Raw genomic sequence first — 69,949 nt, forward strand, 5'->3', positions numbered from 1 at the left:
CAAGTTGGGGGGGGGGAGGGGGCCATGCAACAGAGGACCGGACACAGGCATCCGGGCCGGGGGGGGGGGGGCGGGTGACTGGGGCAGGGACTTGGTGGGGAGACAAATGAAGGGACCCAAGTGTCCAGGGAGGGAGGTTACGTGGGACACCCAAACCCCTAAAGGAGGGAAGATGAGAAAAGACACCCCCCCCCCCGGACACTTAGGGTCACATAAGGTCATAGCACAAGGGGGGCGTGGAGAAGAGCTGCCCCGTCGGGCTGGTTCTGAGGGCGGACAAAGCGGAGGGTCCTAGGAGTCGCGGGGAGGGGTGGGGGGCAGACGTGTGTGTCCGGGGCAGGGGACCCAGACGTCCGAACACAGCGGGGCGGAGCGGGGTGGGGACGGGACCCAGGCACCAGGGAGGGGCGGGCCGAAGCAAGACCCAAGCGTCCCGGCAAACTCGGGGGAGGGACCCAGGCGTCCGGGGCGGGCCGGGGGTGGGGAAGGGGCGGAGGACCCGGGAGTCCGGGCTCTCCGGGGTGGGGCGGGCCCCAGGCGGCCGAGGGGCGGGGCTCACCTGAGGCAGCGGCCGGGGGTGGACGCGGGCCGGGCCCGGCGGCGGCTCCCGGGGATTTCCCAGTAATGCCACAAAAAATGGCGGCCACAACAAACCGCCGCCACCGCTGCCCGAATGCGCACGCGCGTGCACCGCCCCAGCTTTCCTGCGCACGCGCGGGCGCCGCCACCAGCTCGTTGCGCATGCGCGGGCACCGCCCCGACCCTCCCCCTGCGCATGCGCAACGACCGGCTGGGCGGAGCTGGCCACTTGACAGACGGTGCATGCGCTGCGCGCGGTCAGGAAGGGACGTCAGTCATGAGATTCGCGTGCGCGAAGCCGGGCTGGATGGGGAAATGAGACGACCAGGCTGCGCATGAGTGGCGACAGCTAAAGGCGGGGGGGGGGGGGGCCTCAGGCTCTGCGCATGCGCAGCTGCTGATTAGGAGAGTGGGTAGGGCCGGCTGCAAGAGGCGCCTGCCACCCTCCCTCATGCGCACGCATCGGCCACATGACACCCGCCGGACGGGGCACCAGCGCACACGTATCCTGTGCGCATGCGCTGAGATGGCTAGTCTTTTACAGCTGTGCCTGCGCACCAGAGCCGGCAGTGCGCTCGGATGACGTCACAAACGGGGTCCACCTGATTTTTTTCTTGCACGTGACCGCGGGGAGGCGGGTCTATGCGCCACCCCTCCCAGCACCGCCCAAAGGGGTGGGGCTTCAAATAGCCACTCCCCCTTGGATTTCCCTTCCCCCCCTCCCCCTACGCAGGGGTTTTCCCTCCCCGGGCCCCCTCCCACAGCCAGGCAGCCTCTCACCACACCAAAAAAAACAAACTTTGCAGGATCCCTCCCCTCCCAGTTCCCTGTTGGGGACATCCTTCTCCAGCTCCCCCGCTTCTGAAAGTAGCACCTTCCCAAATGTGCCCTCCCCTCCCAACCCCTGCCCCAGGAATACCCACCCCACCAAAAAACTACCCCCACCCCAGCATTCACTATCCCCTCCAGGGCCCCAACAGCCCCCCCAGCACCTCTGAGAAATCAGACCTCCACCTCAGCCTATGACCCTCCCACCAGAGAAACTAAGACCCCCAACACAGACCCTCCCCTGCACTGTCTCCCCCCAACCCACTCCAAGAAACCAGAACCCCCAGGATTGACACCCCCCCAAAAAACAGGTCCCCCCCATAACTCCCCCACCCTCGCACATCAAGGGCAACAAGGGGGAGCAGGGACCCAGATATCCCAGGCAAGGGAACAGGCACCCAAGGCAGTTGCCAGGAGGGGGGACAGAAGGGACCCAGGTGTCCAGTGCAGCAAGGGGGGGGACCAACCCAGGGCCAGGGACCCACGTATCCAGGACAGTGGGCAGGGGGACATTTAAGACCCACCATCCCTTCCTTCCCCCAAAGACCTGCCCACCCCTTGAAAAGGGGAAGTGGCCCTGTTCTCCCCTCCTGAAAGCAGACAGAAATGGGGGGGGGGGGGGATGGGGGGGAACTCCAATATCACTCCCCCACCCAAAACCACCCCTGCCCTAGCAGAGGGCAGGAGGCTGCAACCAGAGGCCCCCTACCAGCTGTACCGATTTCTGCTGCTGATTTCCCATATTTTAATAAAAATACATCTGGAAACATCAAAAAAGAATAAAAATTGGGGAAGGGGGGGCCCAAACCACCCTGGGGCTGGGGCCCCCCCTCAGACTCTTGGGTTCCTTGAATAGCGCCTCGGTGGGGGGGCAGCGAGGAGGGTGGGGTCCATGGAGGTGCTACTTCTTCACCTTGGGGGGAGGCCTGGAAGGGAGGGAGATGGGGGCAGGTGAGACCCCCAAGATGGGGGGGTTCTTCCCAGGCAAGCCCCACTCTACCCCTGCACACAGGGGATCCCCACCCAAGACCTCCCCCATAGATTCCCTTCCCCCCACACTGAGAAGTTCCTCCAATTCAGACCCCAGTTCTCCACCCCACGCCCTGAGTGTGGGCCAGGACCCAGTGACCCACCCCCAACCTGGGCCCCTGGCCATACCGGTAGATGCCCACCACCACAGCATGGTCACGCTCATAGGGCTCCAGTGTGAGCTGCTCTTGTGGTTTCATGTTCTCCTGCTGCATCTTCTTCACCTCGGCTGCAAACACAGCCTCCGGCGCCGCCGTTGAGTCAATGCAGTTGGCCTGTGAGACCCCCGAGGTCAGAGTCAGCCCACTGGCCCTGCCAGGGCCAGGGCCCAGCCAAGCCAAACCCCACTGCCCAACCCCACACACACACCAAGCTCTGGTTGGTCCCCCTCCTGAGGCTCCCCTACCCCCTACGCCAAAAGGCTTCCCCATTTCTCTACAGTGGGACAAAACCTAGGAGTCACGCTGGTGCCCAGCTGGGTCTTAATGGCAGCAGGAGCCAACCCAAGAGTCTGATCAATGGATCCCCATGGAGGGGAAATGAGTGGGCTGGGGATGGGTCTGTGTCTGGGGAAGTGGGTAGGCTCATTACCTTGATGGAGATAACAAAGTGGCCGCCGTTCTTCAGGAAGTTGTGGGCGTTGAGAGCAACAATGCGGGACTGGTCAGGCTGCGCCACATCGGCAAAGATTACGTCCACCATGCCTGGGGAGGGGGTGGGGGCGTGGTTGAGAGTCATGACCCAGAGATCAGGGGAGGCCCTGATCCCCCCAGCAAATCAACTACACCCCTCCCAAAACTTCCACCTGTCTTGTGGTATCAACAGTGGGAAAGGAAACCCAGTTGTCAGGGGAGGGTCAGGTCCCCGAAAAGCACGGGTAAGGAAGACACCGTGCCCAGCCAAGCCTCAGTAACAGCAGGAAAAACCCAGGAGTCCGGAGCCCCCAGAGGAGCCTTAACAGGACAACCCCAAGCCTGGCCAGGCCTCAATAGCGACTGCAAAGAATCCAGGCATCCAGGGGGGTCTCAGGGAGCCCTGCCAGACAGATGCCATGGCCGGCTGGACTTTAGCAGCAGGAAAGAATCCAGGAGTCCAGGGTCTCCCAGGGAGCCCCAGTACAAAGACCCCAAGCCTGGCCAGGCTTCAGCAGTGGCTGCAGAGAACCCAAGTGTCCAGGGGAAGGCGGGGGAAGGGGGTCTCAAGGAGCCCCAATACAAAGACCTCAAGCTCAGCCGGACTTTCACTACAGCAAGAGAGAACTCAGGAGTCTGGGGGCTCCCAGGACACCCTGCCTCAGGGACAGCCAATGTCAGGGCCCCCCCCGAGTGCCTGCTGGACAGCTGGACCCCAGGGGAGAATGGCGGGAGGAGGGAGGAGCACTCACCAATCAGCATGCGGTACTTGTGGGGGTGCCGGGCATCCTCTATGACAGGGATGATGTTGGTTCGTTTCTTGGCCACGTTGATGAGGTCGCGACCGGAGCGGTGGGAGAACTCCACAGCGTAGACCAGGCCCTCCTGGGGGGAGCACGAGGTTAAGCTGGAGGGGGGCAATCCCTTTTGCCTGCCCCATCCCACCCCAAATCCAGGATGGGGGGGTCCCAGCACTTACGGGGCCCACAATGTCGGAGACATGGGAGACGGTGGTGCCAGAGGCAGCGCCCAGGTACAGCACACGGACGCCCGGCTTGATGTGGATCTGGTCTATGCCCCCCAGGATGGCGGCTGCCAGCTTGGAGCGGAAGGGGTTCCAGGCCCGGTACTCCACCTTGGCCTCGCCGTCCTGCCCGGCGGTGGGGAAGGGAACAAATCAGGGCTGGGAAGGAGGGGGTCTGCTCAACCCTTTCCCCAACCCCTGGGGCCTCCTCCCATCCCACCTCAGACTCCTGGGTACCAAGACGCCTCCTGGATCGCCCCTGGAGGCGGTGCCCAGTGCCCTCTGGGACCCAGTGGAGCCTAGCCTTTCTGCCCCCCACATAAGCATTGGGGGCCCCCCCCAAAACCAGCCCCTTCAACACCACCATCCAAACCTCCCCCCACCCCGATGCCCCCATCCTGACCCTTCATCCCCACTTCATACCCCCATCCACATGACATCCCCCTTGACACGCCTATCCAGACACCTCCACTGCCACTTTATCCCCTTCCCCTCCAGGCTCCGGGTACCTCCACCGCAATCCTCTTCTCCCCATACACCGACTCGCCCGGCACCAGGTTCTTGGTCACCAGTGCATCCTCCTTGCCCCGGCAAATGAAGACCCCTAAGAAGGATTACAAACGGGGAGGGGGGTCAGAGCCAGAATTGCATCCCCCTATGGTCCCACCCACCCCAGCCCCCAACCCAAGCCCCCCCAAGGTGTCCCTACCCTCTAGCACCAGCCCCTGCCCCCAGGCCCCAGTACCTTCGTGCCTGTGGGGTTCCACCGTCACCTTCTTGCCCCCTCTGAAGCCCCCCCGGCCCCCACCCCGGACCCCACCACGGCCGCCCCGGCCGGGCCCTCCTCTTCCTCGGCCACCGACACCTCCTCGGCCAAAACTGCCACCTGGGAAAGAAAAGGGGGAGATGGATGGGATCCAGTGTGGGCAGGGCCCTGCAGGAAGTAGGGGAGTGGGGATGGGGAGCCTTTTGCAATAGTAAGAATAGTAAATGGGGTCCCAGCCTTTTGGGACAGGAAGAGGAAGGGTGGGGGGGCCATTTGGGACAGGAAGTGTGGAGCAGAGCCTGGCTAAGATGAAAAAGGTGGAGGGGGGGGGTCCAGTCCTACAACAGGGTAACCCTTGAACCCAAGGCTTGATGGGACTGCTGACCCAATTCTCCCAGTATGCACCAGGGATGGATGGGGGAGAACATAACTCACCTCTGCCTCCCCGGAAGCCACCACGTCCCCCTCCACGGTCCCCGAACCCACCGCGTCCCCCTCCACGGTCTCCAAACCCGCCGCGCCCCCCACGGGGGCTGAAACCTGTGGGTGGAAAGGAAGAGGGGAGGTCAGACATGCCCCCCCCAAGTCCCTCCCTCATACAAGCCCCCCTCCCAATGCTGCCCCCCAACTCTTAGGTCTGCTCAATGTTACCTGCCCCACATGTCCCCAACCCCTCTGACTTCCCAGACATATAAGGACCCCCCCAGTACCCCACCACCACCTCCAGGCCCCATCAACTATCCCCGAGCCCCTTCTTGATGCCCCCCCCCCAGGATCACAACCCCTCCACCCCCTTCTACCCCCCTCCTGGTGCCCTGATTGTACCTCCCCCTATACCCAGCTCCTTCCCCCGGACTCATCCCCAGCCTGGAGCCACCCTGATGCCACCACTGAGCCATGCCCCCAATGCCACCCAGGCCAAGCCCAGGGGTACTCGACCCCCCCAGGTGAGCACAAAGCGGGGGGGGGGGTCTCAGCTGCCCAGATACACCCCCCAACACACTTGGCAATAGCTCCAAAGAACCCAGGTGTCCGGGACAAGGTCGGGGGGGGTCTATGGGATACTGGGGGGGAAGGGGCTCAGCTGGGGGGGTGTTATCCTCCCCCGCCCACCCTTTCAGTCCACTGCCCACCCCAACCTGATCCAAGCCCCCCCACAGGAACCCCGGAGTCCTGCCCCCCAGTGAGCAGGGGGCTCTCAGCTTGGGGGGGGAGGGGGGCTGCCCAGCTGCAGTTCACTCCCCACCACGCAAGGCTGAGAACTCAGGCGGCCTGGGATCACGTGGGGGCCGCCCGCCCCCCCCGGCAACAGCTGCAAGGAACCCGAGCGTCCGGGAGGCCTGGAGCCGCGCCCCCCCGCCCGCGCTCACCGGGCCTCATGCTCTCACGTGCGCTCTCCGGGGCCGAACCACGCGGGACTCGGTGCTAGCAAGCGGGGGGGCGTAATGCGCATGCGCGGGTGCCCGGAGCGCCCACACCGGAAGTTGGCTTCGCGGCGCGCGGTGACGTTAGCGGAAAGAGCGGAGGACATGCGCGTGGGGGAAGGGGGAGGGCGATTTGTGTGGCGTCAGCGTTGTGTGTGTTTCTCTCTCTCTGTGACGTCAAGTAATTTGTCTTTGAACTGTTCTGTGATGTGAGGTGGTGCTAGACTGTGAGGTCGGCCTTCTCCGTGATATCACAGGATGAAAGGCTTTCTCAACGTCAGATCTGTGCTGTCTGGTGACGTCAGTTCTCTGGGGACGGTCAGGTGTCTCCTGTGACGTCACAGAGTGAAAGGTGGCTAAGGGAAGGCAGTATCATGCAAGGACGTCAGATCCATGATGTCAGCTCTGTGGGCTGTCGCACAACAGCTGATGTCTCTGTGATGTCATAGGACAAAAGTTATGTCAGAAGAGGCAGCTTTCTCTGCAGTGTCCTGTGATATCAGATCTCTGATGTCAGCTCTCTGGGATGTCCCATGATGTCAGGTGTCTCTTGTGATGTCGTAGGATGAAAGGTCTCTTGGGGAAGGCCACTTTCTCTCCAGTGTCAGGTGGCATCGGATCTGTTATGTCCTCTATGATGTCAGCTCTTGGGTATCACATGACGTCAAATATTTCTTGGGATGTCAGCTCTCTGCAATGCCATATGACATCAGCTCTGGGATGTCACACGGCATGGGGTCTCTGCTATGTCCCATGTGCTCAGCCCTCAGCCCAATGTCAGATCCCCATATCAGCTGTGACATCGTGCGGTGTCCCACATGATGTCAGACCTCTCTGTAACATCACATGGTGTCGGGTCTCTCCACTCTGCTGTCTGCTCCCTGTCCTGTGCTTTCTGCCCCATCCACTGCCCTGTTTTCTCCTTCCTGCCCCATCAGCTGCTCTGCTTTCTGCTCCCCGCCCTGTGCTCCCTACCCCTTCCACTGCTCAGTTTTTTGCTCCGTGCCATGTTCTCCCTTCCCCAACAGCTGCTCTACTGTCTGCTTCCTGCCCTGTGCTCCCTACCCCTTCCACTGCTCAGTTTTCTGCTTCCTGCCCTGTGCTCCCTGCCCCATCCGCTGCTCTGCTGTCAGTTCCCTGATCCATTGGCTGCTCTGCTTTCCACTCCCTGCCCTACGCCCCCTGCTCCATCCGCTGCTCTGCTTTCTGCTCCCTGCTCTGCTTTCCGGTTGGATTCAAGGCAGTTACCACAATGTAGGAGTTGATGTGTTTGTCCACTGTGACAAAGGGTGGAGATCCTCATGATGTGGGTGATCCATCATTGCAAAAGGCCACACAGAGAGATGGTGGACAGATGCTCAACTGGGGATGGAGCCCAGTCTTCAGCAACAGCTACGGTTTCAGCTTGTGGGGTTGGTAATACAGTATTTAACACTTGTGTGACACTTGTGATTCCTGTCGTCTCCTCACACCCAGACGGGATCTTTGCCTATCCCCAACTCATATTTTGTAAGCAAGGCAGGGTAGGGTTAAGGGATGAGGTGTCATGTGTCCGTACCTCTGCACCACTACCGAGTCTGGGCAGCTCTTTGAATAGCTCCTGCTAAAGTAGAGCCCAGTCAAAGACTTGCAATGATTGGCCCAATATGCAGCAGAGCACCAGGCCAACAGTTGCATAATATAGCTAGGGAGAAAGTCCAGCTGTTGGCTTCTGCAATCCAAACATCATTCCACATCCCCCAAAGGACCTTCCAGAGAATCTGTTGAGCACCCCCAGGCTTGAGCATGCAAAATAATAACCTAAGCCTGATTGCCCCTTTAATTAATTATCCAACAGCATGTGATCACCATTCCAAGGAAGAGTTTGGGATCCCCAAAAGACAAGGCAATGCTCTCTGACTGACTGAAGAGACTTCAGTTGAAATCTGAGAGCAGATTTAGGCTGGACATTGGAAAGAACTTCTTCACAGTTAGGGTGGCCAGAATCTGGAATGGGCTTCCAAGGAAGGTGGTGCTTTCCCCTATTTTCAAGAGAAGACTGGACATGCACCTAGTTGGGGTTGTGTGACCCCAGCACTCTTTCCTGCCCAGGGCAGGGGGCTGGACTTGATGACCTACTGAGGTCCCTTCCGACCCTAACATCTATGAACCTATGAAATACTGACCCAGTCAATACACTGATTCAATGGTTCCCACCTTTCTTTTTAGACTCTAAGCCCTTCCCTGTTAGCTCCAGGCTTCCTCATTTGAAAGGCACCTCTCATTAGACTCCAGGGCCCCCTTGGAAAAAGACAGCTCTTCACTTTCACTCATTTCTAGACGATGAAGAAAATCCTAAAATGATTCTTCTGTTGCAGAATAACTCAACGAACTCCCATTCTGGCAACCAGGATAACTCTGAGGGCTTTGATTATATCTGGAGAAATACAAGAGAACCCAAAGCAAGTTCCTCTGAACCGTGCACTGCTTTATTGGGATATTATCAATCTGGCAATGTGACCAAGAACAGCTCCATACAGCAGAGAATACATGGACACACTCGCTGCCAGGTGGTGAGGCCTCAGGCTCTTCAGAAACCATCCTCAGGGCGCGCTCCAGACTCCCACCCCATTCACTCCACCCTGGTGTGGAGGAGTTTGATACAGTTCAGATTCAACTGTCTGTATTCACATGCTTTTATGTGAGAGAACAATCTTCTGGCCAGTGGACTAGAGAGCTGGGAAACCGAGTCATGGCTCGGTTGTTCTTTCCTTCATAGCATTGGGTGTGATTACTGGCTGGTGCATCTCAACTCACGTGGTCACTGGCTGTCTTCTCTCACTTGCTGGTGGCTGGCATTCAGACAGAACTGCTCCTGGGATCAGGGTATCTGCAAGCAGGAATGTAGTGAGCCACTCACCACAGCAGAAAGGAGCAAGGGGTGGTTCAGGACCCCACAATGCTGGCAAAGGAGGAAGGGAAAAGAAGCCTTCTGAGACAAAAGGACTGGATGGTGCTACTGTTTCACACCACATGGAAGTGACAGAAAATAAAGAGAGAGGCAAAGAGTTAGGACAGAAGGCTAAAGGCCTCCCGGGCTGCCTTGGTAGGAGTGTTGCCAGTAGATTGATGGAAATGATTCTCCCCTTTATTCAGCACTGGTGAGGCCACATCTGCAGTCCAGTGTCTAATTTTGGGTCCCCCACTACAGAAAGGATGTGGACACATTGGAGAGAGTCCAGTAGAGAGCAACAAGAATGGGGGGGGGGTGCGCTGTGGGACATGATTTATGAGGAGAGGCTGAAGGAACTGAGCTTGTTTAGTCTGGAGAAGAGAAGACTGAGCAGGAATTTGATAGCAGCCTTCAACTTCCTGCAGGGAGGTTGCAAAGAGGATGGAGCTGGACTGTTCTCAGTGGTGGCAGACGATAGAATAAGGATCAACGGGCTCCAGCTGCAGAAAGGGAAGTTGAGGTTAGATATTAGGAAGAACTTTCTCACTAGGAGGGTGGTGAAGCACTAGAACAGGTTACCCAGAGAGGCAGTGCAGTCTCCATCCTTGCAGGTTTTGAAGACCCGGCTAGACAAAGCCTTGGCTGGGATGATCTAGTTGGGGCTGGTCCTGCTTAAAGCAGGGGGTTGGACTAGATGTGACCTCCTGAGGTCCCTTCCAATCCTCATTTTCTACAATGCTATGACAGCTAACCCTGGACAAAGAGCCAGGACACCTAAGTTCTAGTGGGATCCTCCAGAATCTTCCCTCACTACACATTTGTTCAGAGTCCAGCATGGTGGGCTCTGATCCCACCTGCACTGGGGGCTGGTTCTGGCCCAGGGATCTGTACAGGGCCTGGTCAGGCTCCAATCCCAGCTAGGTCAGTGGTTGAGATCTACACGTTTCTCGAGATCTACAGAGTGCCCGGTCAGACCCCAAAGTGATAGAAACTTTGATGCCTGTCGATGCAGCCAGGGCCATATCCAAGGGACTGGATGTTTAATAGAAGCCTTCTCCAGGTGGGATGAAGGTGCTGGAGAAGTCTGCTGAAGATCAACAACTCCCATGATGAAATCTCTGTCAGTACTAGCTGCCTTCCCTTGACACGTGGTCCAAGAAAAGCGTTGTTTGTTGATGTATTATCCCAAAAGTGTTGTCTTCGGGTAAGATCCAGGGAGTTCCTGCCCCCACAGCGACCTCACACCTTTCTGAATTATACCAGGCTTGCATATTCCCACCCCTACGGCTTGGTAGAGATAAGGCATTACAGCTGTGGGGAGAATTCTACTGCAAGGTCCTAGCTTGATTTAACGGGAAATGCATTGTGGAATTCCCCTGGCAACTACCATTGTTTGGAGTTCATGAACTATGGAGATAACATGTGTTTCTGATCACTTCTCCTCCTGCAGTGCTTTCTGGTCAAGAGCTTAGGCAACATTCAGAGCTGATGGGTTCCTTGGAATGTCCTGAGATTGTAAAAAATGACCTTCTTGGCTCTGAGCCCTGACACCATGGGTGAAATCATTGCATAATTCAACCTGTCACGGGTAACATGAAGAAAAACTCTCATCCTTAAGGAGGGGCAGGAGCAGAGGACAACAGTTGTGAAATTTCTCTCCCCCAGCTGAGGTCTATCATGAATTGTTTGCCTCTGGTCTTCATCCTGACAATCTCCTTGGGGAATTTTCCAAGGGATTTAAGGAGGGGTGTTTCAGCCCTCTAGGCCCTATAAAAAAAGAGAGAAGCACTGTAGATCTGTCTGGAGGAATGTCAGAAACACCAGAGCACAGCTAGGCCAGAGGTAAGTGATTCTTTCCTGGTTTGTGCCTAGGCAAATTCTCCTGTCGTTTTTCACTAGTTGTCCCCAGAATGAGGAATTATCAGAGATGGGTGAAGTCAAGACTTTCCCCCCTGTCGGGATCGCCAGAAGAAGGTTGATTATGCAGAATTCTAGACAATTTAGAATGAATCCTAGCTAATTATTGTCTAGTGAACTCTCTAGTCAATTCATTATATAATGAATTCTAGTCATCAGTCTAGATAATCAGTTTTTCTGGAGCAAGGAACGCGACTGTTGGAAGTGCTGGCAACCAGGTTTTAATTCCAGTACCATACGGATCCGTATTATAACAATCAGAAGTACACAGCAGGTCCTGTGGGATGTTTTAAAATCTACTCAATAAACAAGGCACGGTTGTCTTGTGAATAAGCCCAACGCAATGACAGGGTGATGGTTTTGTTAATATAAAACCTTCCAGTTAACTGATTTCCCGGATAATTGGAGACAGTCCAGTGGAGGGCAACAAAATTGTTTTGGGGGGCTGGGGCACATGACACATGAGGAGAGGCTGAGGGAACTGGGCTGATTTAGTCTGCAGAAAAGAGGCCAGAGAGGGGATTTAATAGCAGCCTTCACCTCCCTGCAGGTTGGGTCCAAATGGGATGAAGCTGGACTGTTCCCAGGGGGGGCAGATGACAGAACGAGGAGCCTTGAGCTCAAGTCGCAGCAAGGGAAGTTGAGGTCAGATATTGGGAAGAACTTTCTCACTAGGAGGGTGGTAAAACACTGGAACAGGTCACCCAGAGAGGTGGTGGGATCTCCATCCTCAGAGGTGTTTTAAGACCCAGCTAGACAAAGCCTTGGCTGGGATGATGTAGTTGGGGCTGGTCTTGCTTGCAGCAGGTGGTTGGACTAGATGTGACCTCCTGAGGTCCCTTCAACCCCCATTTTCTAGAAGAGGTGGGGAATGGGGGATTTTGATAAATCTTCAAATACCTGAAAGGAGATTACAGAGAGGATAGAGACAGACTTTTCTTTCTGGCTGTAGGGGAGAGGACTAGAAACAAAGGCCTCAAACAGCAACAGCAGGAATGGAAGTTGGAGATGAGAAGGAAGTGACTTTGCGGGTGGTCAAGCATTGGAACAAGCTCCCTAAGAGGTGGTTGTATCAAGGGGCTTCTTCATCGAGTACTGCTAATACCATGAGGCACCTTTAAAAGGGTCTCACAGCACCCCAATTGAGAATCACTGCTGTGGTCAAAGGAGGAAGGGAAAATAAGTCTTTTCTGAGAGGAGGTTGGACAGACAGTGGGACTGGGATTAGTTATAGGTGAACCTGCCCTGGAGCAGGGGTCCAGACTAAATGTGACTTTATGAGGCTACTTCCAGCCCTACTTCCCCATGATCCTGTAATCACCTCTCTACTGTATCAGAGTTGGTTAGGGTTCTGCCTCAGAGTGAAAATAAGAAATTGTGACTTTTCCTGGGGAAGGCAGTTTTCTATGCGGGTGAGTCCTGAATTGCTCATATTATTGTTTTCCAGAATAAAATAGAAGTGGGGCTGGAAGGGACCTCCAGTGGTCACATCTAGTCCACCCCCTGCTTCAGGCAGGAACAGCCCTGTCCAAACCATCCCATTCAAATCCATAAGCAAAGGATCATGGAGAAGTCAGGCTGGAAGGGATGTGCTGAGGTCATAGTCATGGTCTATGACCATGGCAGGATAGAAGGGACTTCCATATGTTGTCTAGTCCAGCCTGAAGCAGTACCTTCCCTATCCAAACTCATGGCCCAAGTTATTAGCAAAGCTACACGGTCACACCTGAACTGGCCACAAGTAAAGCTGTAAAGTAAACTTGCCATAAGTGGCAAGAGACAGGACCAGGAACCATGGTTTCAGATTGCAGCAGGGTAAATTGAGGTTGGCAATCAGGAGGAAGTTTGCACTCCGACAGGGGTTCAGCATTGGGACATGCTGCCCAGAAATGGAGGTGGGGGGTGGAATCTCCGTCCTTGGATGTGTTTAAGAGCAGGTTGGACGGACGCTTGGCTGGTTAGTTCAGATGGGATGGATCCTGCCTGGAACAGGAGGTTGGACTAGATGGGACCTCCTGAGGGCCTGATTTTGCTATGATTCTCTCATCCAGAACACTTCTGTATTGGAGGCTTTCCTCCTCCTCCAGGTCTCATGAGCCACTGTGGTGCCAAAGGGCCAAGTTCAAGTCCAAATCCAAATCCAAATTTAGAGTCAACCCCTGGCCTCTGGCTCACGTCTGACCCACAGAATCCTATTATGTGGCCCTTAGGTCTGCTCTTGGATTCAAAATCCTGGCACTGCGGGAGTGGTTGCTGTGGAGAGACCTGTGGTCCAGAGTTAGTGGCCCTCCATGCTACATTGGACACACAGAACTGGTTTTAGGCCCAGTCCTGGCACACATGAGCCAGATGAGGCTGCGCAGGGCCCAATTCAGCCTGTAGACCAGCCCCATGCCAGTCATCAAAAGGTTGAACCCTGCTGCCCTCATGTATACTAAGTCTTTGCTGCCTCTGCAGGAAGACCACTGCCCCATTTCATTTGCTCTCACTCCATGTAGTAGGCAACTCTTGATCCTTCTGAACATGGTGGATGCCCCAGAGTCACCCAGACCTTTGATGCATACACCTAGGCAGGTGTATGAAGGATTGAAGGCTGTCCAAGACCTTTGATCCCCGTTTTGGACCATAGAGACAAGGTCCAAACGCCGGACTAAGTCTGGATGTTTGGTGCCTCAACAGCTGTCATTCTGCACGTGTCCAAGAATCAAACCCAGGTCTCACGCGTGGTAGACAAGGAGTCTACCCCTGAACCATGACAGCAGGTCATTCCATGGAGGTGACTAAAAAAGCACTCGTGAGACCAGCACTTGGCCACAAGGTGGCAGGAGAGTCCTTTTGTATGGACCAAACGACTGGCTTGACTCTGATTGACCAAACTACCCAACTGACCAAACTACCCCATTGACTACCAAGTTCTGGGAAATTCCCTGATCACAAACTGAGTTAATCTATCACAGAGTAAAGGTTGCCCTGGGGGAATATCTTGCCCTTACGAACAGTTGAGTTCAGCAGGTTTCACTGATAAATTGGAATATACCAAGTCAAAGTGCATGGCCACGTACCAGTACTTCTCTACCCTTTTGGACTCCAGGACGCCCTTGCCAGACTCAGGGCACCCCTGGGAAAATCTCACTCCATTTTCACACTGTTAGATGTGCGACCATGATTCCCAGTGTCAAACCAGAGTTTTCAAGTAGGAATTCATAGCATTAGAAGCATTCTGAAATGCTGTGGCCTTTCTGAGGTCTCTGCCACAAAAAATAATTGCTCTGTTATTTTTCTGTTGTCAAAAATGAGTGGAAAGTAAAATCTGGTATTTTCTGAGGGAGGCCTTGAGTTCAATAAAGACAAGTGCATGGTCCTGCACTTAGGATGGAGTAATCCCGTGCACTGGTACAGGCTGGGGACTGGCTGGATAAGCAGCAGCTCTGCAGAAAAGGACCTGGAGGTTACAATAAGCTGAATATGAGCCATGAATGTGCCATTGTTGTAAAGAAGGCTAATAGCTTCTTGGGCTGCATTGGCAGGAGCATTGCCAGCAGATCAAGGGAAGTGATTCTTCCCCTCTACTGGCAGGAGTCCTGTGTCCAGTTTTGGGCCCCCCACTACAGAAAGGTTTCATGGTTTCATAGTTTCTAGGGTCGGAAGGGACCTGAGCAGATCATCAAGCCCGACCCCCTGTCCTGGCAGGAAAGAGTACTGGGGTCAAACGACCCCAGCAAGGTGTACATCTAGCCTCCTCTTAAAGCCCCCCAGGGTAGGGGCATGTACCACTTCTCTTGGAAGTTGGTTTCAGATCCTAGCTGCCCTGACCGTGAAGTCGCACCTCCTGATATCTAGCCTGATATCTCGGTTGTGGGCAAGTTGGAGAGAGTCCAGCAGAGGGGAACAAGAATGGTTGTGGGGCTGGGGGACAGGACTTGTGAGGAGAGGCTGAGGGCACAGGGCTTGTTTAGCCTGGAGAAGAAAAGACTGAGTGGGGATTGAATAGCAGCCTTCAACTCCCTGGAGGGTGGCTCCAAAAAGGATGGAGCTGGGCTGTTCCCAGTGGAGCAAGGGAAGTTGAGGTTAGATGTTAGGGAAAACTTTCTCATGAGGAGGCTGGTGAAGCACTGGAACAAGTTACCCAGAGTGGGGGTGGACTCTCCATCCTCGGAGGTTTTGAAGACCCAGGTAGACAACGCCTTGGCTGGGATGATGTAGTTGGGGCTGGTCCTCCTTTGAGCAGGGGGTTGGACCAGACGTGACCTCCTCCTGAGGTCCCTTCCAGCCCTCATGCCCTGCGATTCTGTGACTGCAAGGCCACTGTCCCATATCAGTGTGCTGACAAAAGTGACAATCCCCACTGACCCTGACTCAATAGTGCATTTCCTCTTGAGGCACCAGGTCCAACTTCCCTGCCGATATCCTGAATCATCGAGGAACGGAGATGTCCCATTGATTTCTCTCTCTCTCACTGCTATTTTTTTACCTCTATTTTCCAGCTATGGGGGTCCCACACCACTTCTTGCCCTGCTGGGTCTATGCCATCATGATGCTGTGTGGTAAGTGTTCCCCCTGGATTGAGAACCGTGGTCTAGGCAAAGCAAGGGACACTGAGGCATTTAGCATCTTGGTTGACCTCCAGTGCTTAAGGGCGCAAGTGAGAGTGCCTACCTGAATGACTCTTCCCTCATTTTTTGCTCCCCCGATTGCTCCACCTTTTTGGTGTAGAGCAGCCAACTGAGGCTGCTGTAGGAGACAGCCAGAGCTCTTCTTCCTCCCCTGCTCTGACTGATAGAATCAGTCCATGAGGTTCAACAACCCATGGAGCTGTGTCATCCAACTCTCCAGGCTCCCCACATCTCTAGAAATTTGGGGGTGGGTGAGCAGTGGTTCTGCTGCTTCAGATTTCCAGACCTGTGGGAAGCCCCATGGGCCAGATAACATGGCCCTACAAGCTAGATCATGCCGGCATACAGGATCTCTTCAGGTCTGGATCCAGACATGTGAGATCAGGCACGTGGGGAGTCGGGCTTGCACACTGGATCACACCAGGGACTGACCACATACCACATGTCCAGCCTGAGGGTTGGGCGCCACTGGGATAGTTGCTTTTCCCCTTCCCCCAGTCCCAAATCTTCCAAGGCTCATGATGGTCTTTCACACCTGTTTTCTCTGCATTTGTAGGCGTTTCTGATGTGCTTCTCAGCGTCGCATCAGGGGAACATCCAGATTCAACATTTTCCGGTCCTCTCGGAACAGAGTTCATCACGACTTTCATACAAAATGGCTTGGGCCCCCCCGGCCATCCCACGTTGTTCATCACTGCCTACAATCATCCCACCCCCGTTACTGTCTCCGTCAATCAGGTGGTTTTTAAGGTCGTCACCATCCCTGCTGGGCAGACAGTAATGATGACCCTCTCCCCACAGACAGAGCTGAAAGGCATCAGGAAGTCGGACAATACAGTCACCATCCGGGCGGAGAAAAAGGTCTCTGTTCTCTCTCTCAACTCAAAAGGTTACTCTGCTGATACTTCCATTGTGTACCCTGTGCAGAGCTTGGGGACGGAGTATTTTGTCGTGACTCCCCTCCTAGGCCCAAGGACCACTCCCGAGTTTGCCATTGTTGCCTGGCAGGAACCGACCACAGTTGACATCTTCTTCGAAGGGTCTGTCACGTATGAGACAGAAAAATATCTGCCAGGAAGAAAGCTGACCCTCCAGCTTAATGCCTATCAGGCAGTCCAGCTGCAAAGCTATGAGGACCTGTCCAAGACCAGAATTGCCTCCAGAAAACCCGTGGCCGTCTATTCAGGGGCATACGTGTGTGGTGGGAAACGCATCCAATGTGAACATGTCAGCGAACAGCTGCTGCCAGTCTCCAGCTGGGAATTGTCTTTCATTGTCCCGCCGTTGCCTTTCAAGACGGAAGGTGATTCAGTGTACCTCCTCACATCTCAGGGCACAGAGGTCCATTTACTAACTGGGGAAGCTGAAAGCAGCCGGTTTGTCGAGGGCAAGGAAATGGCCAAATATCAAGTCTCGCAGCCACTGGTTATATCTGCCAACTCCAGAGTCCAAGTCCTCCTCTTCTCTCCTGGAGGGAAGAAAGGGAGTATGATATTTGAAGCATTCTTCATGACTATCCCTGGCCTCTCCAGCTACTGCCAGTCCTACAACATCTATGGGCACAACCAGTTTGAGAACTATGCGCTGATCATCGCCAGGACGTCGGCAACCACCGGGATCACCTTTGATAAGAAACCACTGGACAGTGTCACCTGGAATGCTATTGCGGGCACAGAATACTCTTGGGCTGAATACAGCCTGGGGAAAGGATTTAGCACCCATTCTGTGGAGCACCCTACTGCCCCATTCGGGCTTCTGAGCATTGGGATTGGAGATCACAAAGCGTACGGGTCCCCAGCTACTTGCACAGGGGGTATGTTCTGTTTTTCTGAATGGCCTCGTTCCACCTCTTCTTGGTTCCCTCCTTACTTTTGCCCACAACAGACTCAAGCGGATGTGGGAAATAGATAAGCACATTCCTTGGCTGCTTGAACAAAAATATCTAAATTAGTTGTAAAGATGCTGTCATTTGAAGTACCCTCTTCAACTTTCAGGGTTAATACCCCATTGAGGTATTAGCCCTGATAAAACCATCCCAGTCAAATATCTGTCCAATCTGCTTTTGGAAATTTCCAGGGATGGAGACTCCACAATGTTTCCAGGTAGCCTGTTCCAAGGCTTGACTGCCCTTATAGTCAGGATAGTTCCTTATCTCCAACCTCAGTTTTCCCTGCTGCAGCTTGAGGCCCTTGCTCTTAGTCCTGTCCCACAGAGAGTTGTCCATCTCCATCCTCTCTGTCATCACCCTTCAGGGATTTGAAGCCTATGATCAAAATCCCCCTCAGTCTTCTCTTCTCCAGACCCAGTCACCCTAGCTCTTTCTGCCTATCCTCATCAGTCCTGTTTCCCAGGCCTCCGGTCATTGTTGTCACTCTTTTCAATCTGTCCACATCCTTTGTGAAGTGCAGGGCTCAAAACTGGACACAGGGCTCCAGGTGAGGCCTCACCAGTGCTGAATAAAGGGGAAGAATCATGTCATTTGTGAATGCAGTTGATACAGCCCAGGAGGCTGTTGGCATTTTCGGCAACAAGAGCCCACTGTTGGCTCATATTCAGATTATGGTCAGGGTCTTTGCAGACTCAGGCAGATAGCATAGAAGTTACTATTAAATAAATTAATTGGATGCTTTTAGCATAACCATAAAGAGTGGGAATTTATGTAAACTCAGAGCACAGAACATGGTGAAATCCGGCAGCTACACAAGGGCAAAAGAGTTAGAACTCATATCTGATTATCCTTGTCCATTCACACCATCCACATTTCTTCTCCCAGATATTCAACCCCCTTCCTGCGACTCCAAGTTCTGTGAGAAGGGCACGGCCTGTGTGATGAGAGATGGGGAGCCACAATGCACGCCGCTGACCGACGGGGTGTGTTGGGTCATGGGAAACATGCATTACAAAACGTTTGATGGCCAGAATTACAACTTCCAAGGCACATGCATCTACACCTTGGCCAAGACTTGTGGAGATGACAGCAGCCTCCCTTCCTTCCGCATTGAAACCAAGAATGAAAAGAGTGTGACTTCACAAGTGGCTATCCATGTCCATGACGTCATCGTCACTGTGGGCAGGTTTGAAGATGGCTTTGTGAAGGTGAGCGGTATATGTTCTTCTTCCTGCATTCTCTTGCATTTGTTGGGTCACGGTAGCCCTTATGATCACAATTCATCAGTTAAGCAGGGCCACGTTTCTTTGGTACTTAAAGAAGAGGCTTCCAAGCTGAGTTGCGAGGAGTGAAATTAGTGCAACTTTATTTTCCAGGGCCCCAGAAGATGGTGGGGGTGTGGGTGGCTTAGAAAAAAATTCCACTGGGACAGAGGGGCTCTTTGGCGTCTTACTTTAGTAGTAGCCTAGAGTTAGATGCTCCTGTCAGGGGAATTGGTTGAGACCCACCGAAAAAAATTAACTCACTCTAGATTTACAAAGCATCTCTGGGTGTGTCTACATGTGCACTTTATTGTGAATTAACCTATTTTAATGTGCATTAAAGCATCACAAAAAAGTGCTCTTTAGCTAATGTGCATTAAAATAGGTTAATGCACCTTTTTCTAGCACCTCAGATTCCATACGCATTACTGAAAGCATGTTAATACACATATAGATGTGGCCACAGAGAATCAAATCTGCTTCTGACCTGTCTGAGCTCAGCAGTTATTCCAGATTTATTCTGTGATATAAATGAGGGGAAAACAGAATAGTGCACTATCCAGCTATAAAAGCCTGGAGAAGAAAAGATGGGGAGGAAGGGGGGTATTGAATAGCAGCCTTCAATTCCCTGAAGAGTGGTTCCAAAAAGGATGGAGCTAGACCAGTGGTTCCCAAACTGTGGGTCGCAGCCCCGAATGGAGTTGCAGCATCAGTGGATGGGGTCCGGGCGGGGTGAGGGCTGTGGGTTGGGAGTGAGCGGCCATACTGAGGAAAAGGTTGGGAAGCACTGAGCTGAGCTATTCTCAGTGGTGGCAAATGACAGAACAAGGAGCAATGGGCTCAAGCTGCAGAAAGGGATGTTTAGGTAGGATATTAGGGAAAACTATTTTACTAGGAGGGTAGTAAAGCACTGGAACAGGTTACCTGGACAGGGAGTAGCATGTCCATCCTTGGAGGTTTTGAAGATCTGGGTGGATAAAGCCTTGGCTGGGACGATGTAGTTGGGGCTGGTCCTGCTTTGAGCACGAGGTGGACTAGATGTGACCTCCTGAGGTCCCTCCCAACCTCATTTTTTATGATTCTATAAAAAAGAGCCAGCCAGCTACAATGTCAGTGCTTGAAAATGTGTAGCAACTGTATAGCTGGTTTCTACCCAGCTTTAATTTGACTGGGTAGCGTGCTCCCAAGTCAACTTGTTTTGTAACTACAGTGGGTACATGTATGTCACCAAGTTGATGGTGGGGTTGAAAGACTGTATGCATTCAGGTGATTTATGCCTTTAACCAAACCACAGACAACCACTGTCTATCAAAAGGTAATAGGAAAAAAAAATTGAGAGTACAAGGTAGCAAATTAGACACTCATCTGATAGGCATAAAAGTGGTGTGCATGGTACTATCTGTTCAAAGGAGAATATCCTGTCTGTCCTAGGTGAATGGAGAGTCTTACAACCTTCCTGTGATCATGGCTGGAGGTCAGCTCAGGGTATATCAGCATGGCAAGAGCATCATGATACAAACTAGCTTTGGGCTCACCGTGAGCTATGACCTGTTTTACCACGTGAGAGTCACCATCCCCTGGAAGTACCAGGGCCAGGTGTGTGGCCTGTGTGGGAACTACAACAAGGATGAAAAAGATGAGTTTTCTCTCCCAGGGGCTACCCTTGCCCCTGACGCAGCGGCATTTGGCTCTGCCTGGAAAGTCCCAGGAGTGTCCTGTACTGATGGATGCGGTGGGAATAGCTGTCCTGTCTGTGAAGGAGGAAAAATTGAAAAACTTCAACAGGAAAACTACTGTGGTATCCTTTCAGCAGAGTATGGTCCCTTTGCTGACTGCCACAACAGTGTGGACCCCAGCCCGTATTTCAGCAGCTGTGTCTATGATCTATGCCTGGGCAGAGAAGACAGCCAGATCCTGTGCTGGAGCATTCACAGCTATGTGATGGCATGCCAAGATGCGGGCATCAACATCCAGTCGTGGCGAAGTGACTCCTTCTGCCGTAAGTGTCATGAGGCTGGTCTAGCTGGTGAGCCAGCCGCGCTCACTTCCCTTTATTTTGGTGCGAGATGAGTCTGGGCTTTTCTGGGACTGTTCTAGGTCAGAAGTCAATGCCCAAAGTCTCTTTCTTCTCGGGGGCTCCATCCTTCCTCTACCTGTCCCATTCTAGTCCACAGCATTTGTGGACAAATTGGAGAAAGCTGTAGACAAATTGGAGGGAGTCCAGCAGAGAGCAACAAAAATGGTTCAGGGGCTGGGGCACATAACGTATGAGGAGAGACTGAGGGGACCGGGCATCTTTAGTCTAGAGAAGAGAAGACTGAAGGAAGCTGAAGGCTGCTATTAAATTCCCCAGAAGGGTGGTCCCAGAGAAGATGGAGCTGAACTGTTCTCTAGCACGGTGGCAGATGACAGGACAAGACCCAATGGGCTCAGGTTGCAGCAAGGGAGGTTGAGGTTGGATATTAAGAAAAACTTTCTCACAAGGAAGGTAGTAAAGCACTGAAACAGGTTACCTTGTTCACTACCCGGAGGTAGTGAAGTCTAAGGATGTGGTAGTCATGGGGGACCTGAACTTCCCGGACATCTGCTGGGAGGAGTAGTCAGCCAGGTCTGACCGCTCACGTAGGTCCCTAGCAGGACCTCCATCGAACCCAGAAGGTGCCCAGCCCCACCAGGGGAGACGCCTTGTTGGACCTGGTCCTGGCCATGGGTGACGACCTGGTGAGGGGGCTGTGGGTGCTCGACCCCCTGGGCGACAGCGATCATCGCCTGCTGGGATTCACCATCCAGCGCAAGGTGGCAAAGGCTGGCAGCAAGGCAGCAGCCCTAGATTTCAGGAGGGCGGCTTCAATGAGCTAAGGAGACTAGTCGGGGAAGCACTGAGGTCCCGGAGGGGGGGGAGCCGGGTGTCCAAGGAGAGTGGTTGCTCCTTAAGGAGTCGACCCTCCAAGCCCAAAGGGAGGTCATCCCAACACGGATCAAAGGGAGCAGGAGGGCACACAAGCCCCCATGGCTCACCAAAGGCATCCGGGAACGTCTCCTAGCTAAAAGGGAGGCGCACACCCAATGGCAGGGAAGGGCCATCCCCAGGGATGACTATACTGCGGCTGCTCGGGGCTGCAGGGGGGGTTAGGAAGGCCAAGGCAGAGATGGGACTGGGACTAGCTTCCCTGATTAAGGACAACAAGAAGTCCTTCTTTAAATACATTGGGGGTAAAAAGAAGGTCCCGGGTAACGTGGGGCCCCTGCAGGACATGTTAGGAAATTTGGTTGTCACACCAGATGACAAAGCCAACATGTTTAACGATTTCTTTCCCTCCATCTTCCTAAGCAGGGACCAGAACAGCCACCCCACCCCCGCTGGGCCCCCCTCAGGCCCCAGGGGAGGCGCACCCAGGCCCAGGGTCAGGGCAGATCTAGTCAGGGAGCTTCTGGAGGGACTGGATGTATTCAAATCAGCTAGTCCGGAAGATCTCCACCCCCGAGTGCTGAGGAAATTCGCTGTGGTCATTGCAGGACCCCTGGCACGGCTGTGCAAGCACTCGTGGTGCTCTGGTGCAGTGCCAGAGGACTGGAAGAGGGCCAATGTGGTTCCCATCTTCAAAAAAGGGGAAGAAGGAGGACCCAGGAACTATAGGCCAGTTAGTCTTACTTCGATCCTAGGCAAGCTGTTCGAGGAAATTATGCTGGCACACAACCACGAGGGGCCAGCAGGGGACTGCATGCTTAGGGGCAACCAACACAGGTTCATTTGAGGCAGGTCCTGTCAGACCAACCTGGTGGCCTTCTACGACCAGGTCACCAAATCATTAGCTGCAGGGGTAGCAGTGGACATCGTCTTCCTGGACTTTCAGAGGCCTTCGACACTGTCTCTCACCCCGTTCTCATTAAGAAACTGGGGGCTGTGGTGTTGACACCCACACAGTCAGATGTGTCCCAACTGGCTGGAGGCCGCACCCAGAGAGCGGTGGTGGATGGGTCATGTTCACCTGGAGGGATGTGGGCAGTGGGGCCCCCCAGGGCTCGGTCCTCGGGCCCGCACTGTTCAACATCTTCATCAGTGACTTGGATGAGGGGGTAAAAAGCACCTGTTCAAATTTGCTGATGACACTAAGATGTGGGGGGATGTGGGCACACTAGATGGGAGGAATAGGCTGCAATTGGACCTAGCCAGGTCACAGGGGTGGGCGGCTGGGAACAGGATGGGATTCAACACTGACAAGTGCAAGGTGCTGCACCTGGGGAGGAACAACCGCCACCATACCTACAGGCTGGGGAACTCCCTTCTTGTCAGTACAGAGGCAGAAAAGGATCTTGGAGTCATCATTGATGCCAAGATGAACATGGGCCGGCAGTGTGGGGACGCGGTCAGGAAGGCCAACCACACCTTGTCCTGCATCCACAGATGCATCTTGAGCAGGTCCAGGGGGGTGATCCTCCCTCTCTGTGCGGCACTGGTCAGGCCGCAGCTGGAGTCCTGCGTCCAGTTCTGGGCGCCGCACTTCAAGAGGGATGTCGACAACATGGAGAGGGTCCAGAGGAGGCCACTCGCATGATCGGGGCAGCAGGGCAGGCCCTACGAGGAGAGGCGATGGGACCTGAACCTGTTCAGCCTTCACAAGAGAAGGCTGAGGGGGATCTTGTGGCCTGTTACAAGCCAGTCCGAGGGGACCAGCAGGCACTGGGGGAGTCCCTGTTCCCCCGAGCACTGCCAGGAGTGACCAGGAATAACAGTCACAAGCTGGCAGAGGGGAGATTTAGGCTAGATATCAGGAGGCGCGACTTCACGGTCAGGGTGGCTAGGATCTGGAACCAACTTCCAAGAGAAGTGGTGCAGGCTCCTACCCTGGGGGGCTTTAAGAGGAGGTTAGATGAACACTTTGCTGGGGTCATTTGACCCAGTACTCTTTCCTGCCATGGCAGGGGGTCAGACTAGATGATCTGCTCAGGTCCCTTCCGACCCTAGAAACTATGAAACTGTGGTGGGATCTCCATCCTTGGAGGTTTCGAAGACCTGGCTAGACAAAGCCTTGGCTGGGATGATCTAGTTGGAGCTGGTCCTGCTTTGAGCAGGGGGTTAGACTAGATGTGACCTCCTGAGGTCCCTTCCAATCCTATGATCTATGCTGTCCTCTTCCATCTCCACATCCTGGTTTTCCCCTTGTTCCATTCTTCTCCTCCATGCCTATCATCTCTTCCTCCATGTCCCTCTCTCTGGGTCATGGGTGTCAAACTGGTTTCATGCACACAGCTTGGTGGAATAAGAAGGGAACAGCATTTGGACTGTAACAACTAGATCCTTCCTAAAAGCCTTCCTAAAAGCCTTGTTTGTAGCCGAGTTGTGTGTTTCCCCAGAGCTGCTGCCCAACCGCCCTATGCCCAACAGAGCCCCATAGCCCTGGATTCTGCAGCAGTCTTCATCCCCAGCTAGCCCTTCCTGCATTTCCCTAGTCCACCAGGAGCCCAGCATGCCAAAGGGAACAGCTTAGTGTATGACAAGCCATATGTTTGACACCCCTGCTCTAAAACCCAGTATAGGATCCTTCCATGAAGCTGTGATTTCTCTCTATATTTAAGCGCTGAGCTGCCAGGCCAACAGCCACTACCATGCCTGTCCAGACCTCTGGACCCACACTTGCTATGAGCGTGAAACCAGCCTGGAGAGCCCCAAGACCTGTGCCGAAGGCTGCCAGTGTGACGACGGCTTCGTTTTCAATGGCCAGGATTGTGTGGTGAAGGAGAGCTGCGGGTGCTTTAAGGATGGGAGATATTACCAGGTACTGTCCCCCACTGAAGGGTATGCTTAGAATCAGAGAATCACAGAGAGTGAGGGTTGAAGGGACCTCAGGAGTCACATCTAGTCCAACCCCCTGCTCAAAGCAGGACAAGCCCCAACTAGATCATCCCAGACAAAGCTTTGTCCAGCTTCTGCCCCTCCTTCTCTATGCCTGTCCAAACTGCTGTGCTATGGTGGGGGCTCTGGTCCCTTTGGCTCAAGCAGTTAACCACAATCCACAGATTTTCAGGTTCTTTACACTTGGGAGGAAATACCGATGCAATGGGTCTATTCTTATTGACAAAGAACAGCCACGCAATCCTGGCTCTCTTAGTGCAGTTGCTGTCGGGCTTTTTACTCAGAAATCTGCATATCTGTTCCTTTAACCAGTCCAGTGGCCCAAAAGCACTATATTGAAGAAATAAGGATTATTGCGAAGCAGCCACAACTGTGGACTGAGTGCCCACTGTGCTAGGCACGGTCCAAACAGAAAACAAGAAAAGAGTTGTGGCTCCAAAGAGCTTGCAATCAATAAGTAACTGGAGAGGTCAGGCCTTTCTGTTTTATTCCATTAAACAACCCCTTGTTCTTTTGCTTCAGACTAGTGGTTTTCAACCTTTTTAGAGGCAAGGCATGCCTTGTTCGACTCAAGGAACCCCTTGTTGGACTCCAGACCCCTCATAAGCTCCAGATCCCTCGCTAGGAGAAAGGAACCCCCTTCTAAGACTCCAGTCCCCCTCATTAGATTCAAGACATCCCTCGTTAGACTCATTGTCCTCCTCATTAGACTCAAGGCACCCCCATTATGTCCCTTTCAACGCGAATTTTCTATGATTTTATTGTTCTGACCTTTCTGAGTTTTTTGCAATAGAAATAGAATTCTAGAGCAATATTTCTATTGCAGAAAACTCAGAAAGATCAGAACACGTCAGAACAATAAAATCATAGAAAATTCGGGTTGAAAGGGACATAATGCTGTTGACATGCTGGATTCCTATTGGAAGGTTCTGGGTTTATCTTGTGAATCATACAAAGGTGTTTGTGCACCTAACAGTGATAATACTGAATGACACCCCATACCATTCTTGAAAGATCTCATGGTACCCAAAATCACTAACTTAGATGGTGCGCTATCTAAGGTCCTTCCATGGAGTGTTGTATAAAGCCTTGTCCAGACAGGAAAAAGGAGAAAAGACTGAGAGGGGATTGAATAGCAGCCTTCAACTCCCTGCAGGGGGGTTGCAAAGAGGATGGAGCTGGACTGTTCCCAGTGGTGGCAGATGACAGAACAAGGAATGGGCTTAAGTTGCAGCAAGGGAAATTGAGGATAGATATTAGGAAGAATTTTCTCACCTGGAGGGTAATAAAGCACTGGAATAGGTTACCTAAAGAGGTTGTGGACTCTACATCCTTGGAGCTTTTGAAGACCTGGCTAAACCAAGCCTTGGCTTGGATGATCTAGTTGAGGCTGGTCCTGCTTTGAGCAAGGGGTTGGACTGGATGTGATCTCCTGAGGTCCTGTCCAACCCTCATTTTCTATGATTCTATGGCTAGCTATTTTGGAGAAAATGATTCCAGGATAAAACAGCTATTCCAGAATAATTTCACTCCATTCCTGAATAAAAGTGATTTTATCCAGTAGTTTTGCTCCGAAATGATACAAGTAAGGGAAATTCTTCCAAACATTTAACATATCATGGCTCCTGGTGCTGAGTTATTAAACACTGATTTATGATAATCTTTCCTTGGTGAACTGGCTTGATCTGTTGTCTTTCAAACACCTTGTCAGCCCAAAGAAAACGTCCTGATGAACAAGTGTCAGCAAAGCTGCACATGTCGCTCTGATCATGAGGTCATCTGTAAGGCCCACCGCTGTGCCAGTGATGAGAACTGTGAGGTCAGAGATGGCATCATGAGCTGCATCAATAAAGGTAAGATCATCAATTGAAAAGGAGATGGAGAGGGAATGGGGTGACAGTGTAGACGGACCATTGTGGCAGTGCACCTTTGGTATCTGCAACTTTAAGAGCTGATGACAGCCAGCAGGTGCAAGCCAGCCCTGATGGAGCAGTCCCATGACTGCAGGAGAGCTTTGTGATTGGAGGAGAGGGCTGAACAGCCCCCATCTTAGCTCAGGCTCTCAAGGCTGAGCCAGCAGTCTGCTACTTGCAGCTAGAAGAAACCACACAGCTGAGTTGCTGCTTGGCACATCTTGGAGGTAAGGGCAGGAGCTATGGGGATGGCAGGAGGCTCCTGGTCCTGGGTATGACTTGTGCTGAGTAGGGTTGAAAGGGTGTCCTGAAGGGCAGCGGATGGGCCAGCCCCCACATGAGTGATAACAGAAGCAAGTTTCCCTGCGAGGGGCTAGAGGCTGAGTTCAGCCTAGTGCAGGGCATAAGGGTGGTGCCTCAGAGAGTAGGGATCACTCAAGTGACCTGAAGTTGCTGCGTGTGCACTGGCCAGCATGAAAGTAGTTAAGCCTGATGGCCCAAGGGGGTTGCTCGGAGGAACAGGGCAGGCTGGGAGTGGCTCAGTGAGGGGCTGTATGGAAGAGGCCCTGTGAAAGGGGACGGAGTGCATGAGTAGGATGTGAGAGGCCCAGCAAGGAGCAGAGTTTAGTCCAGCCTCAGGTCGGACCAGTGATTGACTTAGGATGCCATCTGTGAGGCATGGGACATGGTGTAGGGATGGCATGGAGCCGTGTACAATGCCCCTTGGCATTGGAGCACTAGAATGGGTTGCCTCCTGCATTTTACACCAGTTTATTAAACAGCAAGTTGTGGCAGGTGTGGCTGGGCGGACTGACCCATATAGACAGGTGGGGAAGCCGATGTTAAGACCTGGCCCTGAGCTGGCCTCTTGTCACAACCATCATAGGGAGGTAATGCCAGGCCTTCAAAGGCTCTTTCATCTGCCAGAGAAAGGCAAAATGAGAAGCAGGAGCTGGATGTTAAAGCCATTCTAATTAGGAATAAGACACAGATTTCCCACAAGGGATGCCCCTGTCAAGCTTCATATATTTTCATGCTCTCTGGAATTAATTCTCTGAGATTAATTATTTCCAGATCCCTGCAAAGTCCAGAAATGCCGGGCCCAGGAGAAATGCAATGTTGAGAATGGCCGAGCTAAGTGTGTCCCAAAGTATTCTGCGTCCTGCACAGGCTGTACAGGCTTCCGCTACAGCACCTTCGATGGGCTAGTGGTGACCTTCCAAGACACCTGCACGTATACTATGGCCTCCTACTGTGGTGATGACCCCACCCTGTTGCCTTTCACCATCAATGAGAAGAACAATTGCATCAGAAATGCATCTACTTCTGAACAATGGGTGACAAACATCAGAGTCTATGGGTACAAGATCACCATCTACAGGAAAGAAGTAGATTTTATCAGGGTAAGATTCCCAGCTCAGGTCTTACTTGGATTCCTGTATGAAGGTTCTGAAGACCTGACTAGACAAAATGTTGTCTGGGATGATGTAGTTGGGGCTGGTCATGCTTTCAGTAGGGGGTTGGATGTGACATCCTGAGGTCCCTTCCAACCCTTATTTTCCATGGTTCTATGATTCCATCTTGTCAAACACATGTAGGTGTGCAAACACTTAATCATCCTAGTATCATGTGTCCTGTGACACGTTTTAAATTATCTCAGAACTCTGGTGAAGAGTCACTCCCCTAGCTGTAGGCAGGGGGTGGTCTACTGGGAATGACAGCTTTCCATCCAAAACTACTGATGTGCCAAAATCAAGACCTTTTTTTAGGAATTTATCACCTTTGTCTCATTTTATAATGAAAAATCAGCAAAATATTTCATACAGAACACTATGTGCTAAGGTCAGAGCACTCTGAAACAACTATAGAAGAGATGTAGATGTACAAGTACGTGTAGACATAGACGTAAATGTAGATGTAGACATAGATGTAGGTGATTAGATTAGATTTGATTATGAAGGAAGAAGCCTAGTAAATATGGCAGGATCAGGTGCACTGCAAACTTGCACAAGGCCTAATGATGTTTAGTGTTGAATTTTAGTGTTGGAAAAACCCTGTTTCCCATCCAAAAAAAAGCATTTTCCATGGAAAACACTAAAACAGCTATAGAGAGACTCAAGTTGCCACTGGAACTAATTCTTCCCTCCTCTCTCTTCAGTTGGATGGTGTGACCGCTGCTCTTCCACTGACTCTGAAAGATGGTAAAATCCAGATTGTCCAGGTCAACCACCGCCCTGTCCTACGGACAGATTTTGGCCTCCATGTGACCTATGATAGGGCCTGGACAATCACAGTGACCGTTCCCAGCAGTTATTATGGAGCTACTTGTGGTCTGTGTGGAAACTTCAATGGTGTTTCCAAGGATGACACAACATCTTCTTTTGGGCCAATATCTGAAGTGGACTTCTTCAGTTCCTGGAAAGCTGAGGACACAGACATAGCCTGCTGGGATTACTGCCAAGGGAGATGTCGTGAGTGTGAGCTTGGAGAGAGACAGCTCTATGGTGATGACTATCGCTGTGGAATAATCACCAAAGCTCCAGATGGGCCCTTCAGAGACTGTCATGCCCAAGTGAATCCTGATGATTTCTTCCACAGCTGCATCCATGCCATGTGTCTGAGCTGGGGGAACCAGACCCACCTGTGCCAGGAGCTGGAAGCTTATGCCATTGCTTGCAGGAAGCATGGGGGCACTGTTGATGATTGGAGGACTCCATCTGGTTGTGGTGAGCTCACCAGTTGGACTTCCTTAGCCACAATGGGTCTAAGCAGTCTCAGTAGTTGAAAGATGATGTGTAGGCTTGGGAACTCCTGGGTAGTCAGGGCACTGGGGCCCAGCACTGTATTCAGGAGACAATGCTCATCACTTAGCCCCCTATTCTGCTCCATGCAGTCTTCCACCTCCTACTGGTGCTTTAGGATCAGATCTGTTCTTGGCTGCCACACTGTGTCACAGGACTGGCACTAACTTATTGCAAAGATGGCAGAGAAGGCCAACCTGTGGCATGATGGGAGAGGGCAGGATGCACAGTGGCAGATGGGGCATGGACCAGAAAGCGGAGCAGCAGATCAGAGCACAGGGTTGGGAGGGACCTCAGGAGGTCACATCTAGTCCAACCCCCTGCTCCAAGCAGCACTAGCCCCAACTACAAACAAGGATTTGTCTACCTGGGTCTTCAAAACCTCGAAGGATCCCACTACCTCTCTGTGGAGCCTGTTCCAGTGCTTCACTAGCATCCTTGTGAAAAAGTTTTTCCTAATATCCAACCTCAACTTCCCTTGCTGCAAGTGGAGCCCATTGCTCCTTGTTCTGTCGTTTGCTGCCACTGAGAACAGTCCACCTCCTTCCTATTTGGAGTCACCCTTCAGGGAGTTGAAGGCTGCTATTAAATCCCCTCTGAAAGACTCAGTCAGCCCAGTTCCCTCAGCCTTTTCTCACGAGTCACGATCCCTAGCACCTGAACCATTTTGTTTCCCCCCACCGGACTGTCTACAATTTGGCCACATCCTTTCTGTAGTGTGGGGCCTAAAACTGGACACAGGAGTCCAGATGTGGCCTCATCAGTGCCGAATAGAAGGAAATAATTACTTCCCTCAATTTTGTGCCAATGCTTCTATTAATGCAGCCCAGGATGCCCTTAGCCTTCTTGGCAACAAGGGTGCACTTTTGGCTCATAAAGGTCATTTAATCAATTGCACTGTTTTTAAGTCTTCCTATCTCTCTCTCTCTCTCTCTTTGATCCAATCCCAGATTTTCCATGTCCTGCCAACAGCCATTATGAGGTCTGTGGATCTGCCTGTCCGGCCACCTGCTCTTACCGAACGGCTCCTTCCTCCTGTAAGAAGCCCTGTGTGGAAACCTGCCAGTGTAACGATGGCTACATCCTCCATGCTGGCGAGTGCGTCCCTGTGGAGAGCTGCGGCTGTGACTATCACGGCCACTACTATAAACCCAATGAGACATTCTGGTCTGATGACAAGTGTCACACACGGTGTAGGTGTGAAGGCAGCCAAGACATGCGCATAGTGGTTTGTGAGAAGTCCCGGTGCAAAGTTGGGAAAAAATGCGCCGTAGTGGATGGCGTCCGGGATTGCCATGCACTCAAGTACTCCACCTGCATAGGAACTGGAGACCCTCACTACACCACCTTTGATGGGAAGAAGTTTGATTTCATGGGTAACTGTATCTACCAGCTAGCGGGAACCTGCTCTCCAGACCCCAGGCTTGTCCCATTCACTGTCAAGGTGGAGAACAACAACCGTGGCAACAACCTGGTGTCTTTCACCAAGGTGGTGACCTTGGAGGTCTATAATCTGACCATCAGCTTGAGCCAGGAATATCCCCAGAAGATCCAGGTATGGAACCACATACAGTGAGTCATTGCAAGCATCTCTTGGGGCGCATCTAAACATACACTTTAATGCCCATTAGCCTATTTTAATTTGCATGAAAACATCACTGAACAAAACCCATGCTATTTAGTTAATGCACATTAAAATAGGTTACTGCACATTAAGTGTCACTCAAAAACTGCTGTTTAGCTAATGTGCATTAAGACAGGCTAATGCACACTTTTGTAATACGTCACAATGGAGGTACTAGATTTAATGTGCATTAACTAAAACATGTTAATGCATGTGTAGATGTGCAGAGTTGACAGGCTCTTCCGAGACTGTGTGCCTGAAATCTTTCTATGTCAGGAAGACACCACTCACTTCAGCACTGGGTTTTAATCCTCAAACCTCAGGCTTTATCCATCCTATGTGTCAGAGCCTGCCTGTACTCAGACACCAACCTAAAACCAGTAAACTCTTCAGGTCACTCTGGCATATCTGGGTGGTATCCAGGAGATACACTGCATGACCTGTTGTTCTCTCACCCAAAGCTTTTTTCTGTATTTTCCAGGTGGATGGGGTCTTTGTAGACCTGCCATTCTACCATAAGGACAAACTGAAGGCCTACATCAGTGGAGTCCATGGTTTCATCCACACAGATTTTGACCTGAGAGTGAGCTTTGACTGGTACAGTTATGCCAGGGTCATTGTTCCCAGTATGTATGCCAATGCCATGTGTGGGCTCTGTGGTAACAACAATGAAGACACTGCTGATGATATGACCATGAAGAATGGAACTCTGACGTCCGACGAGATTCAATTTGCTGACAGCTGGAAGGTCGGGGAGGTTCCTGGGTGCAACGCAGGATGCCTCAGGGACTGCCCTAAATGTAGTGAAGAGCTGAAGAAAACGTACAGGGGTGACAAGTACTGCGGGATCATCATCAGAAAGAATGGGCCGTTCCATTTCTGCCACAACGTCATCGACCCAGCTTCCTACTTTGACGACTGTGTCTTCGACACATGCCAGTACAAAGCTCACCACGATACACTGTGTAGCACCATCAGCGCTTATGTGACAGCCTGCCAGGCCAAGGGCATCCGGATAGGGAAATGGAGATCAGCTGCATTCTGCAGTAAGCGAGACCCGCTGGAATCTTCTTTCCTTTTTTTTGCCATCATGATCCACACTGTAGGCAGGCCACTGTTTCCAGCTGTGCACAGTCGCATCTGTTATCACTGGCTTTATACTACTGGCAAATCTCCCTGAGCTCTTTTGCAAGCAGAAGATGTTCCTAACCCCCAGGGCTGTCCAGGTGGGCTGCTAGCTGCATGGGTGCTGCCCCAGCTTGGAGGCAGCACCTGCTGGATCCCGTGGTGCATTTGGCACTGGAAGCCCAGGCGTGCTTGGGCAAGCTTAGGCTTGTCAGGCTTCTAGCACCCTGTGCACCATCCCTGCCATCAGGGACTGCCTGGGAATGGTCTGGCTTGCCCCTGTGGTAGTGCGGGAAGGCAGTAGGAGGGCAGCTGGATATGCTGGAAGCTGGAGAAGGTGGCAGGGATGGTGCATGGGGTTCTGGAAGCCTGTCAAGCCCAAGTTTCTCTGAGTACACCTGAGCTTCCAGCACCCCATGCACCATCCCCGCTGCCTTGTCAGGATAGGGCCCTTGTACACATGCTATAGTTTATTATGTAGAAAATTAAAACACATAGGATTTGTTTTACTTTGCTACATAAAAAGTCAGTTAAATCAAAATACTCTGCAAAAGTTGTACACTGTTACAAAATTGAATCGTATATGCCCCCGAACGTGTGCACTGTTATGCAGTTAGATCGTTAAAAGAGGCAATTAAAGCACTAAAAGGAGCAGTTTCATCACATGTACAGGGGCCCTTCATCACATGTACAGGGGCCCAAGAATGACGCACAAATGCAAGAAAGGTCCCTTCCAGCCCCTAACATCTATAAAACTATGAAAATATTAAAGTGCAATTCCTAAGTTTCAGGCTGTCCTGATTCACAGGAACTGAAACAAAGAACTTTGTGTGGCCTTGTTCCCTGTTTATGAGGTGTGAGCTGTCATCTCTGCTGGCCAGAAATCCTCCCCGACCACTTCTAAAACTCAGGAGGAAAATATAGTAGATAGAGCACTGTGCTAGAGGGTGCATGAAATGCGGGTCCAGTTCCCAGCTCAGAGTCTGCCTGTGTTACCTCATGAGAAGGCACATCTACACGTCAATTAATGTGATTTAGGTAACGCCCATTAAATGTAGTACCTCCATTGTAAAGCACTAGAAAAAGGCACATTAGCCTATTTTAACGCGCATTAGCTAAAGAGCACAAGTTTTTTGTGGTGCTTTAATGTGGATTAAAATAAGCTAATACACATTAAAGCACATGTGTAGACACTCTCAGGGAGGTCATTTCATTTAACACCTTGTTAGACAAAGCCTTGGCTGGAATGATCTTGTTGGGGCTGGTCCTGCTTTGAGCAGGGGTTGGACTAGATGTGATCCCCTGAGGTCCCTCCCAACCCTCATTGTCTATGATTCTGTGATCTACCACATACCTCAATTCCCCATCTGTAAAGCTGGGATAAAGCTTCTCTTTTTTTCACGGTAGTTTTAATAAGATAACCCCCATTATTGACTGTCAAATGCTTAAATCCTATAATGATGAGAACCATATTCATGCACAGATGGTCTCCCCATATTCATAGAGTGAGGGGAACTGACTTCTTCAGGGCCATACAATAGTTCAGTGGCAAAACAAGAAATAAAACAGAGTGAATCTACAGCCTTCTGCTCTATCCATAGGTTGCCAGAAAATGTTCTCTCCTCCATGAATGTTGTCAGCACTTTGTTGATAGCCCAAAATATCAAAATTGGGGGGGCTTGACCAAAAATTGGTACTTTCAGCAGAAAACAAGATCATTGACAATTCTGCTTTATCAAAAACACAGTCTTCTGTCCAAAGATATTTTCAGTTCTTTTGGCAAAGCCATTTATACGATGTTCTCTTAAAGAACTGAAATAAAACCCCACCGGGTCAGAGTCCCAGAAGCGTATTCTCTTATTGATATTGTTTCTCAGGTCTGATAGTGCAACTCAGGACTCCTGGCTTCAGTAACTTAAATCGGGATTGTATTCCTTCACTGACTTTCAGGTGGTACCCAAGCATCCAGGCTTCCAGTTACTTGTACCGTAACCACCACACGTAACCCCCTTCTTGGAAAGTTCCTATATAAATTCTTCCATAAAGAGGATGAGAAAAGACATATTCTGTTGCCCTCCACAATGGCTCAATAGAAACTTAGTATTACTCATGTTGTCCATGGTGTTAGTCCAATAGACCTTTCTTTCATGTAGATCTGCACATTCACTGCAGCCTTCTCCTTTCAGGTCTCAACTGCCCCCCAAACTCACATTATGACTACTGCGGGACAGGCTGCCCTTCCACTTGCCATAATAGGTTGGATCCAGATGAGTGCGAAGCTCCCTGTACAGAAGGATGCTTCTGTGATGAAGGCTTTATCCTGAGTGGAGAGAAGTGTGTCCCATATACAGACTGTGGCTGTATGTATGATGGCAGATATTACAAGAAAGGGGAGGAATTCTACACCAGTACCTCTTGTGATGAGCAGTGTCAGTGCAATGAAGATGGTGAGCTGGAGTGCAAAGATGTCTCTTGTGCTGCCAATGAAGAATGTAAGGTGGTAAACGGTGTCCAAGGTTGCCACCCCTTAGAGTACGGGAAGTGTATATCATGCGGCGACCCTCACTATGTGACCTTTGATGGAAAAGCATTTGACTTGCATGGGAATTGCACGTACATCTTGGCCAAAGTCGATAGCATGGACCCCAGGCTGGTGAACTTCTCAGTGATGGTAGAGAATGAGAGCGTGGGTAATGGCCCTGTGGCTCGGACAAGGACAATCAAGGTCTTCATTTACGGCCACACCGTTGTCTTGGAGAGAGGAATGAGGTGGAAGGCGGTGGTAAGCATCTTGTTTAACCTCATCCATTTTTCATGGGGCACTAGTGACACGTGCACATAGTACATGAGTATGGGTGTGTGCAGATGAGACAAAATTGTACAGTCCTCATCAATAATAGGCAAATTTTCCCCTCTTTGCCATAGGTGGATGGGGAGCTGTACACTCTGCCAGTGACTCTGAACAGTGGGAAGCTTCAGGTCAACCAGGAGGGAAACAACATCATTCTCCAATCTTCTGCTGGGCTCCAAGTCCTTTATGACTCCGTCTCTTATGCCCTCGTGACCATCCCCAGCACCTATAAAGGATACACGCGTGGCTTATGTGGCAACTTCAACAGCAATAAAAATGATGACTTCCTGCTGCCCAATGGAAAGAACACCAAAAGCCTGAGCGAATTTGAGTCCTCTTGGAGGGTGCTCGATGATGGTGCCATGTGCTCTGAGGGCTGTGATGGACGATGCCCTGTCTGCGATGCAGCCAAGAAGAAACCATACGAGGCCGAGACCACCTGTGGGTTAATCAAAGCTCCCTCAGGCCCGTTCCGTGCCTGTCATTCACACATTAACCCTGCTGAGTACGTCAACCACTGCCTTTATGACATGTGTGCCACCAATGGGGCAAGAGAGACTCTCTGCCAGAGTCTCCAGGCATATGTAACTGCGTGCCAGGAAGCAGGTGCTGAAATCAGAGCGTGGAGGAAGCCCTCCCTTTGCCGTAAGTTAACAAAACAATCTGCATGGTAGTCTCCATTAGCCTGGCACATATTAGTCCTATATCTGTAATGAACCTGAGCATAGTCCCTTATTGCAAAGAAGGCTAAGGGCCTACTGGGCTGCATTAGTAAGATTGTTGCCAGCAGATCAAGGGAAATGATTCTTCCCCTCTATTTGGCACTGATGAGGCCACATCTGGAGTACTGTGTCCAATTTTTGGCCCTGCACTGCAGAAAGGTTGGGGACAAATGGGAGAGAGTCCAGGATAGGGCAATCAAAATGGTTCAGAGGCTGGGGGACGTGACTTATGAGGAGAAGCTGAGGAAACTGGGTTTATTGAGTCCGGAGAAGACTGAGCGGGGATTTAATAGCAGCCTTCAACTCCCTGAAGGGTGGCTGCAAAGAGGATGGAGCTAGACTGTTCTCAGTGGTGACATGACAGGACAAGGAGCAATGGGCTCCAGTTGCAGCAAGGGAAATTGAAGTTAGATATGAGGAAGAATTTTCTCACTAGGAGGGTAGTAAAACATGGGAACCGGAGACCCAGAGAGGTGGTGGGATTTCCATCCTTGGAGGTTTTGAAGACCCAGCTAAACAAAGCCTTGGCTGGGATGATCTAGTCGGAGCTGGTCCTCCTTGAAGCAGGGGATTGGACTAGACATGACCTCCTGCGGTCCCTTCCAATCCTCATTTTCCATAATTCTATGAGAACTTCTATCTGCTGTGATTTTTGCAGATGCCACAAACCTAACATGGTCTGTAGTGGCTAGTTTTACAGGGAACATCCAAGTTGTTCCATGGTGATTCAACAGTCCTCCAAGCATTAGGATGCTTCTTTACACTTTCATTTGCAACGCTCTACTTGACCCTTTACTTGACCCATGGGAGTGATCATCCTTGACCATAAGGGATCACTGCTGTCGGCAGCTCCTTTATAGAAGAGGCACTGTATCAGTGTTGTAGTAACAGCATTTTGCCCTCCAAATATGTGTTAACTTGGTACTCCAACACAGTCCTCGGAGGTGATTCTTGCACTGCTAATTTTCAGGAAAGCTCCCTAAAGTTTATGGGTGCTTGTACATGTTATGCATTGTTTAGATACATGTCACAAAATGTCACCAAGAATCTCCATTTTGCTAGGTTGGTCGTGTCTGAAAATACGTCTTTTTATTGTGGTAGATTTCGATTTATCATGGTAAATTAGACCACCTTCCACATTTTTTATTCTTGCTGTGGCCAGTTGTTCCAGGAGGATTATTTTTATTGTGATAGCTTTGTGATGTGTATTCTCACACACAGCTAAAATCGCCATTTTCCCAATTCTGATACGTGTCCACCGGGTGCCACTTGGGTTTACTGTGAAATCCATGTAATTTCTGTTGTAATGCGGCCATTAGACACTAGGTGGAAAGGATCAAAATTGTTCTCACTATGTGTCGGGTAATTCATCTCGTGGTTGAAAGATGCTCTCTGTCTCATTCTCTCTCTAGCCCTCACCTGTCCAGCAAACAGCCACTATGAGCTGTGCACCAAAAACTGTGATCTCACCTGTGCCAGCCTGACCACCCCACCCCGGTGCACCAAGAAGTGCTTTGAAGGATGTCAATGTGACGATGGCTACATGTCTGACGGGGAGGCGTGTGTGTCCATGGAGAAATGTGGTTGCCTGAGGGATGGACGCTACCTCCAGGTAGGTGTTGGGATACATGGACCATCTGGTTACAGATCTCAGCCTTGACCAGATTATCCCTTTTGTAGCTGTAGAGGAGGCACTGGATAATAATTTCCAGTCCCAAATGGAGCATAATCATGGCAAAACAACTGAAGCTGTATGTCCTAGCTTGTCTATATATGGTTTAGAGCCAGCATGTAATGTTCAGAGCCACCAGTTCACCCACACAGCTACCATTGCAATTGATTCAAAGGCAGTAGAACCAGAAGGGAGCACTGTGATCGCTGTCTTAGTCCCCCTGCATTACACAGGATACAGGAATTAATCCTTATCTGAACTGGGACCAATCTTCCAGCATCGGGGACCAAAATGTGTAGCATTATCTGGCTTGCTCTATCCAGATACCATCACTCTCAGTTTCCAGGCCAGGAGCTTGGAACAACTGAAGCAGAGGATGACTCTGAAGACTCTATCCCAGATTGCATATTCTCCCATTTCAGGAGAGACAGAGTATAGAGAGCTTGTTGGCTCTGAGTAACTATCCACAAATTCAATCCATTAAAGTTTTGAATGTATAGACCTCACCCCGCAGTCTTAGTGCCTTGATCTAAGGAGGCCGCCAAGATGCATCCTTGAAGGTTCAAAGTTTGATTTTAGCTCAGATATGGGCAAAAGCTTATTTATCCTATAAAGGAAGTTAGCCAGGTAGTGTGAAGTCAGGCAGAAGGGAGGACAGCATTACACCGTAGAGACCAACTAGTTCAGAGAGCCAGGAGCTTTTGTAGGCAACAGGCTACTTCATCAGATGCCTGTCTAGCCTTTGTGGCAGACATGAGCCTGCAAAAGCTGGCTGGAGACACAATGGGTGCATCTACACGTGCACACATTACTGCACAGTAATTTAGGTTACTGAGTAGTAACTATGGCAACTTATGCCAACTTTGGTGTAAATTTATGCCCAATTATGTACTGCTCAGTATGGCATGTGTAGACACTTTACTGCACAGTAACACTGTGTGCATGGATTGATTAGGGACTAACTTTAGTCCCAAGTCAGTCCACGCACAGTGTTACCACACCGTAATGCCTGCATGTGTAGACACTGGCCTAAAAACCGCTTACTGTGCACTAAATGCACATGTAGACATGCCCAGTGGGAATCTGAAAAAAAGTCTTTGGGGATGGTGGAAGGGAAACTGAGTTGCCTGGGAAAGAATTTGGAGACTTTCAGTTTAAGGGCACAAGATCCAATCTGGCACATGGAGAAAGACTTTAACTCAGAGTCATTTGTCAGGAAAAAGTTGATTGGTTGATCCAGGATGTTGGCTTGAACTCAGTCCAAAGTTGAAGAGGGGCTGATTGGTTTTAGATGAGCTGGGTTCCTTCCAACAACACTTCCACTTCTAAGGAGATCTGGGGAGCTAGAGACTGGAGATATAGCCTCACGTCTTTTGGCCATCCCTGTGATTTCTACCTTCTTGATCACTGTTGTCCTGATTGTGATCATCTCTGGATTGCATCAGGTCCACAAGAATGTTTTCAGTGCAGGTATATACCCTACATGGATAGAGAGCATTTGTCCATGCCAAGAATAGGTGAGAGATGCTTAATTCCCATGTCTGAGGACAGGGGAGGTTCAATCATTCCCATGATGCAGCTCTTCTATTTTGTTCCATCTAGACAGGGGAGACATTCCTCTCCAGCGACTGCTCACAGAAGTGCACCTGCCATGAACTGGGCAAGCTCGACTGTAAGGAAGCCAAGTGCCTAGCCATGGAGAAGTGCCTGGTCAGGGATGGAGAGCGCCGCTGCGTGAAGGAAGAAGGCCAATGCACGCTTGCCTCAGGAGGACAGCTCACTTCTTTTGACCGTGCTTCAGTGAAAGTCCCGTCCAACCAGATCTACAGCCTGGCTTCCCTGTGCAACAGCAGTGCTCCGTCCTGGTTTAGGGTGGTAGTAGAAGTCAAAGAGTCCAGTAAGACAGGTGTTGCAACCAGCACGGCCATCTACATTTACATCGACAATACTGTGGTTTCTGTGAATAAAGAGAAAGAGACACAGGTAAGGTTCAACCAACGCAGCCAACAACCCAGCCAGGGGTGGGGTTTCCACATGGGCACAGCTCCAAACTGAGTGTTATTAGACTGACTAAAACATGACCAAAAGGCAGGCACTAATAAATTCCATGCTAGTCACTAAAGAGCAGCAGAAACTCCACCAAAGTTGGAGGAGAGCCTCTAGGAAATCTGTTCTAGTCTTTACACACCCTAACATTTTAGTTTAGTTCTATGGGGAAGAAGGGTCTACCAAGAATTGTTGCTTCCCATCAGAAAATATCAATTTGATGAAATCAAGACATTTTTGCCAGAGCATATCAATTTGGTGTAGAATTTTCATTGAAAAATTCCCAAAAGATTGCATTTAGATAAAGTCAAAGCACTTTGTTTTTATTATTTCATAGAAATATTAAAAAAATGAGGGTTGGAAGGGATCTCAGGAGGTCACATTAGTCCAACTCTCTGCTCCAAGCAGGACCACCCCAACTACATCAGCCCAGCCAAGGCTTTGTCGAGCCAGGTCTTCAAAACCTCCAAGAATGGAGGTGCTATCATCTCTTTGGAGATCCTCTTCCAGTGCTTCACTACCCTCCTGGTGAGAAAGTTCATCCTAATATCCAGCCTCAACCTCCCTTGCTGCAATTTGAGCCCATTGCTCCTTGTTCTGCCATCTGCCCCAGCTGAGAACAGTCCAGCTCCATCCTCCATTCACCCTGCAGGGAACTGAAGGCTGCTATTCAGTCCCCTCTGTCTTCTCTTCTTCGGACTAAAAAAGCTCAATTCCCTCAGCCTCTCCTCACTAGTCCAGTCCCCCAGTCTCTCAACCATCTTTGGTGCCCCCCGCTGGACTCTCTCCAATGTATTCACCTCCTTTCTGTAGTGGGGGAACCAAAACTGGACACAGGACTCCAGATGGGGCCTCACCAGTGCTGAATATAGAAGGGATAACTGCCTCTCTATTTAGGGAGCTAGCCTGTTCTCAGTGGTAACAAGTAACAGAACAAGGAGCAATGGTTTCCAGTTGCTACAAGAGCAGTTGAGGTTGGATATTAGGAAAAACTTTCTTACAAGGAGAGTGGGGAAGCACTGGGACAGGCTCCCCAGAGAGGTGTGGGATCTCCATCCATGGAGGTTTTGAAGACCTGGTTAGACAAAGCCTTGGCTGGGATGATCCAGTTGGGGCTGGTCCTGCTTTGAGCAGGGGGTTGGACTAGATATCACCTCCTGAGGTCCCTTCAACCCTCATTTTCTATGATTCCCTCAGTCTGATGGCAATGCTCCTTGTCACATCACAGAAAGTATGGAGGCACGGGCTGTGGTGTTGATTCTCTTGCAGCTAGATACAATTTCATGATTCATTTAGTTTTCTCAAAACCTGTCTCCTGTCAGAAAAGCATTTTGATGGAGAATTTCAGATCAACTCCGACTGTTACCGAGTATGCAGAGCATTGCATTCAGAGCAGTGATTCTCTCTCCTCTCCCCCCACCACCCCCATTCTCTCTCTCCAGTTGAATGGGGTACCCACCATGCTCCCAGTGACCCTGAAAGGCAGCAAAATCCACCTCTCCCAGAGCAACGGTCGCTTTGCCCTACAGACAGATTTTGGCTTCAAGGTGATCTATGACAAAGACTGGACCATCACGGTGACTGTCCCCAGTAGCACTCATGGAACCAGCTGTGGGCTGTGTGGGAACTTCAATGGCATTTCTGAGGATGATCCCAAATTTCCCTTGGGCCGTATCGCTGAAGAGGACATTTCCAACCGCTGGGCAGTTCATGATGGCTCCCCACCCTTCTGGGATAACTGCCATGAGCAATGTTTGCCGTGTGACCTTGGAAAGAAGCATCTCTACGGTGACAAGAATCGCTGTGGGCTTATTAAGAAAAAAACAAAGGGGCCCTTCCAAGAATGTTACGCCACAGTCGACCCCAACAAATTCTTCCACACCTGCATCCAAAGCATGTGCCTGGATGGGGGGAGCCGGAAAAGCCTGTGCCATGAGCTGGAAGCCTATGCCAGTGCCTGCCTGGAGCAGGGGGTCTCTCTCCGCAACTGGAGGGCACTGACCGGCTGCGGTGAGCCCTACACTTAGTTTGCTTGCTCATGCCAAAAAAAATGGGACTTATTTGTCTGTTATCTGAAAGAGGGGAGAGGGGCAGTGAGCATGAGGTTGGGAATCTCTGGGTACTTGGGACCTGGGGGCCAGCATGAACATCCCGGGAGAGCACCCGTTACTCAACCCCCTACTTTGTTCCATGCAGGGTAGTGCCCCCTGCCATTGTACTAGCATTAGAAGTGAATCCAGGGTGAGAGAGCACCCTCTTGAGACATTATTCCTACTGCCACGCTGGGGCACTGGAGCTGGCACTAACTTTTGCTTCCTACACAGTCTCTCGCACTTACTGTCTTGCTTCATTTTAAATACCTCTGCCTTCTCACTTTGCTTTTCCCATGACATGTTGACCACCTCATAACATCAGGGGATTTTTTTGCAGTCATAACAAAGAACTGGGTTTTTTTCATTCTGGGAGCACCAAAATTATTCCCGTTCCTTTCCTTGTTGGAAAGGAGATATGGCTGGGGTGATCTAGCTTGGCTGGGATGATCTAGTAGGGGCTGGTGCTGCTTTGAGCAGGGAGATGGACTAAATGGGACTCCTGAGGTCCCTTCCAACTCTTAACTTTCTATCATTCTATATCATGGAGCAGAAATCATTATGGCACTTCGTTGTGTGTCCATGCCAACAACACTAGTCTATAGCAGCTCTTAGAACTGTAGAAAATTCAGGTTGGAAGGGAGCTCAGGAGGTCACATCTAGCCCAGCCCCCTGCTCAAAGCAGCACCAGCCCCAGCTACATCATCCCAGCCAAGGCTTTGTCTAGCTGGATCTCAAGGATGGAGATGCCACCACTTCTCTGGGTAGCTTGTTCCATTGCTTTACTACCCTCCATCTGAGAACATTTTTCCTAATATCCAACCTTAGTTTCCCTTGCTGCAACTGGAGCCCATTGCTCCTTGTCCTGTCATCTGCCCCCACTGAGAACAGTCCCGCTCCATCCTCTTTGTAACACCCTTCAGGGAGTTGAAGGCAGCACTCCTACCAATGCAGCCCAGGATGCCATTAGCCTTTTTGTCAATAAGGGCACACTGCTGGCTCCTGTTCAGCTTATTGTCCACTGTCACCCCCAGGTCCTTTACTGCGGAGCTGCTGCTTAGCCAGTCAGTTCCTAGCCTGTACTGCTGCAGGCTACGCAAGTGGTTCACTTTGTTGCACTGGGTGTTAAGTCTTTTTTTCTCTGATGTGATTCCAGTTCTGTCCTGCCCTGAGAACAGCCACTACGAGACCTGTGGAAATGCCTGCCCAGCTACTTGCTTTGACCAAATAGCTCCTTCTTCCTGTAAGAAGCCCTGCATTGAGACCTGCCAGTGTAACAATGGTTATGTCCTCAGTGCTGGCCAATGCATCTCCAAGGAAGCCTGCAGCTGTATGCACAATGACCATTACTACAAGCTTGATGAGGAGTTCTGGGGAGATGAGATATGCCGCTCTTGGTGCAAATGTAAACGCAGAGGGGAAAGCCTTGAGGTAGTTTGCAGAAACTCTAGCTGCAAAGACAGAAAGAAATGTGTAGTGATGGATGGAATCCGGGGCTGTCATGAGGTCAACTATTCTACTTGCATAGCAACCGGAGACCCGCACTACACCACCTTTGATGGGCAGAAGTATGATTTCATGGGCACCTGTGTCTACCAACTGGCTGGGGTCTGCTCTCCAGACCCCAGGCTTGTCCCATTCACCGTCCAAGTGGAGAACAACAATCGTGGCAACAACCTGGTGTCTTACACCAAAGTGGTGACCTTGAACATCTACAACATGACCATCAGTCTGAGCCAGGAGCATCCACAGAAGATTCAGGTATGGAACCAAATACAGTGAACAACAATCTCTTGGGGTTGACAGGTTCTCCCAGATACCTTAGTGTCTAGGTTGGGGAGACACCATTCACTCAAGCATGTGGTTTTAATCCTCCAAGTTCAGACTGTATCCCTCAACCTACCCCACATGTGCGTCAGAGACAGCCAGTACCCAGACCCCATCCCAAACCCAATAAACTCTCTGGGGCACTTTACTATGGACAATGAGTCCCATAGTGCACCAAGTTTTCTTCTTGGAAAGGGGAGACAGTCCATCATAGGAGCTCTTGGCCATGTTCATCATGGAAGAGGCAGCCCAGCTGGAGAGTCCAACCATTGGTTTCATTGTCCAACTGCTCAACTGTTGGACTCATTGTCCAATTGCTTGAGCAAAGTGTTCTCCCATCTAGAGTCCGTATGTCCCTCATTCAGGCTCCACTGTACATTTCTCACAGATTTGAAAGCGGAGAGGGACAATTATGATCATCCAGTGTAACCAAGGTCACAGAATTTCAGCCACAGGTAGAACCCGCCTTTCATTTTAGAAAGACGGGTAGTCTTGACTTGAAGACTCCGAATGATGGAGATTCACCATGTCCCATTTGACCAGATAGATTAACCAGTGACTGTGATTTCCCACTGACCTATTTTGCACTAAGGAGATATCTTCCTGATTCTTGGAGCCTGAGTGACTGTTTAATGATTTCACCTGGAACCCAGTTAGAAGAAGGGAAGTCTTTCTCTACCACTAAAGCTAGCCTCTTTGTGTCTCAGATGAGTCCTCTTCTTTCCTCTTCCTGACAGTTGGCAAGACCATTTCCTCCTATAATAAGAGTGTCATTATCACTTTCATTTTACAACTACAGATCTTCTTTTGTAACGTTGCTCCTCTGCTGTCATATCTACTCTGGACCAAATACATTTTGCTAACTCACAACACTGTCTCCATCTCACACCCAAGATGCACAGCAGATCCTGATTTAATGCCTTCTTAACAAATTAGCCTCCCTATCATCCCACAACAATTATTTTATGTCAAAGGAGGTATGTTGGTATAAAATATGTTCCCCATGGAAACAGAGAAGTGAAACAGCTTAATCTGATCTGTCCCTCACAAATTGTTCCCAGCAGTCAAGTCTGGAGACTTTTCCCAGTAGAGATGGAAAACACTTTTATGTTTCCCCTATGGTTCAGAGTAGAATTGTTCTCTCCAGCCCATACCCACAGACAGTTGATGAGGTGTGGGAGTGTTAAAAGATCTTTGCAGTTGAGAGGAAGTTCTGGGCCCCTGACTACAGAAAGGATGTGGACAGATTGGGGGGATATGGACATGCTATATGGGAGGAATAGGCTGCAATCAGACCTAGACAGGTTACAGGGATGGGCGGATGAGAACAGGATGGGATTCAACATCGACAAATGCAAGGTGATGCACCTGGGGAGGAAGAACCGGCACCATACCTACAGGCTGGGGAACTCCCTTCTCGTCAGTGCAGAGGCAGAAAAGGATCTTGGAGTCATCGTTGATGCCAAGATGAACATGGGCCGGCAGTGTGGGGATGCGGTCAGGAAGGCCAACTGCACCTTGTCATGCATCCACAGATCTCGAGCAGGTCCAGGGAGGTGATCCTCCCCATCTATGCAGCACTGGTCAGGCCGCAGCTGGAGTACTGCGTCCAGTTCTGGGCGCCACACTTCAGGAGGGATGTGGACAACATGGAGAGGGTCCAAAGGAGGCCACTCGCATGATCAGGGGGCAGCAGGGTAGGCCCTATGAGGAGAGGCTACGGGACCTGAACCTGTTCAGCCTTCACAAGAGAAGGCTGAGGGGGATCTAGTGGCCTGTTACAAACTAGTCAGAGGGGACCAGCAGGCACTGGGGGAGTCCCTGTTCCCCCGAGCACTGCCAGGAGTGACCAGGAATAGCGGTCACAAGCTGGCGAGGAGAGATTTAGGCTAGATATCAGGAGGTGCGACTTCATGGTCAGGGCGGCTAGGATCTGGAACCAACTTCCAAGAGAAGTGGTGCTGGCTCCTACCCTTGGGGGCTTTAAGAGGAGGCTGGGTGAACACCTGGCCAGGGTTGTTTGACCCAGTACCCTTTCCTGCCATGGCAGGGGGTTGGACTAGATGATCTGCTCAGGTCCCTTCCGACCCTGCAAACTATGAAACTAAGATTGGAGAGAATCCAGTGGAGGGGAACAAAAATGGTGAGGGGGCTGAGGGACATGACTTATGAGGAGAGGCCGAGGAAATTGGGCTTATTTAGTCTGAAGAAGGGAAGACTGAGGGGGGGATTTAATAGCAGCCTTCAACTCCCTGAAACGTGGTTGCAAAGAGGATGGAGCTGGACTGTTTCCAGTGGGGGCAGATGACAGAATAAGGAGCAATGGTTTCCAGTTGTAGCAAGGAAAGTTGTGGTTGGATATTAGGAAAAGTTTCTCGCAAGGAGGGTGGTGAAGCACTGGAACAGGCTCCCCAGGGAGGTGGCGGGATCTCCATCCTTAGAGGTCTTGAAAACCCAGCTGGACAAAGACTTGGCTGGGATGATGTAGTTGCAGTTGGTCCTGATTGGAGCAGGGGGTTGGGCTAGATGTGAGGTCCCTTCCAACCCAAATTTTCTATGATTCCATAATGGTGTCTACCATGTCTTTCTCAGGTGGATGGCATCTTCGTAAACCTGCCATTCCAGTACAAAGACAAGCTGAAGGCCTATATCAGCGGAGTCCATGGCTTCATCCAGACTGATTTCAGTCTGAGAGTGAGCTTTGACTGGTACAGTTACGCCAGGGTCATGGTTCCCGATACCTATGCTGACGCCATGTGTGGGCTCTGCGGGAACAACAATGAAGATGCGACAGATGATATGATGATGAAGAATGGAATTCAGACATCTGATGAGTTGCAGTTCGCAAACAGCTGGAAAGTCAGAGAAGTCCCTGGGTGTAGGAAGGAATGCGTTGGTGACTGCCCTGCATGTGGGGAGTCGGAGATGGAAGTCTACAAAGGCGACAAATACTGTGGAATAATCACACGTAAGAACGGGCCATTTGCTCTCTGCCACAAAGTCATTAACCCGGCTTCCTACTTTGACAACTGCGTTTTTGACACGTGCCACTACAATGGTCATCACAGCATGATGTGCCATGCTATCAGCAGCTACGTGACCAGCTGTCAGGCTCAGAGCATCTGGATAGGGCAGTGGAGATCAGCCTCATTCTGCAGTAAGTGTGACCTCCTAGATTTGTCTTTCAGTTCATGCCATCACAAACGGCCCACACTACAGCTGCTGCCCAGAGTTACTTGTGAGGTCATGTCTTCAACAGTTCTTCACATTTACTGTAATCATAGAAAATGAGGGTTGTAAGGGGCCTCACATCTACTCCAACCCCCTGCTCCAATCAGGAGCAACCCCAACTACATCATCCCAGACAAAGATTTGTCTAGCTGGGTCTTCAAAACCTCCAAGGATGGAGACTCCACCACCTCTCTGGGCAGCCTGTTCCAGTGCTTTACTTTCCTCTGAGTGAGAAAGTTCTTCCTAATATCCAACCTAAATTTCCCTTGCTGCGACTTGAGCCCATTGCTCCATGTTCTGTCATCTGCCCTCACTGAGAACAGTCCAGCTCCATCCTTTTTCAAACCTCCCTTCAAAGAGTTGAAGGCTGCTATTTAATTCCCTCTCAGTCTTCTCTTCTCCAGACTAAATTATCCCAGTTCCCTCAGCCTCTCCTCATCTCTTTCTTTCAGGTTTGAATTGCCCCTCGAACACACACTATGAGTTCTGTGGGACCGGCTGCCCTGACTCTTGCCATAATGTGCTGGATCCAGATGAGTGTGAACTTCCTTGTACAGAAGGCTGCTTCTGCAATGATGGGTTCATCTTGAGTGGTGACAAGTGCATCCCAAAAACAGACTGTGGCTGCATACACCAGGGCAGGTACTACAAGAAAGGGGAGGAGTTCTACACCAGCACTTCCTGTGAGGAGCGGTGCCAATGTGGTGACAACGGGGTCATCAAGTGCCAAGACATCTCCTGTAAGGCCAATGAGGTGTGCAAGGTGATAAATGGTGTCCAAGGCTGCTACGCCTCTGAGTCTGGAAAGTGCATAGCATGGAGTGATTCCTACTATGTTACTTTTGATGGAAACACCTTTAACTTACATAGCAATTGCACTTACACCTTGACTCAAGTCAACAGCATCAACACCAAGCTGCTAATCTTCCTGGTGGTCATAGAAAACGAGAGGGCTGGTAAAGACTGGGCATCTGTGACAAAGACAATCAAGGTCTCTGTTGATGGTCATACCATCGTCATGAAGAGAGGAACAAGGTGGAAGGTTGTGGTAAGTATCTTGTTTGATCTTATTGATATCTCATGGGGCACTGATTCCATATATATGCCCAGTCCTTGGAACCATAGAATCATAGATAGAGCATAGAAAATGAAGAAAATCATAGAAAATCATTGAAAATGAAGGTTGGAAGGGACCTCAGGAGGTCACATCTAGTCCAACGCCCTGCTTCAAGCAGGACCAGCCCCAACTATATCATACCAGCCAGGGCTTTGTTTAAATGGGTCTTCAAAACCCCCAGATCTCCATTCCACAACCTCTCTGGGTAGCCTGCTCCAGTGCTTTTCTGCCCTCGTCATGAGAGAGTTCTTCCTAATATCTAACTTCAGCTTCCCTTGCTGCATCTGGAGCCCATTGCTCCTTGTTCTGTCATCTGCCCTCACTGAGAACAGTCTAGCTCTATCCTTTTTTGTAGGCACCCTTCAGGTCCCGTCAACCAGAGGTAAAATTTCCCTTTCATTGCCACAGGTGGATGGGGAGCTGTACAGTCTGCCAGTGGCTATAAACAAAGGGAAGCTTCAGATCAACCAGGAGGGGAAAAACATCATTCTCCAATCTGCTGCTGGATTTCAAGTCCTTTATGACACCTCGTCTTATGTGTTAGTGACTGTCCCCAGCACCTACAAGGGACAAACACGTGGCTTGTGTGGTAACTACAATGGCAATAAAAATGATGACCTCTTGTTGCCCAGTGAGAAGATTGCCAAAAGCATAAGTGAGTTTGAGTCCTCTTGGAGGGTGCTTAATGATGGTGCCACATGCTCCGAGGGATGTGATGGACGATGCCCTGTCTGTGATGCAGCCGAGAAGAAACCATACCAAGCTGAGACCTCCTGTGGGTTGATCAGAGCTCGCTCAGGCCCGTTCCAAGATTGTCACTCACTGGTGAGCTCTGATGACTACTTCAACCACTGCCTCCATGTCATGTGTGCTGCCAAGGGGGCGAGAGAGACCCTCTGCCAGAGCCTTCAGGCCTACGCAGCCACGTGCCAGGCAGAGGGAGCTACGATCAGAGAATGGAGAAAGGCTTCTTTCTGCCGTAAGTTATCAGAATAAGCTGTAGACCCACCTTGAATGTGGTGGCACATAATGGATCTGAATCTATCATAGTCTTGAACATCAGACCTTCTAGGTGCTGGGTTTTTATCAAATATCACAAGCCTAACATTGTTGGGAAGGATCCATGTTACAGGAAACATCCAGGCTGTTCCATGAAGTTTTCTGTATTGAAGAGTATCAAAGTTTCAGGTGTAGCTCAGCCACATTCCTGAAGGTTTCATTCTCCTCAATCAGTTCAGCTCCTTGGTTGGATGACATCTCCCATAATGCACCAAGATTTCTTCTTGAAGAGGGGAGACAGTCCATCATAGGAGCTTCTGGACATGTTCATCATGAAAGAGGTAGCTCTTCTGGAGAGTCCAGTCCCTAGAGAGGAATAAGGACATGAAGCCCTCACACTACAGCCATATTTTCAAACCAAAATAGTTCCTCTTCTGGGTGTTTGAGTTACCAGTAATGAACAGAAGTTTTCTATGGCAATCAGGCTAGAAAATCTCATTTGAATGAAATGCCAAATTTCTGTTGAAAATCAGTTTCAATAAGAAAATGTTTTCCTGGGCCCAGTGTCTAACCCAACCAACCTTCATCCTACCTTTTGTCTCATTTGTTTCTCACTCCCTCTCTCTCCAGCCTTATCTTGCCCAACTAACAGTCACTATGAGCTGTGCACCAAGACATGTGATCTCACTTGTGCCAGTCTGACAACTCCTACCAAATGCATCCGGAGGTGTTTTGAAGGCTGCCAATGCAACAGTGGCTACATGTTTGATGGAGAGGCATGCGTATCCATGGGCAAGTGCGGCTGTATGAGGGATGGACACTACATTGAGGTACGTGTTGGATTAGTGGACTATCTTAGAGTTCTCAGACTGGACAAGACAGCTCTGAAGAAGTTGACTTTAGCTTAGATATTAGGAATTTAGGTTAGATATTAGGGTCACAAATTGGCTAGGGGGCCGCACCCAGAGAGTGGTGGTGGACGGGTCATTTTTGACCTGGTGGGGTGTGGGCAGTGGGGTCCCTCGGGCCTGCACTGTTCAACGTCTTCATCAGTGACTTGGACAAGGGGGTGGAAAGCACCTTGTTCAAATTCATGGATGACACTAAGATGTGGGGAGAGGTGGGCATGATAGAAGGGAGGGACAGGCTACAACTGGATCTGGACAAGTTACAGGGGTGGGTGGATGAGAATAGGATGGGATTTAACACTGACAAGTACAAGGTGCTGCACCTGGGGAGGAACAACCAGCACCATACCTATAGGCTGGGGAACTTCCTTCTCACCAGTACAGAGACAGAAAAAGATCTTGGAGTCATTATTGATTCCAAGATGAACATGGGCCGGCAGTGTGGGGATGCGGTCAGGAAGGCCAACCGCACCTTGGCATGCATCCACAGATGCATCTCGAGCAGGTCCAGGGAGGTGATCCTCCCCCTCTATGCGGCACTGGTCAGGCCGCAGCTGGAGTACTGCGTCCAGTTCTGGGCGCCGCACTTCAGGAGGAATGTGGACAACATGGAGAGGGTCCAGAGGAGGCCACTCGCATGATCGGGGGGCAGCAGGGCAGTCCCCATGAGGCGAGGCTACGGGACCTGAACCTGTTCATCCTCCACAAGAGAAGGCTGAGGGGGGATCTGGTGGCCATCTATAAACTTACCAGGGAGACCTGTGGGGAATGGAAAGGTCCTTGTTCCCCTGAGCACTGCCAGGAGTAACTAGGAATAACAGCCGCAAGTTGATTGAGAGTAGGTTCAGACTAGACATCAAGATGCGCTACTTTGCTGTCAGGGCGGCTAAGATCTGGAACCAACTTCCAAGGGAAGCGGTGCTCACTTCTACTCTGGGGGTCTTCAAAAGGAGACTAGATAATCATCTTGCTGGGGTCGTTTGACCCCAGTACTCTTTCCTGCCCATGGCAGGGGGTCGGACTTGATGATCTGCTCAGGTCCCTTCTGACCCGTCCAACTATGAAACTATGAACTCTCTCATGAGGACGGTAGTAAAGCACTGGAACAGGCTACCCAGAGAGGTGGTAGAGTCTCCATCCTTGGAGGTTTTGAAGACCCGGGTAGACAAAGCGTTGGCTGGGCTGATCTAGTTGGGGCTGGTCCTGCTTGGAGCAGGAGGTTGGACTAGATTTTATTGGCATTAGGGCTGGAAGGGACCTTGTGACAGCATCAGGTCCAGACCCCTGCCCAAGAGGCAGGAATTCAGCTGGGGTCAGATCACCCTAGCAAGATAAGCATCCAAGCATTTCTTAAGGTATCCAGAGTAGGACCTTGCACCACTTCTGCGGGGGAGTCCATTCCAGACTCTGGAGAATCAGACATTTTTCTGTATGTCCAGTCTAAAAGTCTTCCAGCAGCTTGTAACCATTAGACCTTGTCTTCACTTGGGATGCCCTGGTGAACAGATGTTCTCCCAGTTCTGGATGCAAACCCCTTATATATTTATAGGCTGCCACTATAAAGACTAGGTGTGACCTTCTGAGGTCCCTTCCAACCTTCATGTTCTGTGATTCTAGATCAGGTGTCTTCCACTTGGATACAGTGAGCATGATGCAATTCTTCTGTTTTGTTCTTTCTAGCCAGGTCAGACCTTCTTCTCCAGTGACTGCTCAGAGAAGTGCACCTGCCATGAGATGGGCAAACTGGAGTGCAAGGCAGCCAAGTGCCTGGTAGGGGAGAAATGCCAGGTCAAGGATGGGGCGCGCATCTGCGTGAAGCAGGAAGCTCGGTGCACGCTGGCCTCGGGAACGTGGCTCACCTCTTTTGATGGTGTCTCAGGGAAAGTTCTCCCCAACAAGTTTTACAACCTGGCTTCTCTCTGCAATGACAGTTCCCCCTCCTGGTTTAGGGTGGTTGTGAATGTCAGGGAGTGCGACAAGAAGGACGCAGCGGTTGGTGTCCACCTCTACATTTTCTTTGAACACGCTATGATTTCCATCAATGACAAAAAGGAAACTTGGGTAAGTAGAGGCTGGATTACAACATACTCACCCAAGGGACTGAAAATCTCTTGCACCCACTGGAAAAAAATATCAATAATAAAACCGTAAGTCATCGATCATAAATAAATACCTTCATGATAAAATAATTCATAGATTCACAGATGTTTGGTCAGAAGGGACCTCAGTAGATCATTGAGTCTGACCCCCTGCCATGGACAGGAAAGAGTGCTGGGGTCAGACAACCCCAGCCAGGTGCATGTCTAGCCTCCTCTAAAGACCCCCAAGGTAGGGAAAAGCAGCATCTCCCTTTGCAGCCCATTCCAGATTATGGTAACCCTTACCATAAAGAAGTTCTTTCTGATGTTTAACCTAAATCTGTTTTCCGTCAGTTTGTGGCCGTTGTTCCTAGTTACTCCAAGGGGTGCCCTGGTTAAACAGAGCATCTCCTATTCCTTGCTGCCCCCCACCCCCCAGTGAATTTGTAGGCGGTCACAAGATTACCTCTCAGCCTTTTCTTCCAGAAGCTGAAGAGATCCAGGCCCTCAATCTCTCCTCGTAGGGCTTTGCCTGCCTAACCATATGAGTGGCCTCCTCTGAACCCTCTCAAGGTTGTCCACATCCCTCTTGAAGTATGGCGCCCAAAACTGGATGCAGTACCCCAATTGTGGCCTGACCAGTGCCACAGAGAGGGGAAGTCTCACCACCCTGGACCTGTTTGTCATTCACCTGCCAATGCATGATAAAGTGAGGTTAGCTTTACTGGTCACTTCATCACATTGAAAACTCATGTTTATCTTGAAGTCAGCTATGACTCCAAGATCCCTTTCTGCTACAGTGCTGCTGAGAAGGTAATCCCCCCACCTGTGAGTGTGCTGGTGACTCCTTCTCCCTAGGTGCAGCACTCTGAACTTGTCCTTGTTGAACTGCATCCTATTCTGTTCTGCCCACATTTCCAACCTGTCCAGATCCACCTGGATTCATTCCCTATCCTAGTGTGTTAACTTTATGCCATAACTTGGTATCATCTGCAAATTTGAACCGAGTGCTTTCCGTGCCCTTATCCAAACCACTGGTGAAGACATTGAAGAAAGGGCAGGGGTCCAAGGACCAAACCTTGTGGGACTCCACTGCCCACCTCTTTCCAGGTCGATACCGAGCCATCCACCACCACTCTCTGGGTGCAACCCATAAGCCAGTCTGCCACCCAGCTGACCATGTAATCACCTGCATCACAGCCACTCAGTTTATCTATGAGAATAGGATGAGATACCATACTAAAGGCCTTCTTAAAATCCAAGTATGTGACATCTACCTCGACTCCTGAGTCTAAGCAGTTTGTGATCTTGTTGTAAAAAAGAAACAAGGTTAGCCAGGCAGGATCTACCTGCATTGAATCCACGCTGGTTGCCTTTCAGCATTGTTTTTCCGGCTGGGATCCCACAAATGTGATCCTTAATAATTTTTTCAAAGGTTTTCCTGAGGATAGAGGTGAGACTAACCAATCTATAGTTACCCAGATCCTCCTTCCTCCCCTTCTTGAAAATAGAGACCACATTGGCCCTTTTCCAGTCCTCTGGGACCTGACCTGAGCCCCAGGAGTGCTCAAACATCCATGCCTGCTGCTCTGCTATGACACTGGCCAGTTCCTTCAGCACCCTTGGATGAAGATAATCCAGGTTTGCTGACTTAAACACATCCAGCCCTTCCAAGTGTCCCCTCACTAAGTCAGTGCTAATGGTTGGTGGGCTGGTGTCCCTTCTGTGCCTGTCTGTGATCCACTTGGGAGATTATTCCTGAACACAGATCAGGACAAGAGAAGCAATAATGGTTTAATCAAGACTAATCCTGCCTTGAGTTGGATTAGATAACCTTTAGAGAGTCCTTTCCAGACCTACTCTCCTATGGTCATTCTCACTGTCACTGAATGTAATTGCTACACTCAGCCTCTTGTGCATAATTCAGCTCTCCTAATTTTTACATTTCAGGTGAACGGGCACTTGGTGAAGCTCCCACACATTTCCAAAGCCATTTCCATAAGTCTGTCCGAGGATGCTGTTGTTATCAGCAATAAATCCAGCCTGGATGTTCTCTTCCACCCTGGCAAAGAAGTGACTGTGAAAGTCAGCGGCATTCTGGCTAACCAGCTGTGCGCTCCTTGTGGGAACTACAACGGGAACAGTGCGGACGACCTGACACTCCCCAGTGGAGCAGTTGCAAAGAGTCTTTCAGACGTTATTGAAGCTTGGGAGGCAACTGACTTCTAGAAGGGTGTAGCTCCTTGTATGACTACTGTCATTTAGCTGTCTCACACGTCTGTCTGCCTTTTCCCAATTCCGTCATAGCCCAGGCCAAAAAAGTATCTCTTAACAACAACAAAAAGTCCATTTCAGAGGTATTCCAGCTGTTTTTCTGGTTCTCTAATGTTTCATCTCTTTCAAATATTATCCACAGCAAATGTTCAAGAATAACAAGTCCGGCTTCTGAAATCAAATAAATGGCTTGGAAAGGATAAGATTTAAAAAAGAAAAAACATGATATACATAATACACACTTTATACCAAGCAAATATTACACTATATACAAATATATATATACACTATATATGTATTTACGATCTGGTTTCAGAGTCTTTGAGGTTTATGTTTTCCGGTGTCTTCAACAGTGATGGGGAACAGAAACTTATTTGTAATTAATGCTAAAGTTCTCTCATTACCCCGTGCTGTTAGGACATCTGGATTTATGAAAAAGCACCAAATAGCAGGAAACTCATGACAGTATCAAAGCTGGGGACACTTGTCTCTTATCTGTATGCAACTTGGATACTCTTCTGATTGGAGGAAGTGAACCGGAGGAAGTGAGCTTAGCCGTACTACTATTTGAGCTGTGTTATCAACTGTTAGTGGTAGGAATATTTACTGTTTGCTACGTATGGTATTAATGAAACATCCAGAATGTCACCGAATCATAGAGAATGAGGGTTAGAGGGACCTCAGGAGTCCAACCCCCTGCTCCAAGCAGGACCAGCCCCAGCCCCAGTCCCAGCCCCAGCCCCAGCCCCAGCTTCATTATTCCTGCCAAGGCTTTGTCTACCTGGGTCTTCAAAACCTCCAAGGATGAAGATGCCACCACCTCTCTTGGGAGCCTGTTCCTGTTCCAGTGCTTCACCGTCCTCTTGGGGGGAAAGTTTTTCTTAATATCTAACCTCAACTTCCCTTGCTGCAGCTTGAGCCCATTGCTTCTTCTTCTGCCATCTGCCCCCACTGAGAGCAGTCCAGCTCCATCCTCTTCGCAACTTCCCTGCAGAGCGTTGAAGGCTGCTATCAAATTCCCCTCGGTCTTCTCTTCTCCAAACTAAATCAGCCGAGTTCCCTCAGTCTTTCCTCACAAGTCATGTCCCCCAGCCCCCCAACTATTTTCATTGCCCTCTACTGGACTCTCTCCAATTGTCTACATCCTTTCTGTAGTCGGGGGTGTGGCAGAATGCTATCACAGTGTCTTCCCAAACTCTACTATCAGGCTATTTTTTTCTCAGCTGTCTATCACTCTGGTTGTTAAGCAACCCTCTAGCCTACATGTGAGACAGGTATCAGGGAGGGGAGTTAAACCCCTACTGTCTTAGGAAGGACCTTATGACTGGGAGGGGGGTTGGAGCCCCTGCCAGTCTACCTGGCAACTGGTGAGGCATTTCCAGTTGATTGGCTTGTAGCCAACTTCAGCTAGTCTCCACTGGACCCCAGAGTCCATAAGGTCTACATAAGGTCATAAGGTCTATATAAGTTAAAGACTGCCCAGGAGGGATGACAGCCATGATGAAGACACAGAGATGAGCTGGACTTCTGCAGCTGTCTGTTTCTCTCTCTGTCTCTCTGTCTCTCAAAACACATGGACATGCTACCAACTGCTTGCCTCCAGAGAAAAGCTCGATCAGCCTCTGGATGATACTTGTGAGTAAGCTACTTGAGATCTAACTAGGTATATAGCTTGCAGTAATACAGATGCATAATCAAAGGCTACCATGCCACTGTTTGCTCTACCAATTATTATTTGATATTGCTGTATCCTGCATCCTACCTCAAGCCTTCCTTCTGTACAATAAAGTTCTCTGAGCGTAGCGTGGGAGATTTATTGGGAGAGAGACTGAGTTATGCCCTGGTGCTCCTTTGGTCCAGCTGCCTAAGGAAGGCTACTATTTGGACTTCTGGCTAAAGGAAGCACCCCAAGCTTTTGCAAAGGGCTGAGCACCCTCCAGGTCTATACAGCCTGTGTACCTCAAGAGAAACAGAGCCACTAACAGACCGAGACTCTTGAGTGGTGCCCAGCCACCCTGTTTGCTCTAAGATACATTTCTCTGATATTGCTGTATCCTGTACCCTACTCCAAACCTACTCTTTGTAATCAATAAAGTTATCCTCTGTCCCTAGCATGGGAGACTTGTTGGGAGTGGGTCTAGATTATGCCTTGGGGTTCCCTTGGTCCGGCTAAAGAAGACCACTATTTGTGCTTCAAACTAAGGGAAGCACCCAAGTTCTTGCAGTGGGTCAACTACGCTCAAGGACTGCTTGGCCTGAGTTTCCCAGGGAGCACAGGATCAAGAACAAGCCAGACCCTATGTGGTGGCAGTGTTATCCCCAGGCTTGTGGGTATGTGCCAGGAAGGGGGTCGGTCAGACATGAGGCACCCCCAGGGAGGCACTCAGAGCCTGGAAGTTGGTCAGGCGCAGTGAGGTGGATAGCTCAGTGTCACGGAGTCACAGAGGTGCCCCGTGACTGTGAGGGTGATTGGCAGTGCTGTCAATCACCCAGGCAGCCCAGGTGCCTGGTTGCCAGGGGCAACCAGGTGGTCACATGGCCGGAAGAGGGCAGGGCCTGGCCTTTATAACTAGCTGAGGCCGGAGCTGGAAACACAGTTCCCTTCTGGCTGCTGCAGGAGCAGGAGCTCTGCGGCTGAGCTGAGTGGCCTGGGTTAGTGGTTGCTACTTCACCACGCTAACCGGCTGCAATGATGCAGGGAACAAGATCGCCCTGACTGGAGGTAGGATTGAAAGCCCTGGTGGGGCTTGGAATTATTAGGCGTGGGGAGCCTCTGTTTATGTTATAGCCAGATGGCTTGAGTATTACGTTACAGTTTACACCGGAGGACCGGGTGAGGCTGTAGGGGAGCGAGGAGGCCTCAAGGGGAGCTTCTCCAACAGCTTGGGGTTCCCCAGTGCCCAGTTGGGGCATAGTGCCAGGGGCACTATTGTCGGTGCTGCAGGGCACCATCTTGTGCCAGGGAGGCGCAGTGTGCGGGGTTACAGACCCCAGCCCATAAGGGCGGTGTTTAGCCCCCGAGCGGGGCAGAGACAGGGCGCAAGAGGCGCGGAGTCAGCCCCGAGAGGGCAAGGCCCCGGAGCAGGGCAGAGACAGGGCGCAAGAGGCGCGGAGTCAGCCCCGAGAGGGCAAGGCCCCTGGAGCGGGGCAGAGACAGGGCGCAAGAGGCGCAGAGTCAGCCCCGAGAGGGCAAGGCCCCTGGAGCGGGGCAGAGACAGGGCGCAAGAGGCGCAGAGTCAGCCCCGAGAGGGCAAGGCCCCTGGAGCGGGGCAGAGACAGGGCGCAAGAGGCGCAGAGTCAGCCCCGAGAGGGCAAGGCCCCTGGAGCGGGGCAGAGACAGGGCGCAAGAGGCGCGGAGTCAGCCCCAGAGAGGGCAAGGCCCCGGAGCGGGGCAGAGACAGGGCGCGGGGCGCGTGGCGTGTCGGCCCCAGCGTGGGGAAGCCCAAAGGGGCGAAGCGCAGGAAGCGCGGTAGAGACCCGAGGGGCGCGGCCCCAGAGGGGGGCCGAATAGCCAGGCCTAGCTAGCCACCCAAGGGCGCTGAGACTAGGGCGGCGATAGCGCCGGCCCAAGGGCGCCGAGACTAGGGCGGCGATAGAGCTAAGGCTAGCGCGGCGAGAGCAGCCTAGCTAGCAACCCAAGGGCGCCAGGACTAGGGCGGCGAGAGCGAGCCGGCCCAAGGGCGCCAGGACTAGGGCGGCGAGAGACCCGAGATCCGGGCAGAGGGACCGAACTGGCCCAAGGGCGCCGAGACTAGGGCGGCGAGAGCGAGCCGGCCCGAGGGCGCCGAGACCAGGGCGGCGGTAGAGCCGAGATCCGGGCGGAGGGAGCGTGCCAGTCCAGGGGCACTGAGACTAGAGCGGCGAGAGCGTGCCGGCCCAAGGGCGCCGAGACTAGGGCGGCGAAAACGCTCCAGTTCCAAGGAGAGCCGGCGATTAGCCAGGCGCCGGCTAGAACCCGGCCCAGGGGGCGCCGGTAGTGAGCAGCGCTGGCGAGCCGACCCAGGAGGCGCCAGCAAGTAGCTGGGCGCCAGCGTGACAGGCCCAGGGCGCAGGGAACGGGCTAGAGATTGGGGCCCGACCCAAGGAGGCGCCAGGTGGGCGAAGAGCCCCAGGGCCCGAGAGTGAGAACAAGGGCACCCGAGGGGCGAGGGACCATACAAGCGTCCCCCAGAACAGCTGCGAGGCTTGGGGCGTGCTGAGGGGGAGGCTTGGAGGCACGCATTGCCCTTAAGGCAGGACGCTTATTGAATCCCCAGTCTGGGATAGGGACGTACAACAAGACCGTCCATTAGGGAAACTGGCAGCCTCCACATTATATATTTAACCATCAAAGTCGTGGCGGGCGAGGTTCTGAGGGTGCTACGTCACCCTAACGTGACGGTAGGCGGCGCTAGGGAGCTCACGGCCGTCCCTAGCGCCACTCCCTCACACTCAGCATAGAAGCACCCCCTACTGGCCTGCATAGCGGGCCCTATTCAGCTTCTTGTCCACTGTAACCCACAGGTCTTTTTCTACAAAGCTGTTGACCGGCCAGTTGGTCCCCAGCCTGTAGCGGTGTATGGGATTGTTCCATCCTAAGTGCAGGACCTTGCACCTGTCCTTGTTGAACCTCATGAGATACATTGGGGGCATTATACCAGTGGGGGGTGAGCAGAAGCATTGGGGGCAAAACCAAATAGAGGGAAATCAGTCCTGGGAGACTTGTCAAGTGGAGTACAAGGGGGTATTATATGAATGTGAGGGAGGGGTATTACAGCAGGAGAGGGAGCAACAGCTCAGTGCCTTGGCAGGATGGAGGTGAGGAGTCCACATGGCTGATATCATAGGCGATGCGTAGGGGGTGCACGTACCCCCCTTAAGTGCAAGTGCTCTCGGCTTAGGCAAAAAGCAGGGTGGCAGGCAGACCGCTGGCACTTCTGGGCTCAGTGTCCGGCCACGGGGAACCTTCCTCCCCCGCCCACCGCCAGCACCGCCGTGGCCACCTGCAAATGGCCCCTATTCAGCCTGCCCTCACCACTGACACCCGTGTCACCACCTGTGGGCAATCACCATGCCCCCCCCAGCCTCAGGAGGCATGCGTCACCTATGGCTGATATGGATATGGGGGCCTGGGACACAGCTGGGTGCGGGGGTGACCCTTTTCCCTCTCCAGGTGCTACACACGGGTTAATCCAGGGGTTGGTAAAATATCTAAGGGTCCTCCTCCAGACCCCGCATGTGGGGTTCAAGCTCCAGCCCCCAGCTCCTTCCACTCCCTTGGCTGCCCGGTGTGATAATGAGCAGCCCCCTGCAGGTGACCAATATAGAAGAGCAAGACTATACTGAGCTATCACACAACCACCTCTATATGGGCTCCATGTTGGCTCTATGTGGGCGGCTCAAAAAAAAAATCAGGACATTTCTTTTTTAAATTAAATTAAAATGCATGATAGTAGAGGTTTGATTTTTAGTAGAGGAGCTGTTTTTTTCTCTATCTTTTGTTAAAATGAGATCTTCCGGATCAGGGGTAATTATTTGGGCCCATGGGAGGCACATAGGAAGGTTTGGCTCTGTCAGCACCCCTCCCACATGTGTGGCCCGGCAGCTGGGCTGGGTCCACGGTCTAGCCCAGTGGTGGGTGCGGGGCAGACAGGCTGGAGTACCCGGTCAGCAGGGCTGGGTCTGGTAGACAGAATGAGCCACAGCCGGGTCTTTGGGGAACTGTATATGCCCAAGTGAATAACCTTTCATTTAGTGAACTGTGTTGCCTGTTCTGTTGTCCACCATGCCCTGGGAAAATTGCTTCCAAACCAGCATTTTTACCTCCAGACCCTACTTACACACTGATGTGTGATGAAAGTGGTAGTCATTGGACTCTACATCTTTCTGAGTGAGCAGACTGGCAATATTCCTCTAGAGAAAAAGATGCCACTGAGTGCTTCATGACTAGAACAAGCAAAGGTAACAGGATTGCCTGTATGTTTGTGTGCTGCTCACCTAATGCTAAATACACTTTGTTCTTTTCACACGGAAATGCTGTTGACCTAGGTCAGATGAGCAGTTTTTATATAGGACTGGGTTCTCGGATTAACTGCAATATATTCTCATATGATTATTCTGGATACGGTGCAAGTTCTGGGAAACCAACGGAGAAGAACTTGTACGTGGCTTGGGTGGCTCTTTGAACAAGATATGGAATTTGCCCTGAAAATGTGATTATACATGGCCAAAGTTTAGGAACAGTCCAATCTGTGGATCTTGCTGCTCGCTATAAAGTGCTGCTGTAATTCTTCATTCTCCTTTGATGTCAGGAATGCGAGTAGCCTTTCCTGATACTAAGAAGATGTACTGCTTTGATGCTTTCCCAAACATTGACAAAATATCTAACATCCCCTGTGTTAATAATCCATGGGACTGAAGATGAATTCATTGACTTCTCACATGGCCTAGCATTATTTGAGCGTTGCCAGAGACCTGTAGAACCACTGTGGGTAGAAGGAGCAGGTCACAATGATGTGGAGCTTTATGGATAATACCTTGAATGATTAAAACAGTTTGTATCACAAGAACTGGTCAATTTGTAAATCACTTTGTAAATTTACACACTTTTTCATTTCACTGAAGAACTGCACACTTTGATAATTACATAACACGAGACCTAAAGGTTGTTTTTTCAAATCATGGGAGTTGCCTTCATTAAATGTACAGGTAATGATTTGTTAACATAACAAATTAAGGTTTTAATACCAGTAATATAAACTGGAAGGCCTGATCAGGCAGTCAAGCTTGTGTATTTCATTTACTTTGTCTGAGGTTTCTTTTTAGGTGTACAAAAAAATTCACAAGGAAGAGTACTGTATGAAATTTTGATTATATAAAATCAGATACTGTAAAAGTGTTGCCAAATGCTTTAGCATATCAGAAGAAAATTTATAAATATTTTTAAGCATCTCAAAATGTACTGGGATTTACTCTGTTGCACAGGTGTAAATTAAATTAAATTTCCAAACAGTTGTCTAAAAAAACAAGCAGATCCCGGGACGTCATTCTCCCATTGTACTCGGCCTTGGTGAGGCCACAGCTGGAGTACTGCGTCCAGTTTTGGGCTCCACAATTCAAAAAGGATGTGGAGAAGCTTGAGAGAGTGCAGAGAAGAGCTATGTGCATGATCAGAGGTCAGGAAAACAGACCTTACGACGACAGGCTGAGAGCCATGGGGCTATTCAGCCTGCAGAAGCGCAGGCTCAGGGGTGGCCACCTATAAGCTTATCAGAGGTGCTCATCAGGACCTGGGGGGGCATCTGTTCACCAGAGCCCCACAAGGGATGACAAGATCTAACGGTCACAAACTCCACTGTGACTGTTTCAGGCTGGACATAAGAAAGAACTTCTTCACAGTCAGAGCCCCCAAGGTCTGGAACAGACCGCCACCTGAGGCGATTCAAGCACCCACTTTGAACACCTTCAAAACACATTTGGATGCTTATCTTGCTGGGATCCTATGACCCCAGCTGACTTCCTGCCCCTGGGGTGGGGGGCTGGACTCGATGATCCTCCGAGGTCTCTTCCAGCCCAAATGTCAATGAAATTTATGAAAGTGGGACTGAAGGACCTGCTATGGGCTGAAAAAACTGCCTTGGGGGCTGGATGCATCCCATGGGCCATATTTTGCCCACCCCTCTTCTAAAAGACTTGGTGTGTGCAACCAATACCTCATTCAGGGTGATGCTGGGAGTCCGGATGCCTGGGTTCTCCAGGTGTAGGTGACAGTCTCGGGGAAGCTGCTGTCGAAATGGCAAGTTAAACGCAGGGATTCCCCTTCTCTCAGGTCGCCCTGGGACAGGGACATGATCCAAACCCCCTTAGGAGCATTGTGGCGGGCCAGTAAGAGGCGCTCCTGAGTTGAGCCGCCCACCTCCCCGCGCCCGCCCACCTTCCAGGCTCCGAATGCCTCCCTAGGGGTGCCTTATGCTCGGCCAACCCCTCTCCTGGAGCACACTCGCTAGTCTGGGGGGGTAACGTCGCCGCCACCACCCCGAGAAGGGACTGACTCGGCCCTGTGTCCTCGGGGAAACACAGGCCTAAGAGTCCAACAGGTACTCGACCCGGTACAGGCACTTGGGGCACTTCCCCAAGTCGGGGCAAAAAGCAAAGTCTCCCTTAGTCCGCAGACCTAAGGGGTCTCTTAGGCATAATTTAGACCCACCCCTCAATAAGTCTCCCACACCAGTCAAAAAGGAGAACTTTATTGATTACAAGGGGTAGGGTAAACTAGGGTACAGGATTGAGCAATATCTTAGGAATCCTAAAGAGCAAACAGTCTGGCTGAGGTAGCCTTTTGATTACGCATCTGTGTTACTGCCAGCTAAATATCTAATCAGATCTCAAGTAGCTTACTCACAAGCATCTTCCAGAGGCAGGTTGAGTTTCCCTTCTGGAGTCTTGGGGTGAGAGAGTGAGCTAGGTTCAGATGGTAAGGCTTTTCTGTCTTCCCTGCTTTGCTGCTGCTTCACCTCATGGCTGAAGAGAGAGAGCCTCCTTCCCCCACAACCTATATAGCCCCTGTGACCTCATTCACCTGGTCCAGTGGAGGTCAGCCCCAGTTGGCTGTCAGCCAACCAATTTGAAATACATCACCTGTTACCGGGCAGATCCCAGCTCCCCAGGTAGAAGCCCCTTACCCAGGTAACAGATGCCAGTCACGTAGGCAGAGGGAGCAGGTTTCCCCCCTCCCTCAGGAATGCAGCCAGCTTAGGTTACCTAAAGAGACAGGCTGAGGTGTGACTCCTCCGTGCTGGCCCATCTAATCACATAGTCACAGGGCAGAGATTTTGGGGAGAAACCAAGGTGGCTTTCTGCCACACTTCCCCCACTTTTATAAAGCTTGTATCCGTAGCATCACAGAGGTATGGAGACAAGCGTGCTAGTTTGGAGGGGTCACCTTTCGACCCTACAGAGAAATTACACCCCACACAATACTGATCCTAACAATAAAACATATAAAACATAACAGCACATTCAGGAACTTCCCCGCCCGAGCGCGCTCAAGCAGGTCTGAGTCCACCCGACCCACTACCCAGAGTCCTTTCGTGACAGGGCATCTGCGACCACATTCTGGCTTCCCTTGATGTGCTCGATAGTGAAGTTGAACTCCTGAAGCTGCCAGGCCCATCGCTGAAGCTTGGCATTAGAGTTTTGCATCGTCTGCAACCACTGCAGTGGGGCATGGTCCGTTAGGACAGTGAACTGCTGCCCCCATAAATAGGGCCTCAGCTTGTTCAATGCCCAGACGATTGCCAAGCACTCCTTCTCAATAGACGACAGGTTCCGCTCCTGAGGGATTAACTCCTGGCTGAGGTACACCACGGGGTGCCGCGTCTCTTGGTGCTCTTGTAAGAGTACGGCTCCTAGTCCTGCGTCGGAGGCATCCGTGGCGACGTAGAAGGGTTTATCAAAGAACGGTGCCTTCAGGATCGGTTGTTTGACCAGGGCAGCCTTTAGGGTGTTGAATCCTTCTTGGCACCCCGGCTTCCAGACCACTGGATCAGGGCTTCCCTTCTTGGTCAGCTCATGTAGGGGAGCTGCTGTCGCTCCAAATCCTGGGACAAACCATCTGTAATATCCAGCCAGGCCAAGGAAGGCTCTGACTTGCTTCTTGGTTTGTGGAGGCAGACAGTCCTTTATGGCCTCGATCTTGTCCCATAAGGGAGCAATATGACCTCCACCCACCTGATGTCCCAAATATACTACCTCGGATAGTGCCCACTGGCACTTTTTAGCTTTCACCGTAAGACCAGCTTGCTTGATCTTGCCTAACACGGTGGTCAGATGGATCAGGTGCGATTCAAAATCCTGACTGAAGATGGCGATGTCATCGATGTACGCCATGGCAAACTGCTCACACCCTTGTAGCAGGTTATTAATCAACCTTTGGAAGGATGCAGGAGAGTTGCGCATACCAAAAGGTAAAACTGTGAACTCATATAGTCCCACAGTGGTGGTAAATGCAGACTTGGCTATGGCATCCGGATCCAGTGCCATTTGCCAGAATCCTTTGGACAGATCGAGAGTAGAGATGACCTTTGCAGGGCCCAGGCGATCGAGAAAAGTGTCCATCCTGGGCATAGGGTATGCATCAGGGGTGGTGATAGCGTTCAGCTTCCGGTAGTCCACACAGAACCGGATGGACCCGTCCTGCTTCTGGACAAGTGCCACTGGGCTGGCCCAGGGACTCACTGAAGGCCAGATTACCCCTAACCCTTCCATCTCTGTGATCTCTCGCATTATTGCTTGCTTTACATTCTCATTAATTGAGTACGGTCTGGAGTGTATAGGGCGATGGCTGCCCGTGTGTATGGAGTATACCGCCAGGTCTGTTTTACCTGGTTTGTTGGAGAACACTGTCCCAAAGTCTTTGGAGTACTGCAAGCAGCCTGTCCTTGTCCTGGGAGGGCAGATGGTCCAGCAGATGCAGTTCCTCTATTCCTGCCTCCCCATCCCAGTCACCGTACATGACCAGCTCCTCTGGGTCCTCAGGTGATCCTTCTACTGAGGAAATCCAGAACACCGTATCACCTCTAGCAAAGTAAGGTTTAAGCATGTTCACATAAACTGTCTTAGGCTTTCTCCCACTCCTGGCCACAACATAGGTCACATCATCCAGCTTGTCCAGGACAACACGAGGACCTTCCCAAGCGGCTTGTAGCTTGTCTGTCTTTAGTAGCAGGAAAACCATAACCTTATCACCACGGTCAAAGGTACGCAAGCGAGCCTTTTCATTGTACCAGGACCTTTGCTTTTCCTGGGCCTGTCCCTGGGACTCTCGTGCCACTTTCATCATGTCAGTCAGTTTCTGACGAAAGTTCGGCACATACTCCACCACAGAGGTCTTGGTGGAAGTGATTTTCCCTTCCCACTTCTCTCTCACCAGATCGAGAGGACCTCGAACTCGCCTCCCAAACATCAATTCGAATGGCAAGAACCCCGTGGACTCCTGGGGCACCTCCCGGTAGGCAAAGAGCAAATGCGGCAGTTTCTCATCCCAGTCATTGGGGTTAGAGTCCACATAGGCCTTTAGCATACCTTTCAAGGTCCCACTGAACCTCTCTACTTGCCCGTTTGTCTGAGGGTGGTAGGCTGTGGTCTTGAGGTGTTTCACCCCACAGCACTCCCACAGGCACTTCATCACCTCTGCCAGGAAGTTTCCACCCCGATCGGTCAGGATCTCGGAGGGAAAGCCCAGCTGACAGAAGATTTTGGTTAGGGCGTCAGCAACCACAGGTGCCTCGGTGGAGGTCAGGGCAACTGCCTCCGGGTACTGACTGGCAAAATCCACTAGAGTCAAGATGTACTTTTTCCCTCTACAAGTCTTATGCCTCAGGGGGCCCACAATGTCTTCCCCACTCGTTGGAAGGGTTGATCAATGACGGGGAGGGGCTGTAGGGGAGCCTCTCTCTTGTCCCCACTTTTGCCCTTCCGCTGGCATCTCTCGCAAGATCTGCAATAGTCTGTCACATTCTGGGCAATTCGGGGCCAATAAAAGTTTGCCTGCAGCTGCTGGCGTGTCCGTTCCCTGCCCATGTAACCAGCACATGGTAAATCATGAGCCATGGAGAGCAATCGTTGTCTACATTTGTGAGGTACTCTGATCTGGCGGTGGGGTTCCCAGGTCTGGGCGCGCTTTTCCAGGCTAAAGAGTCCCATGGCTCTCAGCCTGTCATCGTAAGATCTGTTTTCCTGACCTCTGATCATGCGCGTGGCTGTCCTCTGGACTCTCTCAAGCTTCTCCACATCCTTTTTGAATTGTGGAGCCCAAAACTGGACGCAGTACTCCAGCTGCGGCCTCACCAAGGCCGAGTACAAGGGGAGAATGACATCCCGGGATTTGCTCGAGAAGCATCTATGGATGCACGCCAGCATTTTGGTCACTTTACTAGCCGCAGCATCGCATTGGAGGCTCATGTTCATCTTGTGGTCAATGATGACCCCCAAGTCTTTTTCTTCTGTAGTGCTAACCAACGCAGCACTGCCGAGCCTATAAGGGTGCTGCAGGTTTTTCCTCCCAAGGTGGAGAACCTTGCATTTTTCGGTGTTAAAGACCATCAGGTTCTCGTCTGCCCATTTGCTGAGCTTGTCCAGGTCAGCCTGGATCACCCGCCTATCTTCTGGCGTGGATGCCAGCTCTTTGGCACCCACAACCAGTAGAGAAGTCCCTTATCCCAGACCACCTGTTCCCTCTTCTCCGGGGTGAACTCACTCTCCTGCTCCTGAGCTATCTGCTGGAGGTCCTCCAAGCTGGGGTCCACCAGAACCTCCTGCTTGAACTCCTCTTGCCCGGCTAAGCCATCAGCAGAGAGTTCGGGGGCTCCTGCGGGGAGTGTACCTTCACCCTCAAAGACTTCGCTGGACTCCTCCCTGAGAGGCTCTCCTTCCTCTGCCACTGACAGACTAGACACTTCCCTGGGACTGTCACTTAGCCCACCCTTGGGGTTGCTAGTTCCCTCAGGAACTGGTGTGCGATCACCCTCCACTGGGGCCTCTCCCAGGGCAGCCAATGGTGCGGCTGTCTCTTGGGAAGTTTCTAACCCTCCCCCTCTAGCCTTTTTGCTCTGCAGACGTGTCACCGCGTTAATGCGGTAGGGCTCTAGCTCTAGGGCCTGGTCCATCTCCCTGTGCAGAAGTTCTCAATTAAGTATATCCCATCCCACCAGGATGGGAGCCGGAGCCGGAGCCGGAGCCCCTTCCATCACATCCATTTCTACATGCATCGCGTAGCCTCTTCACTCAATGGGTGAACAGGTTACCTATTTCTCAAATGGTGGAGACTCCACCCCTTGAATGGTCAGGGTCTTCCCTGGGATTATATCTGCAGGTGAAACTAAGTTGGCATCGATTAATGTCACGCTGGACCCCGTGTCCAGTTCCCCAATAAGGGTTCTCCCATTGACCGTTATCTTGGTCCTCTGGGGGGCCATCACCTCCTCTGGGTTTGTGATCCTGTAGCAACAGGATGTGGCTCGGGTCTTCCCCCTCACTGAGTACAGCTGCTGCATGTCTGACGGGCTTGGGTTTGTTGCTTAACTTTGGGCAGTTGGGCTTGATGTGGCCCGGTTCCCCGCAGTTATAGCACCCCCTCTTTTCCGGATTGGGGTGTTTGGTCGAATCAGGTGCCTCCTTACGCTTGGTCTGGGATGGCCCCTTTTCCCCTTTTGGAACTGGCCCTCCCTTTCCCCCTCTTTGGAACCCTTTATGTTCCTTCCCAGAGTAGGGAGGCTTCTTGTCTGACCCCTCACGAATAAGCAACAGCTGATCCGCAATTTCAGCGGCCTCATGGACTGTTTTGGGGACCCTGTCCTTGACTAGGGTTTTAACCTCCCTTGGACAGCAATAATAGAATTGGTCCAATGCCATGAGTTGGTACATTTTCTCGACAGTGTCAGCCTTGGCTCCCTCTACCCATTTAAGGAAAGCATCCCACATCAAGGCCATAAAATCAGTCATTGACTTCTCGGGCTGTGGGCTGATATTCTGGAATTTTTTCCGGAAATAATCCAGTCCTAACTTGAACCTTGAAGACACGGCCTGTTTAAAGGCATCATAGTCATCAGCTGCATCCAAGGGCAGGCTGTTCAGGACCACCGCCATGTCCTCTTCTACCAGAAGAGCCATGTGCATCATGAACTTTTCCTCAGGCACCTTCCACACTTGGGCTTGCCTTTCAAAGATGGTGAGGAACACATCAGGATTGTCTCTGACTCGGTAGTGAGAGAAGGCTGGGGAGTTCGGTTTGGGCTGCAGACGGAGTACCTCTAGTTCGTGCTGGCACTTGAGCCTTGCCTCTTAGGCCTCCGCCTCACGTTGTGCTGTCTTCTCTGCCAGCTCCATCTTTTTCATCTCCAGCTCCATCTTTTTCAACTCCAGCTCATACTTGCGCTTGCTCTCTTGCTCCCACTTTTCAGCTTCTAGCCGCATCTGGTACCTCCAGCGCTCCTCCGTAGGGGGTGAGGCTGTGGAATTGGCGTCCAGCGCTGTGATTCTGGGGAGGACTCAGGAGTTGGTGTGCGTGAAGGTTGCTCTATGGCTGAGTCATTGTCGCTCAGGAGTTTAATCAGCTCTTCCTTCTTTAGCCCTTTCTTCACATGAAGGCCTCACTCTTTCGTCAGCTCTTTCAGTTCAGGCACGGTCTTTTGGGCGTACTGCTCCGCCATCCTGGCTATCTACACTATCCAGTTGACCCGATGCCAAATTAGAAATTGTTTGCTCAAGGGATTTCAGTGACTCTATTACTTTTCCCAAATTATGCCTGTAAAGCTGCAGGGTATTCAGATCCCACCTTTGCCACCACCTGTGGTGGGTGCAGGGATCCCACCTCAGCAAAACAGCTGGGTATTCGTATCCCACCGCTACCACCATGTGTGGCGGGCCAGTAGGGGGCGCTTCTGCATTGAGCCGCCCACCTCCCTGCGCCTGACCACTTTCCAGGCTCCGAATGCACATCATCTGTTACCGGGCAGATTCCAGCTCCCCAGGTAGATGCCCCTCACCCGGGTGGCTGATGCCAGTCCCGTGGGCAGAGGAAGCAGGTTCCCCCCCCTCAGGACTGCAGCCAGCTCAGGTTACCTAAAGGGACAGGCTGAGGTGTGACTCCTCTGTGCTGGCCCATCTAATCACAGTCACAGGCCAGAGATTTTGGGGAGAAACCAAGGTGGCTTTCTGCCACAGAGACCATATTTAACGGGGTCTTGAAGCTTTTAGCTTGGTGGCTCTTCTCTGCTCACGCCTGGGCCACTGGCTCTTTAAGAGTCCCATGAGCCCTTCACGGGCACTCGCCGTGTGCCACAATGATGACTTGAGACCTCAGGCCTGGACGGCTACACTCATCTGTGTGTCCATTCACCCAGCAGCGCAGCGCTGTGTCGGGCCTGGGTGGGCACACCGGCAATGAGCCCTGGTACTGCCCCTGTATCCTCTGGCCATCCAGGCTATACCAGAGCGGGGATCCCTGGCAGCCGGGCCGCACAGCACAGGAAAGGCGGGTCTGCTCCCCCCGTCTTGTCCCCAGGAAGGGCCTGCATGGCAGGGCTGGGAGGACAATGCCCATGAGCCAGGCTGAACCCAGGCATCCTGGCTCCCAGCTGAATTTTGGGGCCAGGGGCATCTCTGGGCCTGTCCTCATGTCACAGTTCAGGCTAGAGGGGGACATGGGATCTGCTGATCTGCCGCATGGAGCCGCACAGTTCCTAGTTCATACCGCTCCACATTACCATCCGTTGTTAGCTCAATCCAGACCTGGTAGGAGCCCTGATCCTTGGACGCAGCCTCGTGACCTGTAGAGAGCAGCTGCCAGCTGCTCGCCCAGGGCCCGGGCCTGGCCTTTGAAGGCTGCATTGATCCGAGTCTCATCCCAGTTAGGAGGAGAGGGCAACCTCCCCTCCTAACTCCCCTGAGTGCTCCAGGAGCCCAAATCCCCTGGCCACCTCTATAAGAGCCCAAGTCTCACAGGAGAAGCAAGGTGGCAGACTGCCAGTGCTCTCCCTGCCCATCCAGAGCGGGAGGGAACCCAGGCATCCAGGCTTCCAAGTCACCTCCCAGCAGGCAGAGGGTGGTCAGCAGGGCCGTGGCTGTGTCCTTCCAGCACCAAGAGGCCACCAGGGCAGGGGGCGGATGGAGTGGGCAGGAACCCAGTGGGAATGTGGCCGCTTCTGGGGTGCAGCCATTCACCACCAGGCTTAGGGCAGCATCAGGACAGGGTTTAGGGAAGGGACTGGGTCCTGGGCAGAGCCCCGGTACCCGGATCCCCCCCTGCCCAGCACAGCGCCTGCTAGTGCCCCCAGCCCACCAGGCCTCCAAGGGGTCTAGTGCACCCTAGTGGCTTCTGCTGGTCACTGCAACCAAAATTGGGCAGAGGCAGCCTTGGCACCCCTCCAGGTCCCCACTGCCCACTG

At 51.3% G+C, this 69,949-nt stretch overlaps 3 protein-coding genes and 1 pseudogene across 3 annotated transcripts in view; 2 read left to right on the forward strand and 2 right to left on the reverse strand.

The window, feature by feature from the left end:
• Positions 1 to 758, reverse strand: part of LOC149861660 (dual specificity tyrosine-phosphorylation-regulated kinase 1B-like) — a 20,871-nt gene extending 20,113 nt beyond the window's left edge. The window contains exon 1 of the mRNA XM_090052403.1: positions 560 to 758. Coding sequence (XP_089908529.1) covers positions 560 to 743 — 184 coding nt within the window. The 5' untranslated portion in view covers positions 744 to 758. The remainder of the gene's footprint in view (positions 1 to 559) is intronic.
• A 1,380-nt stretch (positions 759 to 2,138) lies between these two features.
• On the reverse strand, positions 2,139 to 6,358 carry FBL (fibrillarin rRNA 2'-O-methyltransferase). Its single transcript, XM_090052560.1, has 9 exons — positions 6,229 to 6,358; positions 5,294 to 5,398; positions 4,838 to 4,978; positions 4,602 to 4,696; positions 4,048 to 4,218; positions 3,821 to 3,953; positions 3,028 to 3,140; positions 2,566 to 2,711; positions 2,139 to 2,333 (listed from the first exon to the last, which is right to left on the reverse strand). Exons 1-9 carry the CDS (start codon positions 6,236 to 6,238, stop codon positions 2,309 to 2,311), a joined length of 939 nt encoding a protein of 312 aa, XP_089908686.1. The 5' UTR covers positions 6,239 to 6,358; the 3' UTR covers positions 2,139 to 2,308.
• A 4,644-nt stretch (positions 6,359 to 11,002) lies between these two features.
• Positions 11,003 to 56,125, forward strand: LOC149861662 (IgGFc-binding protein-like). The gene is made up of 23 exons (XM_090052631.1): positions 11,003 to 11,056; positions 15,616 to 15,675; positions 16,301 to 17,557; positions 18,518 to 18,840; positions 20,326 to 20,893; positions 24,472 to 24,671; positions 26,460 to 26,601; positions 27,736 to 28,064; positions 28,820 to 29,387; positions 30,413 to 31,017; positions 31,568 to 32,132; positions 34,398 to 34,993; positions 35,137 to 35,707; positions 37,197 to 37,396; positions 39,059 to 39,439; positions 40,945 to 41,512; positions 42,749 to 43,353; positions 46,012 to 46,576; positions 47,103 to 47,698; positions 48,176 to 48,746; positions 49,397 to 49,596; positions 51,355 to 51,735; positions 53,703 to 56,125. The coding sequence occupies exons 2-23, from the start codon at positions 15,618 to 15,620 to the stop codon at positions 53,979 to 53,981; spliced, it is 10,128 nt and encodes a 3,375-aa protein (XP_089908757.1). The 5' UTR covers positions 11,003 to 11,056; positions 15,616 to 15,617; the 3' UTR covers positions 53,982 to 56,125.
• Positions 56,126 to 58,817: 2,692 nt separating this feature from the next.
• On the forward strand, positions 58,818 to 60,589 carry LOC149861663 (alpha/beta hydrolase domain-containing protein 17B-like; annotated as a pseudogene).
• The last annotated feature ends 9,360 nt before the right edge of the window (positions 60,590 to 69,949 follow it).

Source organism: Crocodylus siamensis, chromosome 6 (genome assembly GCF_052110815.1).
Source record: "Crocodylus siamensis isolate JL-2025a chromosome 6, ASM5211081v1, whole genome shotgun sequence".
Classification (NCBI taxonomy): domain Eukaryota; kingdom Metazoa; phylum Chordata; order Crocodylia; family Crocodylidae; genus Crocodylus; species Crocodylus siamensis.

Excerpts from the sequence above, each read along its gene's own strand:
- FBL (XM_090052560.1), bottom strand. Across the intron at positions 4,979-5,293 it reads TGGCTTCCGGGGAGGCAGAG|GTGGCAGTTTTGGCCGAGGA; the intron begins GTGAGTTATGTT and ends TTTCTTTCCCAG. Across the intron at positions 4,219-4,601 it reads AGAAGAGGATTGCGGTGGAG|GACGGCGAGGCCAAGGTGGA; the intron begins GTACCCGGAGCC and ends ACCGCCGGGCAG.
- LOC149861662 (XM_090052631.1), top strand. The coding sequence starts at position 15,618 with ATGGGGGTCCCACACCACTTCTTGCCCTGCTGGGTCTATGCCATCATG. Across the intron at positions 18,841-20,325 it reads TTGAAGATGGCTTTGTGAAG|GTGAATGGAGAGTCTTACAA; the intron begins GTGAGCGGTATA and ends TGTCTGTCCTAG. Across the intron at positions 49,597-51,354 it reads GGGATGGACACTACATTGAG|CCAGGTCAGACCTTCTTCTC; the intron begins GTACGTGTTGGA and ends TGTTCTTTCTAG.